Source organism: Benincasa hispida, chromosome 9, assembly GCF_009727055.1.
Source record: "Benincasa hispida cultivar B227 chromosome 9, ASM972705v1, whole genome shotgun sequence".
Classification (NCBI taxonomy): domain Eukaryota; kingdom Viridiplantae; phylum Streptophyta; class Magnoliopsida; order Cucurbitales; family Cucurbitaceae; genus Benincasa; species Benincasa hispida.
This window is the reverse complement of record NC_052357.1, coordinates 6,228,843-6,300,931: the sequence shown is the minus strand read 5'-3', so window position 1 is coordinate 6,300,931 and position 72,089 is coordinate 6,228,843. Positions and strand designations below refer to the sequence as shown.

Sequence of the window (72,089 nt, the reverse complement as noted above, 5' to 3'; positions counted from 1 at the left end):
TAGGACACCCCCGCTCGCATGTTACCAACACGAATGATCAGGATCAGACCATCTGTGACACGTCACAACATTTGTGACCATTTCACAAAGCAGGTCGCATCCGTAGTGTTATCAGGATAAGGTTTCCCTCCTATATCCATATACTACAGACCATTTTGGTTATCATTCAAGACATGATCCACTTGTATATCACCACATACATGCTTGAGTCACATACATATAACCAGGGATTTTATGTTTATTGGTTTGTGGTAAAGCAAATAAAATAAGTAAATGAGCAAAAATACAAGATGTGAAGTAAATATCATATATTAACAACACAAGCGTTAGTACAAACTATTTACAAACTACAGAACACGAGACTTTAGGGCATCAACTCCAATAGATTCTGCCTGGATTATTGACTTTGGGGCCACTAACCATGTTTGTTCTTCATTTCAGGGAATTAGTCAGTGGCGACAGTTTGATGCTGGTGAGATGACGATGCAAGTTGGAATCGAGCATGTCGTCTCAGCTGTGGCAGTGGAAGGTCTCTAGTTGACTTTACAAAACAAATTTCTCATTCTGAATGATGTATATGTAGTTCCCAATTTAAAGAGAAACTTAGTTTCTGTAAAGTGTTTGCTTGAAAGTAAATATCAACTATTTTTCTCATTTAATAAAGTGTTTATTGCCAAAAATGGTATTGATGTTTGTTCAGCTTAACTGGAAAGTAATTTGTATGTGCTAAGGCCGTTAGCAACAAATACCCTCCATAACATAGAGATGTTTAAAACTGTCGTAACTCAAAATAAACGACTTAAAATTTCTCCTAAAGAAAATGTCCAACTTTGGCACCTAAGATTAGGAGACATTAATCTCAATAGGATTGAGAGGTTGGTAAAGAATGGACTTCTAAGCAAGTTAGAAGAAAATTCTTTACCTGTGTATGAGTCATGCCTTGAAGGCAAAATGACTAAAAGGCCTTTACTGGAAAAGGTCATAGGGCCAAAGAACCTCTAGAGCTAGTGCATTCAGACATTTATGGCTCGATGAATGTAAGAGCTAAGGGAGGTTATGAATATTTCATCACTTTCACTGATGATTATTTAAGATATGGGTACGTTTATTTAATTCTACAGAAGTCTGAGTTTTTTTAAAAGTTCAAAGAGTTCAAGGCTGGAGTTGAAAATGCATTAAATAGAACGATTAAAATACGTCGATCTGATCGAGGTGGAAAGTTTTTAGATTCATCTTTTCATAACTATATGATAGAACATGGAACAACTCTCAGCACCTGGTACACCTCAGCAAAATGGTGTATCAGAAAGGAGAAATCAAACCTTGTTGGACATGTTTCGGTCAATGATGAGTTACGCTTCCTTACCTGACTCGTTTTAGGGTTATGCAGTGGAGACTGCAGCTTATATCCTGAACTGTGTTCCTTCCAAGAGTGTTGCCAGAATACTTTTGGAGTTATGGAATGGTCGTAAAGCTAGTTACGTCATTTCAAGATCTGGGGTTGCCCAACACATTGAAGGAACTCTTAAACAAGAGAACCATTGAGCGGAAGCAGACCGTTCCAAACTCATTGTGAAAGAACAAAGCATTTACAAACTAACAACAATTGTTATGCATCATCGAGTAAATTACAACATGCTTTCAAGTTAAATACAAAGGGAATCGAGTGACATACGTTTGAAGAACTAATCTTCGAGTATTCCCTCGATCAATACCAGTCACGTGTCCAAGCAAACTCGATCAATGCACGAATGCAACGAACAACCAGTGAAAATCACGAACTATCAGATCCTCGAACACAATTGAGTAACACTCGATCCTCGACCCTCGAACAGTAAACTTGACACCACCACTCGGTTACCTTGGTATTCTCGGTGTGAAAATCCAGAAGGTGTGGGCTCTGTATGTCTTTAGTAGAGGGAAGTAAGAATTGAACGATCGAGTAAGTGGGAGAATGGCTAAGTCTATCATATAGATTGGGTATTCGATCGTTAAGTATCGAGGAGTTGTCGTCTAGCAAACTTGATCAAAGATGACGATCATTCACTCTCACAAAGGCTATCGTATAGCACTTTTCTTCTCGTGATTACAAATGCCTTCGATAATGAAAAAATGAAAAAAAAAAATCATTTTTATCCATCAGTTATCAAAACTGATAAAAACTTCCCATTTGATCGGTTAACGGAGAAAAAATAACCACCAACAATTATCAAATAATTGTTTTGTTATAAATAAATATAATAATTAATTTATCATATTATATTTATAACCTATAGTTTTAATATCACATCATATGTAATATTTAAACCGTAGTTCTTTTTCTCCTTTATTGCATTCAATATAAATCATATTTATATTAATTTCTCCAATTAATATGTCTAATACATCAAATTAATTATATCACATATAATTGAATCAATTTAATTATATCATATATAATCAAATTCCCCTTGTTAATTTGAATATTTCAAACTAACCTAAAAACTGATTCTCAACATGAATCCATTAAGCTACCAAGGGAACCTTATGGATCTGTAGCTTGAAGCTCCAACGGTACGTGAATAACTAACTAAACTCTTTAATCACGATATCCACCAATTTTCTAACATTCCACTAAAGACTGACAGCTGCACTTTTCACACTACAGATATATTTTTGTGTCCATTGGATATAACCAATCAACAGTACGATGACCCTTCACAAATCGCTCGTAAGTACAATTGGGTCCATTTACCGTTTTTCCCCTATAGTTACATCTAACTCCTTAAGTACCATTGATTCCTCTAATGAACAATACATCATAGTCTCACGATGAGTGAACACTTCTCGGCCCATGAGAAGGCGTGACGCTACATTGTTCAAGCCCCATAATCAACCCTTAAGGGAGCAATTTATCTACTTATCTCTACTTCGGGGAAGGAGTGAATTCCATCTTGTATAGCTGAGTTCCCAACTCCTCAATTAGAAAAATCCCCAAAGTGATAAGTTTAAGTCGGCGATCTGGCCACTCACACCTATGCAAATCAAAGGACCGCCCTTATAGGCAGGCGTTCCCAACTCACTTAGGATTAAGGTCATGTTACCTATGGTCATCCTAATGAAATGAAAGTCTCTGTCATGAACGACATTATATAACGAGACTAAATATTTATTGGTCCGGTCTTATACAAACTCCTTGGTATAGGATACCCCTGCTCGCATGTCCACATAAATGACCAGGATCAGATCATTTGTAGCACTTTACAACACTTGTAACATCTACAAAGCAGGTCGTATCCATAGTGTCACCAGGATAAGGTTTCCCTCCTTTATCCATATACACAGACCATTTAGGTTATCACTTAAGGCACGATCTACTTGTACGTCTCCACATACATGCTTAAGTTACAACGATAACCAGGGATCTTAGTTTATTGGTTTATAGTTAATGCAACTAAAATATCTCATATTTCACAGACAATAGTGAATAAAATATCTCATATTATTACATCACAAATATTTATTCATACATGTGTTTACAAACTACAGAACCTTACGAGATTTAGGGCATCAACCCTAACACACATGTGTTTGAGGCTAATCCTAAGAAATTGGAACCGCGTTCAAGGTTATGCCTATTTGTAGGCTACCCCAAGGGAACGAGAGATGGTTATTTTTATGATCCTAAAGAAAACAAAGTGTTTATATTGACAAATGCTACTTTTCTTGAGAAGGATCATATAAAGGATCACAGACCTAGAAGAAAAATTGTGTTGAATGAGTTTTCCAAAGAAACTACTGAATCTTCAACAAGAGTTGTTGAAGAGCCTATTACCTCAACAAGAGTTGTGAAGTAGGTTCATCTAGTAGGTCAAATCCACCTCAAGTGTTGAGGGAACCTCGACGTAGTGGGAGGGTTGTGAACCCACCTATTCACTATATGGGTTTAATTGAAATCCTATCTATGGTAGCTGATGGCGAGGTTGAGGATCCATTGTCTTACAAGAAGGCAATGAAGGATGTTGACAGAGATGAATGGATTAAAGTCATGGATCTCGAAATGAAGTCTATGTACTTCAGTTCGGTTTTGGATCTTGTGGATCAACCTGATGGGGTTAAATCTATAGGTTGTAAATGGATCTACAAGAGGAAACGGAGTGCTGATGGGAAGGTATAGACCATCAAGGCTAGATTGGTGGCAAAGGGTTATACCCAGGTAGAGGGAGTCGACTATGAGGAGACTTTCTCACTTGTTGCCATGCTGAAGCCTATCTACATTCTCCTATCCATTGCCTCATCTTATGACTATGAGATATGGAAAATGGATGTCAAGATTGCTTTTCTGAATGGTAATCTTGAGGAGACCATTTATATGGTGCAGCCCGAGGGATTCATAGTCCAAGGTCAAGAGAAAAAGGTTTTCAAGCTGAATCGGTCCATTTATGAACTAAAACAGGCATCTCAATCTTGGAATATAAGGTTTGATACTGCAATTAAATCTTATGGCTTCGATCAGAACGTTGATGAGCCTTGTGTCTACAAGAAAATCATCAACAGTTCAGTAGTTTTCCTAGTGTTGTATATAGATGATATCCTACTCATTGGGAATGATGTAGGTTTACTGACTACAGTTAAGAACTGGTTAGTGACCCAATTCCAAATGAAAGATTTAGGAGAGGCTCGGTTTGTTCTTGGAATTCAGATCTTTTGAGATCGAAAGAACAAAATTCTAGCACTATCTCAGGCATCGTATATTGACAAGAGGTTGATCAAATATTCGATGCAGAACTCCAAGAGGGGCCTATTGCCTTTCAGGCAGTGAGTTACTCTATCTAAGGAACAGTGTCCTAAGACACTTTAAAAGGTTGAGGAAATGAGATGGGTCCCCTATGCATCTGCTGTAGGCAGTTTGATGTATGTGATGTTATGTACTAGACCTAACATCTGCTATGCAGTGGGGATAGTCAATAGATATCAATCTAATCTAGGATATGATCACTAGATAGCCGTTAAGAACATCCTCAAGTATCTATGGAGAATGAGAGACTACATGCTTATGTATGATTCTAAGGATTTGATCGATACAGGATACACAGACTCTGATTTTCAGATTGATAGGGATTCTCAAAAATTCACTTTAGGATCAATCTTCACTCTTAAGGGAGGGGTTGTAATATGGCGAAGCACAAAGCAGGGGTGCATCGCAGACTCCACCATGGAGACTGAGTATGTAGCGGCTTATGAAGCTGTTAAGGAAGCCGTTTGGCTCAGGAATCCTGACTAAGTTTTTCCAGACATGTCAAAGCCCATAACACTTTATTGTGATAATAGTGGTGGTGCTATGGCTAATTCCCATGAGCCTAGGAGTCATAAGCGCGACAAGCACATTGAGCAGAAATATCATCTCATCCGAGAGATTGTGCATCAAGGGGACGTGGATGTCATGAAGATCGCTTCGGAGCACAACGTTGTTGATCCGTTTATGAAGGCCCTCACAATTACAATGTTTGAAGGTCACCTGCAGAGTGTGGGTCTATGGGACAGACCACAACTGGACTAGGGCAAGTGGGAGATCTTGTACTAGGCGTGAAATGCCCTAGTTTATTGTTTTGTATACTTGTAATTTGAATATCTTGTACACTCCACTAGCTTTAGGACAAGTGGGAGATTATTGGGTTGATTTTCTAAATCTCGTAGGGTCCAATAGTTTGTAAACCTTATATGAAAAAACATTTCTGTGATTAGTAATATTTGATATTTTATTCATTTTATCTATGAAATATATGATATTTTAGTTGCATTAACCACAAACCAATAAACAACATCCATGGTTATTGTTGTAACTTAAACATGTATATGGAGACATACAGGTGGATCATGTTTAAGTGATAACTTAAATGGTCTGCAGTATATGGATAAGGTTGGATACCTTATCCTGGTGAAACTACGAGTATAGCCCGCTCTGTAGGTGTTAACAATTGTTGTAAAGTGCTACAAATGATTTGATCCTGATCATTCATGTATTAGACATGTGCGCGGAGATATTCTATACAAAAGGGTTGGCTAATAATGAACTCTAGTAGTTCTTTTTTGGAGGGTTAACCTAACCTAACCCAACCCAAAATTTTTGGGTTGGACCGGGTTAGGTCACCAGTTATTTTTTTTTTAATTTGACTGTTTTTTTTAAACTTTTATTCATATATATATATTCGGGGCGGGTCGGGTTAACCCGACCTTGAAATGGGCTAACTCGAGACCCAACCCAACTCAAAATAAAATCTAACCTAACCCAACCCTTATGATTTGGGTTGGGTAGTCCGGGTTGGTCGGGTTACTGGATTTTTTGAACACCTCTATTGTATATGATGTAATATTAAAACTATAGATTATAAATATAATATGATAAGTCTGTTATTATATTTATTTATAATTATTAATTATTTGATAATTAATTTCCATTTTCTCTCTAACCACCTTAGTGGAAGTTAAGTGATTTTTATGGGTGTTGGGATAAATAAAATAAAATAAAATTTGGTTTTTCCCTAACTAATCACTACGACAAACACAAAAAGATTACACGTTTAACTTAGAGACTATACGATAGTCTCATCGCCTACATGATTGAAACGAACTTTGCTATGTGATAGCTCAAAAAGATTACACGTTTAACTTAGAGACTATACGATAGTCTCATCGCCTACATGATTGAAACGAACTTTGCTATGTGATAGCTTGTTCTTCTTTCAATCGCCTTTCTCCTCTAACTCCTAAACTCCCTCCAAACCAAAATAGTCAGATCCCACCATTTCTAGGTTCTCATATCGAGAATACCAAGGTCACTGAGTGGTAATGTCCTTCTCCTTTGTGGTTTGAGTTTGGCTGTTGTTCGAGGAGTTCGAGTTAGTTCGAGAGATTTACTTGAAGAAGAGTTCTTCAAAGGTATAATCTCTAAACCCTTTTTTTAGTTCAAAAGCATGTTGTAATTTATGTTTTGATGCATAATCTGTATTGTTTACTGTAAATGTTTGTTTCAATCAAAATGGGATTTGGACGATCCGCTTCCGCTCATATGTTCTCTGTAAAACAAGTTCCTTCACGTTTTCCCTCCCTCAAGTGCCTATTTAAAGCCCATTCTTTCCCCATTTTTTTCCTATGCTTTCAAAGAATCCAAAACTCTTGCGATTTCTGGCCAACCCTTATCCATTAATCATCACCTCTTTTTTTTCCTCACCAAGCTTTTAGTTCAACCATATTCTCCTTCTACACCAATGGCTCACCAAAATGTCACCTCTTCCACTCCCGCTGCCACTTCCTCTTCTTTCTACGAGGTGGTAACACCATCGACAAGCCTTCATCCCATCGCCCTCGCCCCGATGTATGGTCTGCCACCAAATGTGGTGGCTTCTCCACCATTTAACCCTAACCTCCTCAAGTCTGCCTTCATAATTCAATAAAAATCCCACGTTATCACGATCGTCATTCACAAGAATGCGTTCAGCCATGGACTTCTAATGTCAATGAAGCAAGACGAAGAGACGAGCGAGAAGTGTATGGAGATATTCTAAAAAAATGGAATCTGCTTGAATATCTTAAAGATGAAGTTGTTGTCAACCAGCCTAGCAAGATGGGGGTTGGATCAGAAGTCTCGGCGCATGGGTCTAGCCATGTGGTGAATGGCTTCAAGACACTACCATCCAATGCGCCAAGCCTTGTCATCGCCAAGGAAGGGCCCTTCGGAAAGATGTTCGTTGCATTCGAGTAAAAGAAGGCGAACAAGAATGCCAAGGAAGGTAGACGAAGAAGTGAAGAAGAAGTGACAGTATTGCCCGCCTCTTCTGTAGAGTAGTTGGCTGCAAAATTCGCCACTAAGGCTAAAAAAGTTAAGGAGGCTTTAAGAAGCTGAGAAAGAAAGCCAAGATCCTCATCGACGCGATGGAATTTCATCATGAAATATACAATAAGGATATTGAGAGAGTTGGGGCCTCATCGCAAGCGAGGCCAGACGAGTCAATGAACAGTGTGGAGGTGTTGCCGCACTAGAGTTTGAAAGAGAATGAAGGGAAGAAAACGATGAAGAAAAGAGAGTCCATTGGGAAAAGGCTCAACACATTAAGCATAATTTGAAGAAGATTCAAGAGGAAAAGAGGATATTGAGGAAGAAAGAAGATCAAAAGAAAAAGGTGATTGGTAAGAAGCAGCCAGAGAAGGTGGAAAAAGCAACGAAGAAAGAAGCAACACAAAGAAAAGTAGCGTCGAAGATAGCAGATAAGGGCAAAGTGTTAATAATCAAGGAGGAGGAAAGAGGCCCAAAGAAGAGGCTAGCAATATTGCTTGAGATGAGATTCTTCCTGGAGAACGCACCACTACCTACCTTAATCACAGACATTGTAGATGTGATGGGGTGGAGAGACTTTTGTGAAGGGGCCAGAATGGTCAAGCCAATAGTGGTTCACACGTTCTATATAGGACATTGCATTTAGACAGATATAGAGTAGATATTGGTGATGCAAAAATTGGATTCAACATCAGGAAAGTCAACGATATATACAATTTGGAAGATATCCTTGACACTTAAGGAAACAGTTCATCGAGGAGCCAGCTAATGAAGAAAAAAAAAATGCATTGAGAGTGGTCGTCCAACCAGGGACTAAATGGACCACATATGCTAAGGGAATGAAGACTTTATCGCCACACAGCTTGATGCCTGAGGCAAACATGTGGCTTTACTTCATCAAAATGAAGTTGCTCCCCATGACGCATGACCACTCGATTTCGAGAGAACGCATGATGGCAATTTACTGCATAATGTGGTTGATTTTGATCAATGTTTGTTGCATTCGCAAGGCAGATATGGACTTATTCTCAAAACCAAGGAAGCAGTTGTTTTCCCATCGTTGATTACAAGGTTGTGCATAGCGCACGATTGGTTTAAAGAAAAAGAGGAAGTGGAAGTGAGAGACATACTTACAAGTTAGTCTCTTTATCGCCTCATGAGATTACCAGCGCATCAAGCCAAAAATCAACCGAAGCAACCAAAAAAGCGGTGATCCTAACAACAAGCTTAAACTCATCTAAAGCCTTCTCAACAAAATAAGCGAAAATTCGTCATTTCGTCAAGCAATGATGAAAGAGTGATTGCATCACCCTAAGTTGAGAAGCCTCCTTCCTGCCGAAGTGAAACCTCTTTGCTTAAACATAGGACAGACTCTTTCTTGCATCAGAACGAATTTGATGTAGAACCATTTTCATCACCATTGATTTGAACAAGTGCCCTCCCCCTCTTGAAGAACCCTCTCTCCCAATTTTGTGCATTGCACTAAAATTACCAATGCCTCCACCTTCCCCTAAAATAACATAACAGGCTCTGGTCCCTAAGGAGTCGGTTCCAGTGTCCAACCAACTATACCCGTTGCTGATGACCTAAGCTTACCAACTCCTAAACTTGAAGTAGGTGGTGGATCGGGCATTGATGAGATCAGTGGACACCAAACTAGTGAAAGAAGTCAATGCCAAAATCTCAACACATCTGAAGAAGAAGTTGACCTAGAAGTTAACACGTGGTACAAATTCCTTCATGATGACCTCCAAGAGCCTATTTTAGGTGGTTTTGATGAGTTGTTGTGATAGTAGAATAAGATCGTAAATTAGATGAGTGACCTGATGTGGCAATAATAAGAACTCATTAGGCAACACAACGAGTTAAGAAAATTTGTCCAACGCCAAGTTCAGGTAGTTCAATACCAACCAATCATTAGCAGAAGCTTCATACGCCAACAAACATAGAGGCAACACGAGCAATTTCACTTCATGATTCAGATTTCCAAGACGTTCTTGCTCACCTTGTGGTTGGACCTGCCATTCCTCCACATCTCCAAGCTTTTTTGCAATTTTCAAAAAAAAAAAAAAAAAAAAACCCACGTAGGAGCAAAATGATGATGATGCAAGCAAAAATTAAACTTGGGGTGTTTGATTTCCATTATTTTTTTTTTATACTTTTAATCGCATTTGATATTTAATGATTATGAATTTCATTCCAAGGGCCAATTTTTCTTTGCCTTTTCTTCTAGTTTGTCTCTTACATATCTTTATTGATTTTCTTAATATTCTTCTTTGTTTGGTTGCGTTCCACAAATGACCTCAATGATAACACTATGCTACCAACACAATGATTAGTATGACTAGTGTTAGTACTGATGGAACGAACACATGCGCAGTGGAAGGAAAAACGGATCTAAAGTACTCTAATTAGGTTAATTTCAAAAATAAGCATGCAATTAAAACAAGTAAATAAGAATAGAAGAAATACAATATTTGTAGACTTGAATCTTCTCTAAAATAGCTTAATCTCCTCATGAACGGTTTGTAGACTACCTTGAGCGTCTTGCGACTATTCTCTGACCTTAGAACAGGTTGGTGGGATCGCGTGAGTGACTAATTTGGAAAGGAAAAGGTTAACTTTTTTAGAGAAAAAAATTATGAGATTATCACATAATCTCATAAATTTCCACTTGGCCAAGAAGTTTAATATTCATTAAACTCTTCCTTTTAAAAACTATTTCATACAAAGCATGCAACTTTGAGTTTGATGAGAATTTGACACTAAAAAATCCACTAACTCAAAGTGGGATTAGTGGGGCAAGTGTCTTCAGTTGAAGACAACACTGAACAATGCAAAATTGGGCATTTCTTATTCACAAATGTTGGATCTTTCCAAACTTGGTCAACAACAGTCAACGTTTGACTCTCAAAGTCTAAAGTCAACAATTTTGACTTTTAAATTCCAAAGTCAACAATTTTGACTTTTAAAGTCCAAAGTCAACAATTTTGACTTTTAAAGTCCAAAGTCAACAATTTGACTTTATTGCATTTTTTATCTAGTCAACAATTTTGACTTTTAATGCAATTTTGGCTTATTCCATTTAATTTAAAATTAATTCTAATAATAAAATTTTAAATTAGATTAATATTAAATAATTAATTAAATAATTTAATAAATTTAATTTAATATTAAATCCAACATGAATCCCAATCAATTGAATCCTTATTCATAATGTTGATATTTAAATCTTATCTAAATATCTCCTATTTTCTCTCTCTTTATGTTTAATTCACAATTAAACATTAGGTTAAATATATCGTATATATTTAATGCTTTGCTCCAAAAATTGAATTTGAACACTTCAAATTCTTTCGTCACACTGTTATAAGGTTTAGTCCCATATGAGGTACTAGGGGGACCTCATGAACCTACAACTCATGGGCTGTAACAATTCGAGAATCACCGGCTAAACTCTTTAACCTAATTAACCACCATTCGTTAGCTACCAGGGTACTCCACTAAAACCTAGTAGTTGCATTTCCCTTACTATAGATATATTATGTCCACTCGATATAACCATGATTAGTAAGTCAATCCTTCATAGGTTGTTCGTAATAACAACTGGGTCAAAAGTTGTTTTACCCCCGAGATTACATATTGCTTCTTAAGTCACACTGATCCTCTAATGAACAATTGATTTGTGATCCAATCACTAAACTGAGTCATTCTCGAGCCAATGAGAGGGTGTGACCCCTTGTTCAAGACCCGGAGTCAGCACTTAAGGGAACAATCTCTTTACTATCCCTAAAAATGGGTAGGAGTGAATTCTGTTTTACACCCTATGTCCCCAGCTATCTACCCGATCTTACCCCTGAAATGGGAGGCTTATTGAGCCGATACTATTGAGCTAACCCTCACCCATGCAAATCTAAGGATAATCTCGAATAAATAGGAGTTTATAGTTAACTCAGAATTAAGGTTAAGTTACCCAGATTATCGCTTTGAAATAGTTAGTCTTAAATAATAAACAATGTTATAAAGTAAGAATGACTTATTTCTTTGTCCAATCTTATGCAAACAATTTTAGGATATACAACCTAACAAGTACTTAGCTTTAGGAATTTTCCTTAGGAAACATTTCTTAAAGTTAGTATGTGTACAAGCTTTATCTCAAACTTCTTTTGCAATATCTTTCTGATGCCATTGCATAATTCGATTTTCAACAATGAGGATCTTGTTGCCCTCTAAATTTGGGGATGGGAGAGGTTTGAGCTAAATGCGTTTAAAATAGATTTGTTTTGAAATCTCATAAAATCTTATATTTAAAAAAAAGTTGTTGAGATCAAAACCTGCTCGTAGTTAGATGTCCACATGACACCCATGGGAACAAGCCAGAACGAATGTGGGAATCGTGATCAAGGTAGAAAGTAATTGATCACAACTCTGCTACCTATATTAAAATTTTTTGGAGGCATGAGTTAAGTCTTAAAAGAGCACCTTGCTCGTAGTTGTATGTTCGCATGACACTCGTGGGGGCAAGCCAGAACGAAGGTGAGATGCTCGGATCAACGCATGTTCAACCAAAATAAGCACATCAAGGAGATTTTTTTTTAATAAATTTTGAACCAAAAGCTTATTCCTAAAAATAGAATATAAGATAGCTTTAGAAATGAGTAAGATGTTAGAGTTAGAAAACATGCAGCAGAAGAAAAATGGATCATTAAGCATTCTAATTCATTAATTTTAGCTTTGAATAAAGCATGCTCATAAACTAAAATGAGGGTTTCATAACATACCTTTGAAGAAACACTTTAATAACGATCCTCAGTTGTTATCTCCTTGAACTCAGCTCGTGAACCACCTCAAGGCTTTCCTTACTATCCGCTAGGTGTCTTAAATTGAGTTGTGGGACTCAAAATAAATCTTCATTGAAGGAAATTTGGAGGAAACTTTCTGGTTTAGTAGCTTGTGAAGAACCCTTCTTCAATAAAGATTTTCAGCCAAAATCAACCCTTTTGCATGCTCAATTCCATTTAGATTCTTCAGTAGCTTGATCATCGTGCAAGAACAATTGTTGTATGAATTCCAACTCATACTTGAAGAATTTGACTGAAAAGTAAAGTGGAACCATGAGTAAGCTAGTTGGAAATGGAAGTGGGAAAATCCCAACTTTTCCAATTCCAATTTTCTTCTTTTTTCCTTTTAATTTGAAAATTTTCGAATTAAAACTTAATTTCAGTTTTTAATTCAATAATTAAAACTGAAATTATGTTTAATTTTACAAAAATTATTCAAAATTATTTTTCTAATAAAACTAATAATTATAATTAATTAAACAATTTAATCAATTCAATTACTTTAATATCAAATATTAAATTAATTTAATACTAATTCCACCATCATGAATTCCTATTCATGAATTTAATATTTAAATAATATTTAAATATTAATTGATTCTCCAATTTCATTTAATTCCAAAATTAAACGTGTAATTATATCACATAGAATTACTAATTCCCTTAATTCTAATTCGAACAATTCAAATCAACTTATCACGCTGCTCTAAGGCTAAATCCATTTGTGAGCTAGTAAGGGAATCTCGTGGATTTACAAATCATGGGCTCCAACAATACGAGATTAATTGGCTAAACTCTTTACACCAAATTAACCCCCATTTGTTAACTATTGAGTCATTCCACTAAAGCCCAGAGTTGTACTCCCCTCACTGCAGATATATTGTGCCCACTCGATATAACCATGATTAGTAAGTTAACCCTTCATAGGTTGTTCGTAATAACGGTTGGGTCAAATGACCATTTTACCCCCGAGATTACCTCTTGTTCCTTAAGTCCCACTAATCCTCTAATAAACAATTGTGTTGTGATCCATCATCAAACCGAGTCTCTCTCAGGCCAATGAGAGGTTGGGCCCCCTTATTCAAGACCTGGAGTCAACACTTAGGGAACAACCTCTCTACTATCCCTAAAAATGGGTAGGAGTGAATTCCATCTTGCACCCTATGTCCCAGCTATCTACCCGGTCTTACCTTTGAAACGGGAGGTTTATTAAGCCAGTGCTGTTGAGCCAACCCTCACCTATGCAAATCTAAGGATAATCCCGAATAAACAGAATTCATAGTTGGATTAAGATCAATTTACTTAGGTCATTGCTTTGAAATAGTCAGTCTTAAATAGTAAACAATGTTATAAAGTAAGAGTGACTTTTTTCGTGGTCCGATCTTGTGCAAATTCATTGCACAGAACGCCTCCACTCCTCATGTCATCACATGTACAAATTAGGATCACATCGTCTATAGCACTTTACAACTCCTTATAATAACTACAGAATGGGTCGCATCCAATAACGTTACCAGAAAAAGGCACCTAACCTTATTCATATACTATAGACCATTTTGACTATTTACTCGAACCTGATCCACTTTTATGTCTCCACATAAAGTTTAAGTACTCATGTAATAGTCATGGATCTTTTAGTTTATTGGATTTATTTCTAAAACGAAATAAGTAATTCATATATTCAATAACAACTTATTGAATTTTCAAATTAAGTTTAATTATTTATAAACCACGAGTTTGAGGACATAAAATCCAACATAAGAGATTTTTGAAAAATAAGTTTGTTACATCTAAAGGCTGGAAATATTTCTTTAGGTAAAAGATTAAAACGAAGGAAAGCACTAGTCTAGTAAATTTAGAATAGGAGGCACTTTGAGAGGTCTAGGCAATGTGTCAAAACTATCAGGATATATTAAGACTTTAAATATATGCTTGGGGACAAGCATTGTTTTAAATTTGTGGGTGTCATAACTTGTAGAAATACAAGTTATTTTACCTTTTTTATCTAAAAACAATTGGGAAAAAGACTTGAAAAATGTGACAACTTAAAAAGAAATTCATAAAAATAATAATATCATGCGATCACATGCGTACAAAGTCTCACAATCCATGAAAGATGTAAAAATCATGCTCTTTGGATGCAAGAAATCTATTTATGCGATCACCGCAAAGGAAGCCCTAATTCCAACATTAGAATCGCATAGTTGAAAACATAGCCTCGTGCGATAGATGACATGACGCATGGGCGGTGGAGGTCAAATCAAAGATTAAGTTGGCAGTTGACAAAAAAGCTTCACAACAGAGCCAATGAACTTCTAACGCGGAGTAGGTGACGCATTAAGGTATGAAATTTAATGCATCTTGTCAGCACAATCATTAGTGAGAGAGGAAAAAGGTTTTCCTTGACACCTATAAATACTCAGGAAGATTTCCATGCAAGAGATAGCCAAGATATTGGAGAAAACTCTGCACAAATTCTCATTTCAAAAACACTTCCCTTCGAGCCCTCATGAAATCTTGAGTGAAAGCTCAAGATTTCTTCCGAAGAACCAAGGGGAAACTTCACCTTCAGCACAATCTTTCTGAAGCAGTCATCCACAGCACCAGAGGGAGCAAGGAATTGTATACCACGGTCTGATTCTCTTCTACAATTGTTATTTATATTGTGTAAAACATCAAAAGACTCCTTTTTATCAATATGAATGCATCTACAGTTTATCTTTTATCCATCTCTCCATCTTTTACCATGAACAACTAATTTATTTATGGGTTGAGAAACATTGCAATTAACATGACTAAGTAAGGCTTAATCTTGCTTTCAACTTGTTTTATGTATACTTTATAAACTATCTGAATAAGTCGAAAGATTGTTCTAAAAAGAATGAATCCAGGCTTGAGAAAGTAAAGGATTTAGACCTCATAAAACAAGAAGAAATTATCTTTAGAAATAAAGAAACATTTTTGCCATCAAATACTCATCGCATGCATCCTAGAAATAAAATATGGTGGCTAAATACACTGAGAAGTGTAGGTTGTGATTTTTGAGTAATTTGCTTGAATGCATGATTTATGCAGTTACTTAGGAATGCTAGTGAATATGTTTCTTGACCCTATCTTTATTTACCCAAAACTTGTATCACTCTGCATAGACGTTTCACTTACGATTGTGATACTCATCTCATCCCTCACCATTTATTTTAGCGATAGAATAGAAACAAACTCATTGCATATTTAACAAACAATTTGTGTCAAGATTGAAACGATTATTGTCAATGCATCAATAGAACACAATCCCTGAGTTCGACCCTGGACTTGCTAGGATTCTAGTTGGATTTATACTTGGATATAACTAGGTAAAATAATACGTTAATAAGATAGTACAAAGCACTTAAATAATCGTATAGATAAAACACATTAATAAAGAATAACTATATATTGCAATAAACATTAATAACCCTTTATTAATGATCGGTCAAATGTTAGATTTATTATCTACGAGTTTTAGGGCATAAAACCCAACAACTACCTACCTCAATCTTTGAAAAATTGGTGCACAACATTGGAATACGGCAACTTAGAGATCTCAAATGATGTTTCCATGAGGGGGAATATACTTTTTAGGAGTATAAATTACATGAAATATATACTATTTTCCCTTCACTAGGATTTTTTTCAATCAATTTTTCCTAGTAAGGTTTTAACGAGGCATATTTCATATATATAATGGCATCTAAGGGGGAGTATTATAAATATTATGATAATAGATGCCCATTAGATGCTCATGCTTAGTGTCTGTTGATCATGTGTCATACCCTCATTTCCCAAAGTGTTGTTCATGTGTCTCAATATTACACATCATTAGTGTCCATGTAATCTACCTCATACTTGTCAAATTGCCTATAAATAATGACACTTTGTGCGATGTTGGAAGACACACACATTGGGTAAAGTCCATGAAAATTGGAGAAATTTCTTATTTTATATTTTGTTTATTTATATATTATGTTTAATCTATTTAATATTTATTTATTTATTTATTATATTATATTATAATTTATTTTAATATTTATTTTATTAATATATTATATTATATTTATTTAAATATTATATTATATTGGTATCCGCGTTCTTGTTATGCTTCTCAAGTTCACAACAACTGTTTTATTTTCAGTCTCAGTCTTGGCCAAAATTATCATGAGAGAAAGCACGTAGAAACACGTTTCTTAAAAATGAACTATATAAATCCAAAATATTTTGTGCCTTTCTAGAACAATTACCCTTTTTTTCACTTATCTTCTTTTTAAGTACAATCAAGGATAAAAAATATTCATGGACATATCGATATATTTGCTAATATATTTGTAAATCGAAGGGATCGAAATCGATATTAAATATCTAATTATATCTTTGATATTATTTATAAATGTTAGTAATATATAAAAAAATGTCATCTATATAGTCTAATACAAATAAAAATATCCATAATTTAGTTTGGGAGTAAAAAGAAGTTAATTATTAATTTAACTAAATTTTATAAATTTTTTAGCTTACAAAAATATCTAGGGTGAGCAGTAGTTGGTTAGAGACAAATCGATGCGGAATCGACCATGGTCGGTTCCATTTGGCTAAATTGACATGAACGGAAGGAAAAGGTTAACTGGTTGGTCGGTTGATGTATACAAAAAAAAGGAAGAAGTTGACGTGGGTGTCATGTGGGGTGGGCAGTCGTCAAATTCGAAGAGAGAGAGACAAAACAAGGTGGAAGACGTCAATTTGGTCCGTTCGATTTTCAATCATTCCTTAATCACCTTAGAAATATCTGTCGATATTTTAATCCTTGAATATAATAAGAGTAGGGAGACTTAAACATAGACTTGGTCACTAACAAACCCGTGTGCCTCTTAACTATCGTTACTTTCATTTTTTTCCTCACTTATCAATGGAAAAGTTGTACGGATGATAAAAAAATTTGGCCCAAAATGCCAAATGACTCGATGTTAAAAAATGTCAAATGACCCTTTGTTGACGTCAAGTTCGAGTGAAATTACCAAAACACACGCGAAAAAGCCCATCTTACTCTCGCTCTTGGTGATGATCCATTTGCAAACATTCATCGAACAATTTGTAAACATTCATCGCAAAGACACAAGCCACCACAAAATGGATCGTCTTCTTCCTCTCTCTCGCTTTCGCTGAGAATGAAAAAGAAGATGGTCGCTGATTTCGGCCAGATCTCATTGAGGAATGGAATGGACGATGATCGTCAAAACCATGAAACGGAAGTCGTGCTCGATCGTTGAGCGGAAGGGTGGAAATTCGCCAAAGAAGGAAATCGTGTCGGAACTGAAGAAGAAAAGGAAATCACGCTGGAAAAAAAAGAAAAGATAAAAAGAAAGTAAATTTGTAAATTATGAACCCGAACCAAACCAACCCATAAAAAAATGGTGGGTTGGGTTTAGGGATATTTTTCACCTTTAAAAGAGGTCGGTTGCACAATTTTTTCACTATCAATTAGGGGTGTTCGTGGGTTGGGTTTAGGGATATTTTAGGCCCAACCCTATGCTTCGGTTTGTGTATTTTTCTAAACCAAACTAACCATTGTTAAATTATGAACCCGAACCAAACCAACCCATAAAAAATGGGTTGGGTTGGTTCGTTCTATCGGTTCCCTTAAAAAAAAAAAGCTTGGAATCACCAATAAAAAACACATAAGATTCCACAATCCACAAGAACAATATCCAAAATCTATTATAACAAAACAAGTCTCCAAAATTCACAAGAAAGACCATAATGTCTACAAAATTCAAAACATAGGCGATGATGTTCTCAAATGTCTACCAAATCTATAAGTAAGACTATAATATCTACAAAAGTCTTCAAAATCCAATAGATTTCAACGACCCATTCATGATCCAGAAAAAACTTGCTCCTTGAAGAACCCTAAACAAGATTTAAACAATAAATTATATAAGAATACTATCATAATTTCAATATATTAATATAGATTATAGAGTAAATATATAAAAGATAACAGTACCTGATAAAACTTGATCACAAGTTTCCAATTCTTTAGTTTGTGGAGTAAGATCTAATAACATCGTCTTCGCACATAGCCAATTTTGTGTACATATTAAAGCCTCAACCATCTTAGGACTTAAAGAACTTCTAAAAGAGTCAAATATTCTACCTTCTGTAATAAATGCTAATTCATAAGCAATTGTTGACATTGGTACAGGTAAGACATCTCGAGCAACTTGTGATAAAACTTTGTATTCAGGAGCATTTAATTTCCACCAATTCAAAATATCAAAATTTTCTATCAGATCTTCATTAGGTTCTGACAAATATCTCTCCACATCATTTCTTGTTTCATTCAAATTTTTCTCTTTTCTTCTTTCTTCTTATTCCAACTGTAAATCTATTTCTATGTTATCACAATCCTCACTTATTTCAACTATGTGACATGGTTGTTCAAAAGCATGACCACTTGATATCACTTGTCTTATAAAACTCATACAATTGCATCAAACTAACTTTCACCTCATCAGTCATTGTCCTAGCAACTCCATCCCCATAGATACTTATGAAATAAAAGGACACATAATCCAACTTATATCGTGAATCAAGCATAATAGCTAGAAACAACACTTTGTTCATCTTGTCAAGAGATCCCCAATACTTATTAAATTTCATTCTCATATTGGAAGCCATAGTATATATCACACTATTTACATTTTGGCTCCAACCTATTAAACGTCGTTGAATCCCACAAAGTTTATGAAAAAATGTACTAGAAGTGACATAAGTTGAGCCATTAACCTTCAATGTAAGATCATAAAACATCTTAAAAAATTTGACAAATGTTCAAACATGGTTCCAATCGGCCAAGATCGGTGGTTCCTTTCTTTTCTTTCCATTCTCATCTTCAGTAAAGTGATGTACAAATCTTCATCCTCTTCTTCTAAGCATTGAAAAACCTTTTCAAAATTTAAAGCATGATCAAGCATCAAATATGTTGAATTCTATCTTGTAGACACATCCAGACAAATAAGGGCTTTAGATTCAATCTTTTCATGTCCAACACAATCTCAAAAATTTTTCAATCGCTTAGGAGAAGATCTAATATATCTTACAACATTTCGTATACTATCTATCAAATCATGCAATTCTTTCAATCCATCATTGACAATCAAGTTCATAATATGATCACAACATCTCATATGCTATAATTCACCATCCAAAATAAGAAACTTCCAAATCTTTAGTTTTCTCTTCATATATGAGATTGCTGAATCCTTTGAAGTTGCATTATCAACAATAATTGAAAAAGCTTTATCAATACTCCAATCCAATAAACAACATTCAATTACTTTACCAATTGTCTCTCCCTTATGATTAGGCACTTGACAAAAATTCAATATTCTTTTATGTAAATTCCATTCAGAATCAACAAAATGTGCTGCAAGAACCATATAATTGATGTTCTGTAGGGAAGTCCAAGTATCTGTTGTTAGACTCACTCTTTGACCACTTTTGATTAAAGTTGATTTCAACAATTTTTTTCATCCACATACAGCTGATAAATATCCCTAGCAATTGTGATTCTTGAAGGAATGTCAAACTTAGGACATGCAATATTACAAAATTCTTTAAACCCCTCTGTTTCTACAAATCTAAATGGTACCTCAAACAATACTAGCATCTTAGTATATGCATTTCTAACTCTTTGTTGACTAATGGCAATAGACAAAAAATTCATATTGATAACACATTTTGCATCAATTTCATTCAATTGAAATTTTAGTATGGTTTGCCCTTTAGGTTGCTCTCTAAATGGATAATTTTTGCATTGTTTTCACAAATATTTTCATTAGGTACTAGTTCCGCATGAAGAGTGTCACAAGTATAATCTTTATCACAATAATTACATTTGCATCTTATACCTTCGGTATTAGATCTTTCCATCCTTGTAAAGTGATCCTACACTGAAGATGATAGCCTAGTTGGTTTTCTCTTACTAATGACTGTCATTTTCGATGGTTTAGAACATGCATCGGGAACAGGAATATTTATAGTTGGTGATTCATTGTCGATCAACACACTATTTTTCATCTACAATATTAATAAATAAAGAAAAAAAATTGTAAGAACCATAAATCGGCAAGGAATAAATGTATATATATATATATATATATATATAAGAGTTTAATGGCTAACCAGTAACCAATGAAGCAATGTGAGTCTGTGAGAATGGGATAATGGTTGTGGCTGACATCTGACTACTAATGGTTGTGGCCGACGTCGAAAAGGAAGAGGCTCGGAGAGGGAGATAATGGATATGAAACGAAGAGCTGGACTTGGAAGTCGGACGGAGAGGGATTAAAATTTAGTCGATTAGGGACTTCGAGTTCACTGAGATATGAAGACAAGAAGGGAGGAAAGGAAAGTTGGAGTTGGACTCAGAAAGGAAGGAAAAGAAAGTTGAAACGGCATTGCTCGGTAAGGCGTGACACGCTGACGGTGACGAGACGAATGCGTGAAACGGTGAGAAGTTGAAAAGAAATGAAATGGCATTAGCCATTAAGGCGCGTTGAAAAGAAAAGAAACATCAATTACCAAGGCCACGTGTCGAAAAGAAATGCCATTGATGCTCATGCTGGAATAGTGGAATCGATTCAATTGAATACCGAATGTATTCCTATTTGGCCTGGGCGACTGGGAATGTATTTATTGGGTCGGTTCGGTCGAACCGAATGTTTCTACTCAGATTTATTAGAAAAATCTAAATCAAACCAATTTTTTTTTTAAAACCAACCCAAACCAATTAAGTTGAGTTGAGTTGTTCGATTTTTTCGGATCTACGATTTTTTTTTTTTTTTAACATCCCTACCATCAATGTACATGTATGTATATTTAATGTTTTTTTCAATAAAGCTTCCGATTGAAAGCCACCGCGATTGGCAAGTAGAGGGGAGAGGAGTGTCAAGAAAATTCCCATTGCAGCGGGAAAATTTTCCGATGTAATCGGACCGAACCCAAATCGTGCATCCGAAATCCCTTGTCTGCAACCTTTTTCTCTCTCTTCTTTCCTTCTTTGGCTTTTTCGTTTCAATTTTTTTTGTGTCTGAGCTTGCGGTTTCTTCCCACCTTCGTTTCCCAATTTCCCTTCTCCACTATTTGATTTCCCTGTGAAGTGGGAGCTTCAATTTTCTCTTTCTCTTTCCCGTTTCACCAAAATTTCCCTTTTTTCTTCGATCCCCCACAGTTAGCATTCAAAGATCGTAAATTATTGCAAGATTAATTGAACCCCATTTTGGAATTAATGGGTGTCTCCTTCAAAATCTCGCAGAAGGGTAAAAGGTTTCGTTCAAAGCCTTGTATTACCCAATCTGGGAGCACTGCCCTTGATGACGACGACTCTAAGGATGGGTCGAGGGTTCTATCGAAGAACGAATCTTCTCTTGCTCGAAAACTTGAGGTAAGTGCTTCCGCTTCTGCCTTTCGTTGTTTTTCGATGTGGATATCTGATTTCAGTGCATTTGCTTTTTATTAAGAGGATTTTAATTTTGTGCCTTTGTGAATGAATTAAAAGTTCGATTTTTGTTTTGCTTGGTTACTTACTCTTAGTGCCTAGTCTGGATGCGGTTGAATTTAACTGCTGTTAACAAACCGAACAAGGAATTGAACTTTGGAAATTCAGCCTACTGCGCCTTTATTGCACCTACTTATTCGTTTTGGTCTTTATACTTCCAAATATATGTTTTGTTTTGGCGTCAAACATTTTAATGTTGAGCACAAGTTCATGTGATGGGACTAGAATAGATCTAATAGTTTTTTATGTAAAGATTAAGGACCAAAGTGGATCGTTTGAAAGTAATAGTGCTAAATGAAAATGTTTTGAAGTTTCAAATACCGTATTGAAAATTAAAACTCAATAATAATTACGGCAATGGTGTAGTGGATGTTTTGTTGTTGTTTTTGTTATTTCAAGCATGAAAATTATACTTGTCTGACAATCAGAAATCAGCAAGATTTCTATTGAGTTTGTATACTATAGCCTAAGCAAGTCAGTATGATGTTAATTCTGTTTACTTTGTATCATAATACACTTATTCTTTATGCAACAGGGTGAAGAAACTGAAAGAAGTGGGGATGTAAATGGGGTGACTGGGTCTTCTTTAGGTCGTCTAATTCCAGGTAATTTCTATAGACTTTGGGCATTACCTTATCATGTTTGGTTTCTTGATTTTTTAATTTTTTAATTTTTTTTAAAAAATTAATATTGTTTTTTTCAGAGAATGGAGTTTCCTTCACATTAAACCTGTTTCAAGATGGATATTCTATCGGAAAGCCATCAGAGGTCTGTTGAAAATAGCATTACTTCATTTGAGTAGTAACTAGGAAGGGAATTACATCAAAACTAATGCTTTGGTTGATCTTCAGATTGAGCCTACGCACCCTAGTACTCTACAAGACAATTCAAAGTTGTTGCTTCCTTATGACAGGAAATCTGAAAATTTGTTTTCGGTAAGTGTCATCTGTTTTCCCTCATCTCTCTCCACATATCTCTTCTTAGTTAGCCAGTTGTTATGGCATGGTAAGTATTGACTAGTTTACTGGACAGTTGATGGGCAGGATTTTATTATGATTACTTTCTTTTTCGTAATCAATAGGTTGTATGTTGAGGACTCTTTGTTCCTTATTTCTGGTAATTTCTCTTTTATTATTACATCAAAATTTCTGTTTTCTTTTCATAAAATATAAAACGAATCATCTCTTGAGATTGTTTGCATCATTCTGAAATTGTTTACTTTAATACTGGAAACAACACATTTTTCCAGGGTCGGCTGACTTTGAAACAATCGGTATTGAGCAGATTTCTCATATGTAGTTTTCCCCTTTTAAATTCTTGAAGCTGACATTTCCTCTCCAAGAAGTTCAAATGATGAATCTAACTTCCGTAGGGTATTTTTATTCACACTCAAATCTAGTTAGCTGGTACGATGAAATCTTATTTTCAGCAAGGCCTTGAGAATGAAATTTACAAGATGCGCCCTATCTTATCAGTCTTCAAAGTTCTTCCTTCTTTATTATTTATGAGCCTGGTAGTCTTTATGGTGAATTTTCCTTTTTTTTCCGTGAAACGTATTTGTTAAAGTGTTGATGTAATTAAATTCATCATTGCCTATCAACTTGAGCTTTTGGGTCAATTAGTGATTTAACATGGTATCAGAGCATAAGGTTCTGTGTTCAAACATCTGTAATGTCATTTACTCTCCATTTCTAATTAATAAATAATATTGGTTTCCACTTGTTGGGTCTTCTTCACATTATCAAGCCCACAAGTGAAGGGGAGTGTTAAAGTGCTGATATAATTAGATTTACCATAACCCGTCGGCTTGAAGTTTTTGGGTCAATCAACTGTATCTAACTGCCATTTTCTTTTAATGTATATGTATTTCCAGTATAATAATTATTGTTCGGCTCTAGCCATTATTTTCATCATGGGAAGCCTTTTCTTTTGTTAATTTTTTTTAGTTGTATGTGCTTGAAGGCTATTGAATGTGGCTGGTTGCCTGGAGATATTCTTGATGACATACCTTGCAAATATTTTGATGGCACAATTGTTTGTGAGGTGAGTTTACTTTAGTTCTGGATTTACTTTAGTTCTGGATTTACTTTCAGGAAGCCTAAATCATGGTAGGATGATTTAAACAATGCTTGAAAGCATATTAATGAAGAAAATTCTATGGATATGTGAATTGAAAAACTATGAAATATGCATGTGTGATGTTCATATGGTATGTATATTCTTTTTGGTTGACAGAATCCTTCACATTTAAGAGTCCACAAGGTGTTCACCATGTGACTTCTGCTTTTGACAATATCTTCTCTCTGGATTAATACTTAAAACTGTCTTGGTTTTACCGGGTGGGAATATCAAGAATAGAATCAGGTTTTGATAGAAATGACCAATCTCGGTTGTGGTTGTTGGATCAGTTTTGTTGGGTTTTACTTTCATCCCACTACTAGCATAATGGAAGCAAGTAAAACACTGTTGGTAGAAGAGTGAGAGTTGCAATGAGTTATAGAACATATTGTGCCTCTAATTGCAATTTAGCGTTAAAGATGATTATTATTATTTAATTAAATAAACAAGAAAATACAGTTTAACATTAGGGAAATAAGTGACACTACTTTCATTGTGTTTGGGATTGTTTTCAAGCTATCAAGCTCAAGTGCTTAATTATCTCTTAAGCTGGAGGAAACTAAATGTTGCGCAAGTAGTTCTTCTGAACCTTTTAATTTTAATTCAGGATCATGTATCTTGTTTAGACGATGTTACTTTAAGAATCTTAATTACGTCTCGATCAGAGATTTATATATATGTTTTATTGTTACTTTCTAGTTTATATTTTCAGAATTGACTTTAATTATGTTTCCACAGGTGCGAGATTTTCGTGGACGCCTTCCTGAACCGGGTCCTGGTGCTCAATCGACCGATAGATTACCTACTGTCCATAAGATACATCTTAGGTTGTCCTTGGAAAATGTGGTAAAAGATATTCCATTAATTTCAGATAATTCATGGACCTATGGTGATCTGATGGTATGTATGATTAGTTCATATAGTGAATAATTTTGATAACATATTGATTGTGTGATAGATTTTTTAAATTTGCTTGTAATACTGAAGGAAGTGGAGTCCCGGATTCTGAAGGCATTGCAACCACAACTTAATCTTAATCCTGCTCCTACGTTAGATAGGCTTTGTAACAGCCCAGTTCCTATGAAGGTGATGTAAAATTCAAATGGTTCTGTTTTATGAAAATAAGATTTCAATCTATTTTATGTGTTTAACATTTATTGTTACTGTCTGCAGCTCAGCTTTTCTCAGTACAGCAAGCAGAGGAAGCGATTGAGACAGCTTTCAGAAGTATCTATCTCATCTAATAGTAGGTATGGAAAGAAGATTTGCATAGACAGAGTACCCGAAAGTTTTAATACCAGACTGGGAGATTCAGGAGTCGTTTCTGGAAATTTGAATGCACCTGATAATGTAGCTGGTCAAAATATGAGTTTAAATGAGATGATAGCATCAAGACCAAAGAACCTTACTTCAGATGCTTCTCTTCCAGCACAATCTGCAGTACCTGTATCTCAATCTAGGTATTCTATGGGCAGTGGAACCCCAAGAGGTATGCTTGATCAAGCGGGTGGGTCAGTTCTTAATCCATCTGGTGTTTCCCCTAGTGGGCAAGAAATGATCTCATATGCGGATAATTTGAACCCTAATGTCTCTCTTCATGCCAAGAGGGAAACTCAAGATGGGCAAATGTCACCCTTGCCCAGTTTTAACAAGAGATCAAGGCCATCTCTTATGGGCATTGATGGAATTCAACCGCACCCATTGGCGTCTATGGAAAGCCCCCAGGGATCTGACATGAATTGGAAGAATATGTTGCAACAGCAAGCAATAGCAAGAGGTATTCAGTACTCCAACCCAGGAGTTCAAAAATTTTCTCCACAGATGTTTGAAGGAGTCCTGAATCAGGATTCTGTGCAAATACCGTTTGCTACAGGACAGTCAGCTATGCGATATGGAGCCAAGGAAGAGCAGTTTGATTCAGAAAAGATGGATGGATCTGACCTTAGTCGTAGCAAACCTGATATGCAGATGATGGAAACAGAAAACCATCAAGATCCTCAGCACCCACGGGTTCAGCAAAGACCTCCACAGCAAGCATTTGTGAGATCTAATCCCTCTCAACCTCCTTGGAATAATTTTGGTCAGCATATTGAGAAGGAAACAAGAAAGGAGGACCAACTATCAAAAAGAAAATCAGTTCAAAGTCCTCGTGTATCAGCAGGAGCTATGGCTCAACCATCCTTATCAAAATCAGGGGAATTCTCTAGTGGCTCAGGTGGGCCACACTATGGAGTGCCTGGAAATATTTCTGCACTTGCATCAGGACAAAAGGATAAGCCTGGGGTTAATCCCGTTTCTCATGTTTGTGGAACTCCATCCTTGACTTCCAGTGCTAATGATTCAATGCAAAGGCAACATCAGGCCCAAGCTGCTGCAAAGCGAAGATCAAATTCCCTCCCCAAAACCCCAGTAATCAATGGAGTTGGATCTCCTGCTAGTGTTGGTAATATGAGTGTTCCCCTGAATGCAAACAGTCCTTCAGTTGGAACCCCACCTTTTGCTGATCAAACCATGATTGAAAGATTCTCAAAGATTGAAATGGTGGCTGCCAGGTAAAGTTTGGATATTTAACCTCCTTTTTCTGACATTAGGATGGTTCATGAGTTAATATCATCGTGTCGTGTTTTCCCTTTTTCCCTCCTCCTTTCTCCCTTATGTGTAGGCTTTATGCAAGGTTTTGGCTTAATGTAAGATGTACATGACATAATGCATTTGTTTTATTGTTTAATCAAAACCTATTGCAGGCATCAGCTCAACCTTAAAAAGAGTAAGGTCAATGACTATCCTATTAGAAAACCAAGTACATATTCAGCTCACGATGTTGCGACCCATCTGGCAAACTCATTTATTAATGATGATTTAAAAGATGATGCTGGTCCAAGGAAGATGTCAAAGTCCCTTATTGGTGGCAGCTTAAATGCCTGCAAAAGAAGGGTGTTAACTTTTATGTTGCAAGATCGTACACCTCAAGGTCTGTAACTTTGCCAGTTTTCAGATAGTTGGTCTTCTGTCTAACTCTTCATTCCATTTAAAACCTCTTCACATTCTTCTGCAGGAATGGTTTCATATGTTTCTAGGTTACGAAGTAGAGTAATCCTTTCAGAAAAGCCCAATGATGGAACTGTAGCTCTTACCTATGAAGATATAGATGATAGCATTTTTCTTGCTATTGAGGATTGTCTTCCGACATTGCCCAATACTGTAAGCTCTATTATATGTACCAGCTATTTTGTTCTTAGAGATTCATTGGAGTTAATTTCAACTGTTTCTTCTGCGTTTGTTGGTTGATTTAGATTATTGGCCAATCTATCATGATTTGCAGACCCTAAAGAAGTAAATGGATCCCTTTTTTTTTTTAAATATTAAAAGTAAATATCATCTGTAACTAAGGTGCATATGAACTGCATTTGTGATTGGTTCTAAGTTTGAGGACTTTGACTCTGGTAAAAGCTGACTTTCTACATATCCTTGCAAATATTTGGTCTCAAAAAGATCTCTTCTTGAATAAGCTTATGGAACAAACAATTTAACTGTAACAGTCCCATTTTATCTGGCAGTCGCAGCCTACACTTCCCTGCAAGTCACATTTTAACCACCATGGGTTAGTCTTAAGGGCCATGAAAATAATAAAGGGTCTTTTGAGGAATGAGTTCAAGTAATGGTGGCCAACTACCTAGGATTTAATATATATATATATATATATATACCCCAAATGTATAAGGGTTAAGCTGGCCTGGACACTTAGATATTAGAAAAAAAATGTTGGTTTCTATCCAATCTCCTCCTCTCTTTTTCGTTTTGGGTATCTCTAACGAGAGTAATAGGTTTTTCCTAGCGAAGAAGGTTTCTTTGAGGATATTTGGACCGTTGCTTGCTTAAATATTTATCTTTGGATTTCTATGAATATGTACTTATCTTCTTATAAAATTGGAGTCACTTTCCTTATTTTTGCTCCCTTGGGTACTTAGGGTCGGTGTTTTATGTATGGACATTCACCCTTGTATTCTCAACTTTGGTCTCTTGTTGAATTTTAAAAAGGAGAAGAAAACAAAAGAACAGCAGGATTTTTATATATCAAAGTGAACTTAGTTCAATAGTAATTGTCATACACTCCCTCCTTTGAGGTTAATGGTTCAATTTTCCATCTCTGCAATTATTGTATTTCAAAAAAGAAAAAAAAAGATTTCTGTATTACTTATCAAAATTGTTTTAAATTTGTTTGAATAGAGTTCCACTAACAAATGATTATAATCTATAAATGTTGCGAGTGTTGCAGTATGGTGATTCCATTCAGTTCTCTCTAGGTTTGTGGCTGTGTTATAAGCACATCTGAAATCAATACTTAGGGAGGAAAGATAGGATAAAGTATTCTAGAGACAATTGTAATCTGGTCTATGTAGCTTAATATTATTGCATGAAGACCTTGTTGATAATTTAGACTAGTTGCATTATATGGTTTTCTGAAAGTAGCTAAACATGATGACAGGACACACGAGAAAGCACTTGAGTTCTCAGTTCATGTGATTGTGCATTTTTAATTCTTATTGATTATTTATTTGCTGAACATCTTCTGTATCTTTTTCTGTTGTTCTGACACAACTATACGTATGTTTTATGATGCAGCTTTCGGCAGATTTACTTGCTGACCAATTATCTTCCTTGGTATGATCTAAAATTTCTTTTCATTAAATTGCAAAACTGCTCTAAGAAGTTTATTCATTTTTAAATTATTTAGTTACCAAGCATACCTTAAATTCTTGGATGATGTCCAAGGTAAAAGATTTATCTACTTTTGCAGATGGTTCATGAAGGATATGATCTTATTGAAAATATTATTCAACTTAGGCCGACCCGGATGAACTCATCCCCAAACAGTCAATCAAATGCTACTGGTCATCCTCATATTAATCCAGCAGCGGAAATGCAGAATTATGGAGAAGCTTTTCCAGGTCAAACATCCAATGAAGTTCTGAAGCCTAGTGGTAGCGGTAATGCCTCTCTGCTCAACTCCTCCCATAGTCTTCTAGGAAATGCAAGAATATTGCCTCCTGGAAACCCCCAGGCAATGCAGATGTCTCAAGGAATTTTGGCAGGGGTTTCTTTACCTGCAAGGCCGCAACAGGTGGAAGCCCAAGCTTCGATGCTGCAGCAGCAACAACAACAACTGCAGTCATCACAGCAGCAGAATCAGCAAAACCTTATTCAACCACAGCATCAACAGTTTCAGAGATCAGTGGCGCTTGGAACAAACCCGCTCTCGCATTTGAATGCCATTGGTCAGAATTCTAATGTTCAATTGGGCGCTACCATGGTAAACAAGTCGCCCATTCCACTTCACCTATTACAGCAGCAGCAACAACAATCACCATTCCAGAGGAAAATGATGGGAACTGTGGGTATGGGCAACATAAACAATAACATTATGGGAATTGGAGGCCTTGCCAGTTCAATGGGTGTAGGAGCTAGCAGAGGAATAGGAGGAACTGGACTACAAGCACCCATGGGTTCTATTCCTGCCATGGGCAATGCAGGTCAAAATCCAATGAACTTAACCCAGGCATCTAGTTTTAACAACACTCTCAGTCAGCAATTTCGAGCGGGAACACTAACACCTGCCCAGGCACAAGCTGCTGTCCAGGCACAAGCTGCTTATAAATTCAGGATGGCGCAGAACCGAGGCATGCTTGGTGCTGCCTCTCAATCAACAATAACTGGAATCCCAGGAGCAAGACAGATGCATCCAAGCTCAGGTGGACTTTCAATGCTTGGACAACAAGCTCTGAACCGTGCTAGCTTGACCCCGATGCAACGAGCTGTAGTTCCTATGGGTCCTCCAAAGTTGATGCCAGGAATAAATCCATACATGAATCAACAGCAGCAGCAGCTACAACAACAAATACAACAGCAACAACAAATGCAACAGCAGCAGCAGCAACCACCTCAGCAGCAGCAGCTACAACAGCATCCTGAAACAACTACACCACTTCAGGCTGTTGTTTCACCACAGCAGGTGGGGTCACCTTCAACCATGGGAGTTCAACAACTCAACCAACAGCAGCAACAACAGCAACAACAGCAGCAATCTGCTAGCCCGCAACAAGTGAATCAGAGAACTCCAATGAGCCCACAGCAAATGAGCTCAGGGACAATCCATGCCCTTAGTGCTGGCAATCCCGAAGTTTGCCCGGCTAGCCCGCAGTTGAGTTCACAAACCCTTGGTTCAGTCAGTAGTATTGCAAATTCTCCGATGGACATGCAAGGTGTCAACAAGAGTAACTCTGTAAATAATTCATGAAGCAGAATTCTTTAGAGGCGATTAATTAGATGATTTGTTTACTCTTTCTAGTTTTTCATAAACATTTAGGAATGCGTAACTATAGAAGTACCAGATCATCGATATGTAGGAGATTGTTACTTGTCCTTAGCTTGTAAGGGTAGAGGATTTCAAAATCTGTACTGTTCAATGTAGAAAATTTTCATGACAGTTCGATATTTAGAATCTACAGTGATTCACTCACTCCATGTAACTGGCAATGTATGAGATAAAACTGTCTTTGCAAAGTTTTTGTTTCTGGATGAATGAATTGAGCAATTACTACCCTTTGATAGGTAATTTGATTCACTTTTATGTTTTCGGATTACATCGAGTTAAAGCAATACGTTTTGGTAGTGTTAAAAATTATTTTTGAATTCTGTGATTCAAATTACCACCAAATGAACTAACTTATTCAACTTCAAATATTTGCACTAAAACACATGAAGGACAAACATACGAAGCTTGTGAATCATTCTGGTAGAGGTCAACACAACTTTAAGGAGTGTAGGTCCAAACTTGGTTAGTACACCTCTTAAAAATGATGAAAAAAAAGGCCTAAGAAAAGAAAATTTAATCGTAACTCATTTTTTTCACCACCAAATTTTAATGATACATTGAAGGGCTTTTGTTTTTGTTTTTGTTTTTGTTTTTTTTTTCTTGAGTGCTAAGGTGTTGTACAGCATTTTTATAACATAAAACATCTTCATAGATTAATTTTAATAGTTTGTTATTAATGTATTATCAAATACATTTCTTATGATTGTAAATTGAGATCCAACTTCTAAATCTACTAATAAAACATGAAATGCAATCGTTTTTCTTTAATTTTTTAGGCCACGTTCACCAAATCGTAATGATAATTGGTGTAATTGTGATGGAATTGTATTGATGGATCAATTGTAATGAACTTGAATCGCAAATCTAACTAGATTGCTTTTGTTCACATTTATTTAGAATTATGAATTTTGTCACATTTATTGTTACCGTTATTATTGGTACCATTACCATTTGACATTCGGAGGTCACGGTAACAATAACAGTAAAGGTGATTTTTTTCTTTGGAACAGTAACAACAATGGTAATTGTAACGGTAACGATACAACGTAATTTCTAGACGGATTGACATGTTCAGCTCGTCAATCAGTTTGCGTTTTTTGATTACAGATTTGGAAGTGGATTCCATGTGTTAGTAAAGATGCAGAACACAAGTAAACAATATCAAAGATAATCAAATAGGGCCCACTTTTCACATTACCATTAATTTTTATTATGTTTTCATTGAGGCAAATGTGGCCTTACTTCCAAATTGTTCAAGTAATTGCATTAAAATAAACTGCAAAGCTCGTAGATGATCACCCTCATCATTAGGCTAGGTCATGGTATAAAAGATATTTTAAAGGTCCATTTACAAGCTAGGGTCATAAAGGAATAAATGACATCCTAATAATGTCATGACATGCTTAATTATCTTATTAACCTAGCTATATTTCTCTTAAACCATTATTGTAGCTCACATGTATGTGATGTCCTATTATTCATATTACTGTAGTACACAAAAGTTTTATTGTTTACACCTCACATGTGCAATGTATTTCTTAGTCTTAATGGTAAGATATTGTCAATATTAGTCTAGTTCATTAAAATTTGTACTATCACTTTGAAGTTTGATGTTTCGATCCTTTAGAGTAAAGATGTACAAACGTATGAGGATAGAGTTGTGAGGTTTGATGATTGTCCATCATGTATGAGTGAATATTGCATAATGACAAATATATATGCACATCCCAAGTCATAAAGCACAATTTTCATTGGTAGTATGTTTATCTTAAAACAGTAAAACACTTCTCTAAACTCTAAACCCAATTTGTGATCACAGGTTCAAATCAAGTTGAGATCATTTTACTCATTCAAAAAATATAAAAGTTATCTAAGTAGCAATACGCTACTTTTCTAATACAAAATACAACTCTCCAAAAGTTGTACATAACTAGTTACCGACAATGGCGAGCATTTTGATGAATGTGATGATGTCCCAATCTTTCTTTCTCCCTTCGGACAAAATCTCGTGTCATTTCATGCGAGAATTTACAATTCTCCCCGTAGTAACATCTCCCTACAGCATAATGACGGCATTGTTGTTGCTTGTAGCCTTCTTGTGCAGTTTGATTCACTCTAGGATAAAGATTCATTCGGCCCATTGGCAATCTAGAATAATGATAATCCCACGAACTGCGGTTTGTATTATCAAGAACTTCGTTAACAGAAGCAGCATGATCAGCCTTGTAAATGATAGGCTGCATTATACTGTAGCAAGCCGAATGATTGGCTTTCATTTGGGGTTGGCTATAGTAATTGTTTTGATGTTGAAATGGTAGTCTATTATGATCAATGAACAAATCTGATTTTGTTTGATTAGATGGATTTTCTGGCTGTTGATGTTGAAATGCTTTTCCTGAATTACCAAACAATTGTTCTTCCTGATGTTGATGAACCACTTTTCTCGAATCAACCGATAACTTTTCCATGGATTGAACTAACGTTGTTCCTGCTGAAGATAGATTTGACTGAGAAGGATTGTCTTTAAATCCTTCATTTCTTGATTTCCTGAAGCATAGAATTTCAAACTATTGTCTTAACCAAAATACTGAGCATATATGGATGAATATATATAGATGAATAAGTCTCATTTCAAGGTTGTTTGATAGAAAATGATAATACCTATTTTCCTTGTGTGTTTTTCTTTTTTCTCTCTCTACTACACGTGTTTCCCTATTTGATCTTGCAAGTGATCCCCTAGCATGTTTTTCCATTAAAACTTTCTGCCTTTCTCCTTCATCTTCCCAAGTCTACAAAATTTGATAACATGGGTCATTTTAAAGCAAAGTTGAGACTAATATATATAAGAAAAGTCAAAAGAAGAATATAAAATGTAACTGTAACCTGTCTAAAAGTCTTAATCCGGTAAAGATTTCGACCCTTGATTAAAAGGGGATGAAGTGGAGGAAGGGGTTTCTCACCCTTACTCCACAAAACTTCAATCTAGCTCAAAAAAAGGAAAGGAAAAGGCTTTTAATAATAAATATTGTTGAATGGTAAGACAATTCAAGAAGACGACTACTAAAAAAATAACCAAGATTCATCTTAAGTCACCAGTCATCATAATTCACTTTTAAAAGTCACCTCACCGTAAATGTATGTTGTTGTTTGGAAGATCCATAGCTTTCTTTCACAATGCGACCTACAACCGTTCTTGTTCCACGTGAAGGACCTATGGAGCTCCTAGATGCTATATTGTACCTGAATGATGAATATCCTATTAAGAAACTATCCATGACATGAGAAGTAACAGATCGAGTACGAATCTCGGGAAAAACAATTTTTGGAATTGAATTCTTGATCCTTTTAGAAATGATGAAAACAGAAGGCTAATATTTTTGTAAAAGTAAACTGGAATAAGATACATTAAATTTAAATTCTTACATCTCGTATACTTTTTGCTCAAACATAACAACATCACCCATGCAGGCATCACCTGTATCAAACGAATATCAGACACGAGAGAATAGAGATACTATACCAATTACATAACAAGAAACTACTACAGCTAGGCATAAAAAGACAATCCTCAAGAATTAGAGAAACATTATAATTAAATATCAGCAACACGTTAAAATGAAAGCAAATAGACTTTTCATACACGTTTATCCTCATCATGTAACTAAGATCATACCTTTACAATTCACTATAAAGCTATACTCTGGGTATTTGTTTTCCCCTCCACTATTTAAAATCCTGAAAATAATTAAGAAGAAAAAAGAAAAGAAATGTGCTGTTAGCCATAGACTCCTTTTAAAACCAATTTTGTACTACCATACACACAATACAAACTTACTCCAAATGCTCCTTGATGCGCTGAATGAGTACATCTTTCGTTCCTGTCAGCCTCAATCCATTCTTTCTCAGATAAGCCTTACATTGTTCTACCTTGAGTTTCTCTAGCTTACCAGCTGCCCCGAAGAATGATAGAGAAATGTGTTATGTGAGGAACAAAAGAAGGGGGAGACTAAAACAGTATTAAACCAGCCTTCTCTGAGTTCATTTGGTCAAAAGAAAGGGAACATTTTCAAGTGTTTTTACTCTTAACTAATGCATACATCCATAGGGGAATCGAAATCGAAATAATTTTTTTTTTCTAGACATGACACAAAATCATAATATTTCAGCAATACCTAAGGCAAGAGCACAACAATTGTTTACAAGAAACGCAAAAAGAGGATAGGACAGAAGCTTATAGAGTTCCGATTTGAAATAAAATTATTTTTTTCTTCAACTTCGCTGAAATCATAATAGTTCTCTTCATTCTGATCCTACTACATTTGGATGAAATTTAACCGGATTGAAATATTTCTTCTGTTTTATTGATTCCTGTGAACTCAAAAAGGAACAATTTGAATATCGAGTGGGATTTTTTATTTATGGCTATCTCTGTTCGTAAAGGAACCATTCAAAAAAAAATTGACTCACTTTTAACGATCGATAGCACTTCACGAATATCTTTTTCATCATTTTCATTTAGAATCGGAACATTTGGCGCTACATCATCTATATCCATATCCACGATCAGGTTCATGTCTACAATTTCCCTGCAAAAAATCCTAATGAATTTCAGCTCTATATTGATTTATCAAGTCTAATAGCTGACCCAGCTAAAAAGATCAGAAATGTGTAAAAAGATCCAAATACTTACAACGGCTTTGATTTCTTCCTGATCGAGGTCCTTGAAACCTTGGAATTGGTTTTTTTCTCAATTCTGTAACTCGGATCACATTCCGAATCATGGGAATGATACTCGTCATCCGAATCACAATTGTCGTCGATAAGTTCTTCTAGATCGAAGCGAGAAGGATTGGTTTCGAGATTATCAGAGAATGCCATCAAAATGCTATCACTCTCCGTTCAGTGCGGTGTTGGAAGGGCAACGTTTTGTCGGCGCCCAAGCGCTATATAAAGGGGAGATGATTAAATTTTCAAAGTGCAACGGCTAGTAGCTAAGGACGAAAGCAAATGAAAATTGGGCCTGATAAGGTTTTGGGCTTTGCATTGGGATCATGGGCTTAGTAGTACGTGAGCCCATTTAGAAAATTTGACTAATGACCTACTTATCATGTTTTTGGGAAAAATGACATTTGGTCTGTAGTTCTTGAGTTTGATTTCAATTTAATCCTTAGGTTTTAAAATGTTATAATTTTAATCTCAAAGAGTTATGTTATAACTTATCTATAGATTTCTATATTTATACTTTTAACCACGATTTTTCAGTAAATACATACTTTCAATCTTTGTCGTTAAGGTCTATTAATCAAATTTAAATAATTATGGTTGTCAAAAAAATTAATAATTATGAATTAGAATTTTAAAATTGGCTTTAATGGTGATGAAGAAAAATAGTAAAACTTAATGAGTTATAATTCTTTTAATTTTTTAAAATTAATTAATAGACATTAATACTAAAAAACGAAAATGATAGTGAGTGAAAAATCAAGGTTAAAAGTATAAATTTTGAAACCTAAGGACCTAATTGAAAAAAAAATCTCAAGGATAAAATTATAACATTTTGAAACCTAGGGATTAAAATGAAACCGAACTCAAAACTAAAGATTAAAAGTATAATAATTTGAAACCTAGACACCAAATGGAAACTAAATCATATTTTCTAATATGTTTTTAATTATATATATGAAAATGTTTTACTTTTTTCCTTTTTTTTTGAGAAAATATAAAACCATTGTATTTAAGTATTTGTATAACATTGTAAATGATTTTGGACTAGTTGCATAAATGGAATTCAAGCCCCAAATAATAGAATATGTAGTACAATGATAAAATAATTGAACAAATAGAACAAAAAATGGTAAAAGACTAAAAAGCTCACACCTAGACACTATTTTGCTCACTTCTTCCCAGTTTTCTCAAATTAAAAGCTATCACTGATAGCCACTGATAGCTGTTACAACTACAATCGTTGATAGCTGCTATCACTGGTAGCTTTCAATTTGAGAAGTATTAATACAATCTTGAAATTTTAGCTTTCAGTTTGCTATTAGTTATCAGTGGCTATCATTGATACATTTTCATCAATTGGAATCAATCTTGAATTATTAATACTTAAGGCTACCAATGACTATCAATAATAGACTTTTATAAGTAGTTATCAACTTTGAAAGAAAACCAACAACTTGAAAGATTAAGCTATGCCAATTATGGAAAACTATCAGTAGCTATCACGGATAAACTTTCATAAATGATTATCAACTTTGAAAGATTAACACAGTAACTATCGCTAATAATCTTCTATCATGAGAAATTTGTACGGATAACCCATTTTTTGGACTCAACATGTCAAATGACCCATTTTTTAAAAATAATGTCAATTGACCCTCTGTTGACATTATCACCATACCATATTACATAAATGCCCTCATCTCTTTGTCTTCTTACCCTTTTGCTGAAACCAACCAAAACTAAAAACTCTTCAAAGGTAACGGCTTCATATCACTTATAAGCTCCAGACAGTCTTGCTACATTTGAAATCCATCATTTGGGCTTGCAAAATCTTCCACTGCCACCGAAAAATCGAATCTAATCAGTAAGTGATTTCAATCTGTGCCAATTATGTCTTAAATTGATCGATAATGGGGAAAGGGTGGGTCATTCTGGGGATTAGAAATACTGTGAACCTATGTTTTTTTTTTTTTTTTTTTTTTTTTTTGTTTTCAATATGTTCTAAGGTTGAAGACGAGTAAAAAGAAAGAACATGAGTGAGATAAGTAAAAGTAAAATCAGCAAGAGCGATACTAAAGAGAGCGACACCAAAAATGGTGGGTCGTTCTGGGGCTTAGAAATACTGTGAACCTATGGTTTTTTTGTTTATTTTTTTTCTTGTTTTCAATGTGTTCTAAGGTTGAAGAAGAGTAAAAAGAGATAATGTGACTGAGATAAGTGAGAATGAAATCGACGAGAGTGACATTAACGAGACAATGTATAGCGATAGCGGTTCTATCGATACTTAAACAGAATGTTGTGTTTACAATTTTTTTTCCTGAAGGAATTATTGATTGAATCTTTATTTCATACAGGAGTGATTTAAGATGCCAACACGTTTCCAAATACCTATAGTCGACCAATTTCCCAGTCAAGTAATGAGCTTAGCCCACATTGCTAATGCGAACAAGACTGTTAAGGAGAACCTTAACCCACAGCAGTTAGAGATGTTCAAGAGAACAATTTTTGGATGATTTGTAGACATTGACATGGTGTTCAATAACCCAATTATCCACCATATGTTGTTGAGAGAAGTGAAGAGCACGAGAGCTAACTCAATGAGATTCTCTGTTGGTGGAAAGATCGTCACGTTTTCGAAGGATGATTTTTGTTGATGACTGGATTGTGGCGATTCCCTACGCGAGTTGATCAGAATGGGGAGTCCTCATATGAACTTGCAATCAAGTATTTTGGTAATCGAGTGCCGAAGGACACATTACATATTAGTCTACTAGAAGAAAGATATAAGGAGTTGGAGTTCGAAGATGAAGAGGATGCTATGAAGATCACCTTAGTATACTACACGGAGGTTGCAATGATGGGAAAAAACAAGCAGAAAAGTGCAGTAGAACTTATACGATTTAAGGACGTTCAAAACGTAGAGTATTACAACAATCTAGACTGGGGTACCATTATTTGGGAGAGGACAGTCGATGTCCTAAAGACTGAATTGAATGATAAGATTAGTTCATACAAGATGAAGGTGAAAGAAAATAAAAATTATGTCATGACATACTCTTTGTGTGAATTTTTACAAGCGTTCCAGGTAAATTTGCTTAACATAATAATCGTGTTGTTTGATTTAACATTATTATTGTTCTTAATATATGTTAAATTTTATTTAGTTATGGACGTACAAGATCCTAGCAGCATCGATAGCTGGGAACATTATTGAACGATGGAGCAAGGTGACTTTGCCTCGTATATTACGATGGTCATGCTCCACTCAGTGTATTTCAAAGTACTCGAGAGAGACATATTCGAGTCTAATAATATAAGTGTACTCTATGCATAATATGTTTATTTGGTTGTTAAATTGACAATAACCATTTTAGTGGAATGTTAATGCAGACAAAGGTTAAAGAGGGTCTTGTCATGACCGACGCTGAGAGGAAGTTTCGAGATACCTTAGTGGAAAGATAACCTATATTCAATCTAGGTGTCAAGATGATAGTGTTGAAAGCGGCAGTAGGCCGGGTAGTGGAGGTAGTTCTAAAAGTGATAATGTTGATCATCGTGGAGGTAACAATGATGAACACGAGCATGCTGAGCACGAGGATGCTGAATATGGAAGGATGAAGGGAGAGGCATACACACCTAGTGATGATATATTCCATGAGGTGGTGAGGGACGTATGCGATGAGGATGAGTTGAACCCACCTGATGTCCATCTTGTGGATTTCTATAGAGATCTATGGATGAGGAGTATCCTGAGCATGCTAGGCGCATGGAGGGAGCCAATCCCAACGATTCTACTTTTTCATACCTGCAGAGCATTGACAACTCACTATCAAGGTTGGATGGTCGTATATCGAGTTTAGATAGTCGTGTATCCAAGATCGAGGAAGACATGGTAGACATGAAAGCACAATTGTCGATCATCTAATCACTGTTACAGTCTATGTGTAAGGTTTGCATTTACTATCGTTGCTTTATATTTAGTTTTTATGTGTTCGTGAACTCATCATTTTATGTTTGCTACTTGAAGGGTTTCACGGTGATTGAGGAAACGACAAGGTCACCCATCCCACATACAGGTGACGATGCCACAATGTCGCTCATCCCACCTATTGATCCCGATACCACTGATGCGACTGCCTTTCATATTCCCATCCCTCCCTCTAAAGCCTCCAAATACCACCACTACACATACTCCTATCCCCCTCTAGAGCCCAATACCACAACATCACCCATTGACGTCCAACCTATAGATGCTGACATCCCACATACACAGCCTGATGTGTCTACATCATCCACTGACATCCCACATCCCAGAGGCCAACACGTCTGACATTCCAGAGGTCGACACTTTTAATATTTTTACGACCACGCAAGGAGTTACATTGGTGAGTAATTTATTGATCGGTAATCTTTGTTTATATTTCGTGATTTGAATTTATATATTTTTTTTTATATTTCTTTATGAGTAATTTTTTGTTATCTGTTTATGTAAGAATCTCAAAGAATTAGTCGTAAGAGGAAAGGTGTTGATAAATATACACCTCCAGCTCAACTAAAGAAGAAAATAACAAAGATGACGAAACTATGGTACATCTTCCGTCTGAAAGTCAAATGGTTAAGTATCCTCTCTCAAGTGTACCAACGTCACTATTCAAAGTGATTGTCGAGTAGCACATAATGTTCCACTTACTATCTTTATAGAAATGATGGGCTGAATCACCAATGACAATACAGATAACGAGGTTTGAGAGAATTCCTTTAAGCCACTATCGAAGCAATTTTTCCAGGAATTGATTGAACCGAGTTCGTGGGTTGAGTACGATGTAAGTTTTCTAGTCTTAACTTCTTTACAATTAGTATCTTGTACTTTGACTGACATAGTAATTTTTTGTGCAGACCATAAATACTTTATTTCAATTTATGAAATAAAAGTTTTATAATCGACCTGACATGTGCATGCACAAGTTCACCAAATCACCATCTTGCCAATTAGAGTAACGATAAACTTTGATATATTTTGTTGTGCAAAGTCATGTTACTATGATATATTTTGTTACTTAACTTTTCATTTTATTTTGTAGAGTCACCTTAATGCTCGTAGCGGGGTATTTAAATGGATAAAGAATAAGCAGAGGCTGGAGACTGCTTTAATATGGGAGGATGAAGACACGTATAAGAACTACATCACTGGTAAATTCGATGTCAAATGTGTAGATGTGGATTTCGTGTATATGGCAATGAACATCAATGAGCACTGGATAGTCCTTTCAATAGACATTAACAGAGGCCATATATTCGTGTTTGATTCACTTCCATCATACATATCGATGACGAAGCTGGGGACTTGGCTAGAGCCATTGACTGCCACAGTACCATCCCTACTTCACTACTGTGGCGTGGAACGTTCAAAACTGAACCTATCGACATCTCGTTGAAAAATCACCTGACCTATCAACGACAACATATAACACGGGTTGCTTGATTGTGGCATCTTTGGAGTAAAATTACTAAAACATTTGGTGACTGGTGTTGATCCTTCCGTAATCACTCAAGAGAGAATGAATGAATATAGAATGCAGTTAGCGTGTCAGTTGTGGGCGAATACTTCGTATTTTTTGTGTATAAAACATGGATTTTTTAATGTATTTTTTTATGTATATAAAACTTCATTGGAATCTGTTACTTATTCTGACTATATATATTTAAAGTGTGAGACTTTTAAAGCGAGCGAGATTGAGAGAGTGAGACTTTCAGGGAGAGCAACACTTATGGAGAGAGCGAGATTTTGAAAGAGAGCGGGACTTACATTCTCAGGGTATTCACATTCTGATGGTATTCATAAGAGTTTGTACATAAGCATGAGTTACATTCTAAGAGTCTATATTATAAAACAGTCTATGCATAAGCACGTGTGACATTGTAAGAGTATACATTACAAGAGTATGAGTGACATTCTGAGAGATCGAAACATACAGAGTGAGTACATTGAGATAATTAAAGTGCCAATTGGGTCTACATTTCGGCAATCAACCTTGATCAACTTTTGAGTTAGTTCTACCATTTTCAGTATGTCACTCAATTATGAGCGGTTCGCTACAGTTTTTTCGGTTATGCCCATAATTCCCACACCTACCACATTTTATTTATTTGCAAAATTCTCCTCTGGATGGTATTCTTCTCACTCTCTGTTGCTCAACTTGTACCACAAAATTTGGAAGAATGATAGTCTTTTCTACATATCCAGAAGGTCTCTTCCATTCAGATATGTGCCTGAGTGGATTTATAGGCTCTGCATACGCAGTCATTGGAGAGTCTACTGCATAAAATCAACTGCAAAAACTCTAGATGAGTATGTTTCGTTCTCTGACGGCCACAATTGTATGCGAACATGGGATACCAAGTGAATCAAATTCCTTATATGTTCATTCCTTCATGTGAAGATTCACAATACCGTCCAATCGATTGTCTCGAACGTGGACCTGATAACAATTAATAGACTCAAACTGATATCGTCTGCCTTTATCGCCTTCACTTGCCAATCGGGTTTCACAGTACTCAGAGTGCAATATCGTTTGAGATGCCCAGTAATTCCTCCGTTTGTAGAACCACGATTGAAGCATTCCTCTAACATGATCAATCAAGCATACTATGGCCAATAACCAATATTCTTTAGTTAACGAATTGAAACACTTTGTACTGTTGGACGTCATGTTGTCATATCTTCGTTCTATTTGGTAAACCCGTACCCACCTTTGAAGACCGATGTCTTCTAGATATTTCGTGACAGCACCATCTCGAAAACTACAAAGTTCGTCCCATTTTGTCTAGAACTCTGTCATGCGAAATGCCCTTGCTACATCTTTAAACATCCCAACAACTGTACTGTCCTTAAAGTTTGTAATAAGATTCTATTCTATGTGCCACGTGCACAATTCATGAAATGTGGTGGGAAAAAATGCACGAATAGCATTGCTGATAGGTACCATCCGATCGGATACAAATACTAGATCATCAGGTTCTGATGCATTTCAAATTCGACATAAACCATTTCCATGATCGATCGGTTTCATTGTCCACTATTGCATATGCTAGTGGGTATAATTGATTGTTCCCATCCATAGAAACTACAACTAACATGGTCCTTTTGTAATTTCCTTTCAAGTGTGACCCATCAACAATTATCACAGGCCAACAGCTTGTAAAACCTCTAATACAAGGTCCTAATATCATAAAGATATACTTGAAGTGCACATTATCTTCAAGTACGATCTCAAACACTGTACCCCGATTCTCTATTTTTAATGCTTCCCCATAAGCATGTAGTATGACATATGAATATTATGAAGTACCACTAGTGAGATCATATGTGGCTTCCCTTGCAAGCTACGCTTTATCATAACTTATATTCATGTCATAATCTCTCCTCATATCCTCAATGATATGACGAGGTTTATAACTACGTCTTATGCATGTAAATTTATCTTTAGTCAATTGACCAACAATCGAAGCAGTTGCTTGTCTATGGGCGTGATTTAGAATTTCGATGGAACATGTGTGCGAACGTGAATACTCTGTGATCTTGAATATATCACACCTTTTTCATTTTCACTACACAAAGGCTCCATTTACAAGTCTCCCCAATATATTTGACAGCGAACAAAGATTTGGTTGACTTCCTGACCCTAAATTCAAAATTTTTGTTGATGGATAAAATAGATAATCACATTTTCAAGTCTTTTTTACTAAAAAATAGTTGACCAACTTCAACATCTGTCCAAGATGAAGAGGTACCATGTATAATCAACTATCCCCTATGAGTTGAAGATATAGATGGTGGAACCATTGAAGCTGTTGTAAAACAACACACATTTCTATGATCATGATCTATTTCATTCAATCCTGTTGTTTGCTCATTACCATCCATTGAAAGACCACAACGTTGCTCTAAATGACTACAATCTATCCTCTTCCTGACAAAACTCATATGATTCCTCGTATTATCTGTCCACAGTCGTATCATCATAACTCACATTTCCAAACCCCATTCTAATATTTTTGTCTTGATTCGATTTTAGCGTTACAGATAACTGAAGTCTACTAAGCTCTTTCTGGAAAAGAAGGAATCGAACATCATTATCATTTCTTATATATTGTGAAAGGGCTTTGTATTCAAGCTTATATTTAACTCTCATTATAAGATCAAACTCTGAAGAATTGACATTTGTAACCCTATAAATATGAGATTTAAGTTCTTCATACTTCAATGTAGCATGCACGATGATTTCTGTCATCTCGCCCCCAATATACGAACTTTCATTCTCATCCCAATCACCTCCATATTGAATAAGTAGACACTTTTCTGTCATCCTACAAAGTAAGAGAACATTTGTCATTAAGTTGTACAAGCAATTGAAGTGTACTCTCGCCCTCTCTTTTAATCTCGCTCTCTCTTACTCTTGCTCCCTCTCACTCTCTCTCTCCCAATACAAAATTTCGTAATGCTCAATTCCTACATTTCCAGAAATAACACAGCAAAAATAATGAAACATGCATCTAAATAATGAAACACCGTTCTGGAAAACCTATTTCGTTCTGAAAAAAGCCTCGTCTTGGAAATCCCCATTCGAAAAAACTCCGTTCAACAAAATATCATCGAAAACTAAGGAAATAATCACCGTTGAAATGGAGTTTAGAGTTTAAAGAAATCACCATTGTATTGTGTTTAGGTATTATTGATTTGAGGCTTCAATCGTGAAAATTGTCAAATCATTCGTATACTGACGAGTAATCACATCAAACTAGGGAATTTAAAGTGAGAGCGGGAGCGTTTGACCAGATGAGAGCGAGACTTATAACGTGAGGCACTTGTGAGGGCAATTTATATAATCTGGTATGACGATGATGTCAGTAGAGGGTCAATTGACATTATTTTTTAAAAATGAGTCACTTGACATTTTTGGCCCAAAAAATGAGTCATCCGTACAAATTTTCCTTCTATCATGGCTATGACTAATAGCAGCTATCAATCATTATCATTAATAGACTTTCATCAATTAAAATCAACCTTGAAATATTAACACTTAACGCTATCAATGACAGACTTCTATAATTGATTATCAACTTTGAAAGAAACTCAAGATATCATCCAAGTTCTATCACTGATATCACTAATATCACTCATGTCATGGTTATCAGTGATAACTTCTTTCACTAATAAGATGCTATCAATGATCTCACTGATATCATGCTATCAGTGATAACTCTCTATCATCAATAGCGTGCTATTAGTGGCAACTTTTATCACTAATAATTTGCTATCAGAGGTAGCTTCTATCACTGATAACGTGTTATCCGTGTTAGTTTCTACCATCAATAACATGTTATCAATGGTAGTTTTTATCAATGATAGTCACTGACAACTTTTTTATCCCTTTCCTTGTCTTCCCCAAACATTCGTACGATTCCTTTTCTTTTCGATCTCTCAAGGGCACTTCCGTAAAAACAACAAACAGCCAAAACCCAACCCTTCTTCTTCGTTTGATTTTGTCCATTGGAATTCATTAGGATTTTTTTTCCTTCCGAAGATAATCTTTTCTTCGGAAAACGACTTGAACCTAAGTTTTTGTCTGCCAGCGTTCATTTTAAACCATCAAGTCAGTCATAGGAGAAACTGGTGTAATCTGGCTTCAGAGAAGTTTGGACCCTGACTGCCCAGAGTTTAAACCCAAATATTTCACTATGATTGTTGCGGTCGGGCAGTCGTTCCGCCAGGTTTACTATGATTGCTGTGGTCGGGCCGTCGTTCCGCCATGTTTACTATTCGTTTAGTGCTCTGTTTCTACCGATGATTAATGAACTGCAAGTGGAACCTTTTCATATCATTGATGTCACTGATATCTAACTAAGTCAAATCACTAATATGTGGATAATTGGTATTACCGATACACGGATATCATTGATATCATTGATGTCATTGATATCTACCTAAATCATTTTTATATCACTAATATCATTGACAATTGATATTACTTATACACGAATATCACTAATATGTACCTAAATCATATCATTAATATCATTGATGTCAATGATATCTACCTAAGTCAAATCACTAATATGCAGATATCATCGATATCTACCTAAGTTATATAATTAATATCATCAACTTTAAACATTAGAATTGTCAAATTCATGTTTCTCGCGTTTTAAATAGGGCTTTAGTATATTGGTGGCTATCACCAATATATTTATATTATTTTCTCATAATAATGAAAGTCTATCACTCGTAGCTACTAATAGTCTTTATAAGTTTTAGACTTTTAGTTTGATCTTAAGTATTTACTAATAAATTATTATATATTAGTTGATATAAGTCTATAAGTAATAGACTTCTATCACTGATTGAAGTAATCTATCAATGATAGAAGCCTATTACTAATATTATAGGCTATCAATGATAATAGTTTATTACTAATAGATTTCATACTTTTTAAGTCCTACAAAAAGAAAAATAAAATAAAAATTATGGACCCATCTGATAATGTTTTCGTTTCTTATTTTTTGAGAAATAAACTTATTTGATAAATATTATTTTGTTTCTCGTTTCTCAATTTTAGAAAGCATTTGTAAAAGATGTGCAAATTTGATAACTAAAAGAACTTTCAAGTTCGTTTTCATTTGGTTTTTATATTTAATGTTGGATTCGAGACTCAAACTTGTCTATTTTTTTTAAAAAAATAATGATAATAATTACTTTTTAAGAAAAATGAAGATGCTTTCATGAAGGAGAGGGAGAGAGAAGGAGATAAAATTAAGTGAAGGAGAGGGAAAGACCGAGAAAGAGATCAAATTAGGTGTAGGAGAGAGGGAGATAAAACCGTTAGAGATGAAATCAGGAGAGAAATGAGGAGACCAAAGGACACACTTTGTAATTTCTAAAAAATTTGAAGTTGATCGGTCGATTTGTAATATGTCTACAAAACTTTAAAGATGGACTATATCTTTATTTATTTATTTATTTTTTACCTGATAGTAACATCTATTATGATTTTTAAGTGATTTTTAAAAATATTGCAATTAATTCGAAGATGGCTGCTTTTATTAAAATTTTCCCAAAATACTCGAGTTGCTGCCCCAAAACAATTTTTTACTACAGTAAACTTGAATAATATGGTTGCTATAAATAATGAGCATATTACTTCATTTTTATCGTGTTCAGATTATCCCACTAGTTTAGAAGATTGTCGATTTTCTTTTACCAAGTTTCCTTCCTCATGATCATATCACAATTCATTTTACCAAGTTTTTGCCTGTCCGGCATAAATTCTCACAAATTCCCTTCCTCTTGATCATATTGTATAAACATGAGTTTGAACGTAACTGAACGAGTTAAAACATATAACATCTAAAATGTCAAAAAGTTCAAATCCTTATACTCACATTAAACTAGAAATAAATAATAAAAAATAGTGTAAATATTTACAAATGAAGAGAAGAAATCCGGACATCATACACTTATTCTTCCTCATTCGCAACAGTCAAATTTCACTTAAAATTTTAGTTTAAATACTACTTCGGTCACTCGGCCCCTCCACTTTTAATTTCAATTTGACTGTGAAAAACTGAAAGATATAAATCTCTTGAAGTAGTCAACATGAATTATGCCACAGGAAGATAGACTAATACAATAAATATAATTGTATTTTTTTAATGTGTAACGAACAAAAAATGTATATTGGGAGGAAAAAGGTAACCAAAATGTGAATAAACATGTTTTGTCTAAATCTGGAATACTAGGTTTAATATCGCTCTTACACTTGTACAAGCAGCACCGCCCCCACTTGAAGGTAACCACCAAAAACACTATTTTTCTGAAATCTTAGCCATTAAGTAAAATCTAGAAGTCACCTCTAACCCCAGTTTCAAGTCTCTGATATCTGAACCCATTAAGCCAAAAAGCTAAAAGCAAAGAGAAGCCTGAAAATGAGTTAAAAAGATTAACTGGAACAGCAACTGAAATCACCAGATCTTTGATTTGAACCAGAATAGAAGGAATACAACTCCAAACACGATAGCAACAGGGGCCCACTTCCGAATTAAAGCCTGGGTTCAAAATTTTTAAGAAAGAAAAAAGAAAAAGTATTAGGTCTGGTCTTCGACAAGCTTTCCAGAAACAACTTATAGAAAGCATCCTAAGAGATGTTGACAATGTTTATGAGATCAGTTAACAACAAATCATGCAAAATTTTGCATTACAGTCCAAATACTCGTGAAATTTGGAAAATCAGCAAAGATAAGACTAAAAGTGATGACCTACAATGTCTTGTGCTTACATTTTCTTCAAACCACATTGCACAACTAATCACAACTTCAGGCACATTTAAATTTCTGATTAAAATGCCGTTCTGTATTCTGGATCTCACAACAGGATAAATCATTGATATTTATTAATTTATTTCAATTTAAATGTCTTCCAAGTGCATTTTCAGTAAGTATACTCATTTATTTCAATTTATAAGGCCCCCAGAGAAAAAGAATATGAGTTCTTTGTTTCATATACGCATATTTGAATGGGATAAACTTTTTTTCTTTTTTATAGGAAACAAACAAATATATTCCCAAAAAAAAGAGAGCACAGACTAAGGGCAAGGGGTTGAGAGGATCCTTCCCCGGAAGACTAACACAGGAGGGAGCATGGAATAAACTTCATATGATCCCATCCACCAAGCTTTTGTTAGAAACCAAGGTAGTATGGGCTACCTTTGACCCACACCAGTTAGAATGGGATGACCAGTGTGGTACTTAAGTGATTTGGTTCTCTCATCTCAATAGCTGACCTTTGGGGTGTGGTTCTCCAAGGTGCTTAAGTACCTAACAGGTTAGGTGTTGGAAGTGATAGACATGGAATCCTGAAAAAACTGGTCTCTTTTCTAGCAAAGCAGATAATTTCAAGTTCAACTCCAAGGCCAGGCCACCAACCTGTCCATCTCATTGTCAAAGCTCAATTAGGAGGGTAAGTTTGCCATAAAAAAAGTTGAGTTTCACATTTGATCTGAGATGCCTAACAATCAAAATAGAATTCAAATATGAAACCCTGTCTCCAAGAACCAAGATGATGTTGCAGACTGGCTCACAGAGTTGCTTTCGAGAAGGTGGCTTAAAGGCAAAGCTAGAAGATTGTGAAAAAGGCATACCCAGTTTCTGGTTCATTTGGTTAGAGAGAAACAATGGGATTCTTAATGATGTTCGTTACAGTCTTCATGGTTTTTGGCAAAATGTACAGCAGACAGCTTCCACTTGAAGTGCTTCACGTAAGTATTTTCATAACTACAGAAGCTTTTTGATCAGTTTAGACTGGAGGGGATTTTTTTCTAGCCTCCTAGGCAAGGGATTAGTTTTCCCTCTGGCTTTTAAGCTGTATTCCCTTTTTGGTTCAATGGTATTCTTTGTTTCTTATTTTCTAAACAATTAGCAAACCAGTATCAATCTTCATGAGCAGTATTAAAAACATGCAAAAGGTTTACTTGACATTAAACCATTGGCAAAAGATTATTTTCATTCAAAGTCCACATGCTTGAGGCAAACATTCTAACTTCGACAGAACTGAAAGCACACATCAAGCAATAAAATGACACTAACCTGCCGGTTCAAATCTCTCGCCTTGTCGGCATATATGCGGGATTCTGATGTCAACCTACTTGACATTTGACTGACCTCTGCAAAATTTTAATAGTTTAAAATAAAAAAGTTATCTTCTTTGACACTGCTGAATCATGATACTGCAAACCCCTTCAAGAAAGCCACAATGATATTTATCTCTCCCAACATAAATTAATATAATCCATGCTAACATTTCAAATAACAAAGATCCTCACACACCTAGGAACTAGGAACAATATGATTTAGCTTGTAATGATAGTTGAACTACTCACATCAACAGAAAACAAAGGGATCCATAATGCTTTATCACACTGATTTAATATAGGATATTACATAGCCACACTTGAATAAAATTAAAAGATAAAAGAAAATATCTTACGGTCTAACTTTTCGCCAACACCAAGAACTTCCTGAACATTGCGAGTCATTATCTGGTGGACTTCGTAAAGTTCATCATTCAACTTTGCAATATTACGTTGAGTGCGTGTATCCTGGTACAATTTCTTGGTCTTCTGTATGTATGTATCTGTTGAACATAAAAGTAGGTGGAGGTGGAGGTGGGAAACAAGAATTTCAATAAAGCAAGAGGAAAGTAAAATAAAGCTAAGAGGTTCAAAGTATAATGAATCATTTATATAAAGCCGCCAAGTAAAGCATACCAAATTTAATGAATGCATAAGGCCGGGCAGCAGTTTCGATTTGAGCCCCATTGACACGTTCAAATTCATTCTTCAGGTCTTCAAGGTATTGAAAGGCAAGTTTCTTTGGATAAGCACGATCACACATAGTCAAATAACAGACCCTTCCTTCAATTATATAGCTAAAAACTCAGGTCAAGGTAAAATGCTGTCTGTCAAGAGCATAATTTGATCTAACAATCTTCTAGACAGTTTAACGCAATAAACCATAATCTCAAAGACTTGATAAGACACATTTATATGTTGATTCCTCTACACATTGAAGTCAAGAAATGGTAAAATCCAATAAGTTTTCATATTCAACATCAACCTCCTTTGTCTATAAAACCCAAAACTTTTTCACAAGCTACCATCAAATTGTCAGGATAAAATTAGTTAGCCCAAGCCCCAAGGTCACGATTTCCTTTCCACAACAAGACACAAACAGAAATGGGGATAACCATATTTCCATATTTCCATTTTAGCCTCCCGCAACCCACAACAATCAGAATGGGTGTAATGACTAAGGAGCAAACAGAAAGCTACTTACTACTTTATTTTCGTAAAATATACACCATGACATCAAGGACATGCAGATACAAAAATTCAATATACAAAAAACTAGCCTGCCAACGAGTACTATAAGTTAAATGTGAAAGGCCAATCATGTATGGATACTGGAAAACATATGGGCCTGTCTCGATAGACATTCTTGAAGCCTCATTTTGACCTCTTGATAAGTTCTTAAACAGAGCCTTCACTTGCTGCTTGTAGAATTCTGCATCTTGCATATCACGACCATCATCCAGTCCCTCTGCTAGAGGAAGACCATCAGTAACACGGGCAATCATTGTAAGCTTCACCATCTTTAGTTTGATATGTCCCCCAACTAAGGATAAAATCATTGCAATATGTCAGCCACAATAACTTACAGAAGAGAATAATCAAGCTGAGTATGATTGGAGTGTTTCCATGTCGATAACTCAGCCAAGGGTGAAGCATACATGGTGTAGATCAAAGGGGGGAAATAACTGGCAACAAAAGTTATCAATTGGGTAGTTTTCTTGAGACAATTTGTTTTCATGCAAGGTCCAAAGGCATTTATTTACAAATTCATCTTCTTATTATCTTATTTTCAAATTCTAAACATCGTTAATTGATCCCAAATTGGCCACAAGTTGAATATAACTCCTTGTAAACTTTATAAAGTACCTTTGCTAGAATATTCGAAAAGGAAGTTATTCCAATTTCCAACCATTGCCCATTTTCTTTGGTATAATTCACACACCCAATTACTATACCGGTACTGTAACTCTTCGAATCCACAATGCAACCCCATTAACGTACAGAGATAACAATAAACCAATACAAGAAAACTTCGATGTGGATCTAGTCGTTATCACTCTAATTTGGTTACAAATAGACGTTTCACATCAAACATACCCGATCCCGAAGAACTTAACCATTTCTTTTCTAAGTACAATTGGAAAAGAAATCAAATCCCAACAATCATTCAATAACGCAGTCCAAAACAAAGGAGTCACGCATTTCCTACGGAATACAATAGGAATTCTATCTGACCGGTAAACTGATTAATCGATCTTCGATAGATCGTCGGGAATTGAAAACCCACAATCATCCAATTCCCTAAAAAAAACCAAAAAAGATCAAATAATCAGAAAGAACACAAAAATTATAGCGATATTACCATGCTAGTATCATTTGGGGGAGGGGGGGGGGGGGGGGGGGTTCTCTTTTCAAAGATCCGCGGAATTGTGATGACGATGGAAGAATCTGAAAAGAAAGATGGTGGAAAGAAGCAAAGGTAGGGTTCGTGAAAGGACAGGAATTCGATGGGAATGGGATTACTGTCCGCGGTGTGTGTAGCTCAGAATCCGATCGAGTCTCTTAAAATGGAGCCATTGTTCTCGCCACAAGTCAAATACGCAAAACGTGCTTTAGACAAAATTTAGAAGTTTGAGCAAAACGAGGAAATTTCTATAATAGTCATTTCGAGTTTTCATATTACAAAAATAGTAAGATTTTTGGATGAGATCGGTCTCGAAGTTGAATTTGAAATGTTAAGAATTCAAATTATCCAGCCAGTTGAAAGAACAAAAATTCCCCTACTTGAAAAAACCCTTCATATAAACGGAAATCATTCCAGCTCCTTACTTCGTGTAAGATCTAGTTGCATATGCTTTGAAATTTTCCTTGTCTCCACGGTTATTTGCATCTTTAAGCATCGTTATTATAGAGGTATTCCACTCTTTCCTTCGTTTAGTATATGGTTTCATCTTAAATTAACATTTGGTTAGGGTTTTAGAGTGTATCTAAAATACATGAGAAATCTGGGTTGTATATTTTCTTTCGTTCAATATTTAGGCCTTTTTTTGTGTATCTTGTCCGTATTTGATGATTTTCAAGATACTAAAGGAAATCAAGTACGAGGCTTTCCATGAGCAACGGAAGGATCGTTCTAAATTCCATTCGAGTTGAACGTAAACAATCACAGTCTTCAAACGGAAACTAACAAGTCATGCACAACAAGAAATTACAGCATGCTAACAAGAGTATCAATGGATAGAGTATGCATATCTTTAAAGAAACATTCTTCACGAATCTCTCGATCAATCTCCAAGCATCCAAGAATAGCAACTCTCAAACACAACGATCGGAACAACATGATCACCAGCACGAACACAACAAATGGCCAATGGCTCCTCGAAACCAATCGAATTGAGTAAGGACATCACCACAATAGTTACCTTAGTATTCTCAGTGTGAGAATCCAGGAGTTGTGGGCTCTATATGAACTTGGCTTGAGGAAGAGACTGGATGACAACGATCGTGTAGACGATCGAGCAAATGGGAGATAGGAAGTTGTCTAAGTGTGACCCGTCATTTTAGGCCCTAGAGTTCTGTCCCATGCAGCCAATACGAAGGGAAAAAATCCAATTGGGGCAAAAACTAAAATGACCCTATCCACTTCTGGAGTTCACCTTGATATTGACCAACTGCACAAAACCTATCCGAAGGGGGATGCTCCCAGGGCGCCATGAGGGAGTGCAAGAATGATCTCACAATGCGAACCAGTGAAGAAGACCACAGGACGTGTTGACATACACCCTTCACCCACTTAGTATAAATACTCTTTCCATCCACCTTGATATTGACTCATGCAAACACCAACCGAAGGGGGATACTCCCAGGGCACCACGAGGCCAAGCATGAATCTCATGGCGTGAACATTCAAGGAGAAACGTGAGTGGAATCATTGACCTATCACATATATCTCTTCCTCCCACTGAGTATTTTATAACCAAGGGTTTAGTTTACTTAGAAAAAACACGGCTAAGAATTTTAACTAAGTGACTTTTTAGGTTTGCCCAAGAGTAACTTTTATCTTGGATAGTTGAACAACTTTTGATCATCATCCATTAAGCTCTTTAACAGAGTCTTTGATCAACTGTCGCATGCTTGCAAAAAATCTATCTAATTCACCTTTCCAGGTAGGTTCCCGGTAGGGGTGTTCCATTTCCGTCAGCTTAAGTACCCCAGCTTAGACAGAACCCGCCTTAGACAAAAGGTCCCTTATAGATAGATTTAATACAATTTTAATTTTTTATGCCAATCAATTTAATCCTATTAAACTGATTTAAAAGATTAAACTAGGTTGCCAATTCCATTAGAACTTTGAACTTAGGTCTATCTCAATCCAATTTTAAAACCCTTTTAAAACATGAGTTCCCCTAAGTTTGCATGCAACTCTTTCATATTGATTTTAGTTCGTAACGCTTATAACAGAAACAACCAAAACCATCCACAATGTGAAGCCAACATATACAAGGCATTCATAACATTTACAAATTAGCCTAAGTGTCATGCTCCATGCATTGTTCATTCATTGCTACTTTTATATAATATTTATACAACCAAGCAATGAACCAAGCAAACATGCTTCCATACACCCTTATACTATAACACTTATAATATAAAGATGAAGCATGAATATGCTTACTACATGCATAAATATAACTCTTATATTTCATGATGCATATGCATGCTCTCTTGTTATTTCATCATGTCAAAAGCTATATTATAACACTTATAATATATGATGCATGAATAATTTCATAACCTAAGGTGGGTTTCATATCTATATGTCATACACTATGGCATGTAAACAACTTACATCTCATGTATATTAAACAAAATTTGATGAACCGAGATAATTAGCCTAAAATCCTCAAAAAAACCAAAGTTAACTATTACAAAAAGCAAGGAGTCTACGGTTCAAACAGGCGAACCAGGTCTTAAGCCGTCCGGACGAAGAAACGCGTCTCCTTGATCGTGAACCAAAAACTTTGTGATCGCCTACACGAGAGAGTAAACGCTTTACTCAATCGTTTACCAATGCTTCCTGAGCTAAACGATCGTTTAGCAACGAACGTGTACCTTTACTATGCGATAAAGTATGAGGTACGATCGTACAGCGCACAACGTGCAATGCAAGCCTTAAGCGATCGACTAAACGAGAACGATGCAGTGAACACAATCGTCTAAACATCGACCAAGGTATCGTAGACCGCGTGATCGTGTAGTCAGTGACTATGCGATGAAGCATGCTAACTACCCGATCATTTAGTATGTGCGCCTTTTATTAAATAATGAGCATTAAATTCTTTACACGATCGTTTACCTCCAGCGTCCACGTGATCGAGCAACCAACACTACGCGATAGAGAAAACTCTTTACCCACGTTAAACGATCGTTTAGTAAATACTACATGATTGCATAGAACTTTTCTACACGATCGTTTAGCCAAATCTCAACGATCATTTACCTTAGGCTACATGATACGACCAACCTTTTATCTTCTTCCTCGCTTAGAACTGCATCTCCATGCTGTTAGGGTTGATGCCCTAAACTCTCGTTGGGTTCTGTAGTTTGTAAACACATGTATTGAACAAACGCTTGTGATGTAATAATATGAGATATTTTCTTTACTATTGTCTATGAAATATGAAATGTTTTATTTTCTTAACCACAAACCAATAAACTAAGATCTCTGATTGTCGTTGTAACTTAAGCATGTATGTGGAGATATACAAGTGGATCATGCCTTAAGTAATAACCAAAATGGTCTGTAGTATATGGATAAAGGAGGGAAACCTTAACTTGATGACACTATGGATGCGGCCTGCTTTGTAGATAGTTACAAGTGTTATGACGTGCTACAGATAGTCCAATTCTGATCATTCATGTGGAGATATGCGAGCAGGGTGTCCTATACAAAGGAGTTTGTATAAGACCGGACCACGACGTGTTTATTCTTGTTATATGACGACTCATGACAGAGACTTCACTTCACTAAGATGACCATAGGTAACATGACCTTAATCCTGAGTGAGTTGGGAACTCCTGCCTAGGGCAGTCCTTTGATTTGCATGGGTGCGAGTGGCTAGATTTCTGACTCAAACCTATCACTTTGGGGATTCGTCTGATTGGGAGCTGGGAACTCAGTTGCACAAGATGGAATTCACTCCTTCCCCGAAGTAGGGTAAGTAGATAGATTGCTCCCTTAAGGGCTGATTTCGAGGCTTAAACGATGTGGCACCACACACCTTCTCATGGCTCAAGAGGTGTCCACTCATCATAGGACTATGATGTATTGTTCATTAAAGGGATCAGTGGTATTTAAGGAGTTAGATGTAACTATAGGGGAAAAACGGTAAATTGGCCCAACTGTACTTACGAGAAGGGTTGTCGTATTGTTGACTGGTTATATCCATGGACACAGAAATATATCTGTGGTGAGAAGAGTGCAACTGTCGATCTTTAATGAAGTGTCCGACAATTAATGGATGGTGGATCTCTTGGCTAAAGAGTATAGTCAGCTATTCACGTACCATTGAAGCTTCAAGCTATAGGTCCATAAGATCCCCTTGGTAGCTCAGTAGATTCAAGTTGAGAATCAGTTTATGGGTTTGAAGTGTTCAAATTGACAAAAGGGAGTTTGATTATATATGATATGATTAAATTGGTTCAATTACATATGATGTAGTTGACATGATGTATGAGATACATTAATTAGAGGAAAATGATATAAATATGATTTATATCAAGTAAAGGAGTGGTTTAAATGTTGCATATGATGTGGTATTAAAACTATATGTTATAAATATTATATGATAAGTTAGTTATTATATTTATTTATAATTAAAACAATTATGAGATAATTATTGGCGGTTTTCTCTTTAACCGTGCGTGAAAGTGAGAGGTTTTATTCAGTTTTCATAACTGAAGGATAAAATGAAAAATGTTTTCATTTTGGAATAGAATCGGAGAATCGTATCTTCTGAGTACTCTGCCTATCGTTTAGCTCATGAGAGACTACATGACAACCCAAAATGTTTGTCTAAAAGATCGTGTACACGCGCCCTAACGAGATTCTCTAAACGATCGTGTAAATTATCAAGCTGCTTTTCCTAAACGATCATGTACCTTTTTTAAATGATCAAGCACAAGTCTATACGATAGACACAAACCTCTCCCACTTGCTTGGCCGTTGAGTGCGATCATTATTTCCCCCTTCCCTCTACCAAATCCAACAGAGCCCACACTTTTTGAATTCTCACTCCGAGAATACCAAGGTCACTGAGTGGTGGGGTCCAAGAGGCTGCTTGTTTGTGGAGAAGACTGTTCGTGTGCTAAGTGACAACGAGAGATTTGGGTAGACGATTGTAGTGACAGTGAGAGGTGCTAATCCAAACGAGAGCGAGAGAAAGACAAAAGAAGAGTTCTTCAAAGGTAAGTATATCGTTCCTTTGTATTTAATTTATTGTTAAAAGCATGCCATAATTTGTTCTGAATGCATAACTTGTTTGTATTTGTGAATGCTTGTATTTCTGTCACAATGAATTTGGAACGATCTTGCTTCCACTCATAGGTACTTTTTGATAAGAGTTCCTTTACATGCCTCAAAACTTCATCACGAACGACTCAACAACGTCAAACACTTTGAATTACAAACTCGATTGCTTGTTAATTATGCCCAAAAACGCAGGGGTCCTTACAAATTAATACTTTGTAATCATAAAGAAAGCTTTAAACAGAGGCAATTAACCCGTAAACATTCATTAACACATCCACAAACGCATTTAACACTTATATGCAATGCAGAAACCTTAAAACCCACCACAACTGTAAAAGAAGTTCAAAACAAAAGTGAAATTTGGAATATCATAACAACCTGGCTCTGATACCAATTAAAGGAAATCAAGCACGGGGATTTCCATGAACAGCAAAAGGATCATTCTAAATTTCATTCGAGTTGAACATAAACAATCACAGTCTTAAAACGAAAACTAACAGATCATGCACAACACGAAATTACAACATGCTAACAAGAGTATCAAGGGATAGAGTATGCATACCTTTGAAGAAACATTCTTCATGAATCCCTCAATCAATCTCCAAGCGTCCAAGAATAGCAACTCTCGAACACAACGACCAGAACAACACGATCTCCAGCACGAACACAACGAACGACCAACGGCTCCTCAAAACCAATCGAGTTGAGTGAGGACACCACCACAATGGTTACCTTGGTATTCTCGGTGTGAGAATCTAGAAGTTATAGGCTCTGTATGAACTTGGCTTGAAGAAGAGACTAGAGGACAAAGATTGTGTAGATGATCGAGCAAGTGGGAGATAGAAAGTTGCCTATCGCATAGACGATGTGCCCGATCGTGTAGTAAATGGCAACCAATCGTATAGACTTAGCCACGCGATTTTTTAGCTACGATCAGCGGATGAACTATCGTATAGTCAATGTTCCACGATCGTTTAGTCTCTGCACACTATCACTTAGTGAAACACTTTCACTTGATAGCTTGTCCGTGAGAAACTTTCCGAATGAAGTAACTCCTAATTTTAGGAAAACATTTTTCCTTTTATCTCACGGTTACCATAAAACTACCAATAACCTCTCACTCAATTAGTTATTAGAGAAAAAGAGATAATTATCATATAATTGATTTATTATAAATAAGTATGATAACCAACTTACCATATTATATTTATAACCTATAGTTTTAATATTTCATCTCATGAAACATACAAACCATAGTTCTTTTTCTATTTTATGGTACTTAATGTAAATCATATTTACATAATCCTCCACTTGATGTATCTCATACATCACACCCATTATATCATATATAATTGAAATTCTTCTTGTTAATTTTAACACTTCAAACTAACCCCAAGAACTAATTCTCAACTTGAATCCATTGAGCTACCAAGGGTACCTTATGGACCTGTAGCTTGAAGCTCTAATGGTACGTGAATAACTTATTAAACTCTTTAGTCATGGGATCCACCATCCGTTAACTGTTGGGCATTCCACTGAGGATCGGAAGCTGCATTCTTCTTACTACAGATATATTTATGTGTCCATATCAACCAATCGACAGTACGATAACCCTTCACAGATCGCTCGTAAGTACAGTTGGGCCAATTTACCGTTTTTCTTCTGTAGTTATATCTAACTCCTTAAGTACCACTGATTCCTCTAATGAACAATAAGTCATAGTCCTACTATGACTAGGTCCTCTCTTCCAAAGAAAGGATGTTGCCACTATGTTCAAGACCTAGAATCAACCCTTAAGGGAGCAATCTATCTACTTGCCCTTGCTTCGAAGAAGGAGTGAATTCCATCTTGTATAACTGAGTTCCCAGCTCCTCAATCAGACAAATCTCCAAAAAGGTAGGCTTGTTGAGTTGGTAATCTGGCCACTCTCACCCATACTAATCAAAGAACTGCCCTCAAATGCAGGAGTTCCCAAAACACTCGGGATTAAGGTCATGTCACCTATGGTCGTTAAAGTGAGATGTAAGTCTCAAGTATCAATGGCGTTATATAAAGAGACTATTCATCTCGTGGTCCAGTCTTATATAAACTCTTTGTATAGGACACCTCCGCTCGCATGTCTCCACATGAATGGTCAGGATCAGACCATCTATAGTAGTTTACAACACTTGTAAACCTTTACAAAACGGGTCGTATCGTCGTGTCACCAAGATAAGGTATCCCTCTTTTATCTTTATACTACGGTCCTTTTAGGATATTACATAAGGCATGATCCATTTGTATATCTCATATACATGTTGAAGTTTACATACAATAACCATGAATTTTTGTTTATTGGATATGAGTAAATGCAAATAAAATAACTTTTATTTTATTAATAACAATGTGTACAAAGTTTACAAACTACGAGACTCCGGGAGAACTAGGACACCAATCCCAACAGATACTTCATCCTACTTCATCTTATCTCAAGAGAAATATGTTTGAATCTTGGGTGAGATTAGATGGAATGGGCCGAGATGTATTGAATGTGTCCCAAGATTAGGTTGACTATTGAGTTTTGGGCATTCTGTATATGATCTCAGGGTAAATGTGGCTCGAGATCATCCCCGAGATCTTATACAGAATAGGACCAAAAATCTCATGGCACGCTGGTGTAAATGACCTGAATTCTTCATATTATTACACGATCTTGAAAGGAATTGAATCCTAATGAAAGCGTGTGATCGTTTTCTTTGATTTCTTGAAACAATTAAAAATCAAGTAGACAAGAAAAAAATCAAGCAATATACCTTTGTCGATCCACAATTGCAGCAAAATCTCTTCCTCAAACAGGTAGTCTCTTTCTTCCTTGCTATGACTCTGGCAAGGATCTGACTTTCTTTCTTACTATGACTCTGGCAAGCTGACTTTCTTCCTTGCTATAACTCTAGAAAGGATTAGCTTGTGGAAAACGTTTCTTGAAAGAATGGAGTTTTAGAGTAATCGTAAAGATTATTCTTGTAGAGATTATGTCCTATGAGGGCTCCCAATGACTCTATTTATAAAACTCTATAGTTACTCCTAATCCTATTGGATAACACTTCTGCACATGATCATCCTACGAAATATTAATCTAATCAATTAACGGATTTACAAAAAGAGATTAAGTATTTCGTGGTCTGGTCTTATACAAACTCTTTATATAAGATACCTCCACACATATGTCTCCACATGAACGGTTTGGATCAAAACATTTGTAACTATAACAAAGTGGGTTGTATCCATAGTGTCACAAGGATAAGACACCCAACCTTATCCATATACTATAGACTTTTAGGGGTCGTTTGGTTTAAGGTTTTATAGATGACTGGGAATAAAGAATGTCTAGAAATAAAATGTCTTGGAATAGGATGTCTGGAAATCAAAGATGACTATGTTTAGTTGTGCATGGCAATGCTATTAGAATTTTATGAACAAAAATTATGTTTGTGTTTAATTATGTAAGTAAACATGAAAATCTTATTATAACTATAATAGATTAATAATTTAAAGAATAAACAGCATTTAATATATCAATAAAAAGTTAATTACAAATGAATAATAATTTTAATTATAAATATTTGAAGACTGAGTAATTTATAATTAAAATTAACCAATTAATGCATTTAATGAACGTCATACTAATTATAATCTAATATTAATCATTTTTATTATTAATTAAGTTCAACATTAGTAATTTTAATTTTAATTAAATAATATAAGAAAATATATTTTAGTGGACAATATAATATATAAAAAGGGAAGAAAATGCCATAAAAATATGATATATTAATAATGAATACTAAAAAGTATTTTGTAAATATGATATGTTAATAATGAATGAAGTAATAAAAGTTAATCACAGTAAATAATTAATTTCTTATAAATAATCAGTGATGATTATATGTTCATAATGAATGATTAAATTAAAATTAATCTCAATAAATAATTACTTGATTATTAAAAAAAAATAAAGTAATAAATTATATTATTGAAAAATGAAGTTTAATACTAACTAAATTTAACTAATCCTAGTTTACTAATTAAATATATTTAAGTTAGAGTTGGCTAATAAATTAATAATTTATGTAAAAAAAAAATTCCATTCATTTAATAAATTTTTATTATAAAAATAAGTTAAGTAAATATTTTAATAAATCATTATTGATTTATTAAAATAAATATTTATATTATTTCTGTTAAATTAATATTAATTAATTAATTAATTAACTATATTCAAAGTGAAATTATATGTAAAATGAAAAACAGATAGAAAGGGGAAAAGGGAAAACTCATAGTTTTGGAACGGAATAGAAAACCCTTATCTGTGGGAAATGAGGATGCTGGGAATAGCTTATTCCCAAGCAAAGAATTAAAAATTGTGAAATAAGCATGAGAATTAGATACTTATGTCAATTCCCATGCAAAAAATCCTCCAACCAAACAACCCCTTAAGTTATTTCTTGAACATGATCCACCTTATATCAACTACATACATGATCAAGACCTTGAATTTTTCGGTTAATGGAATTTATTATTACATAATTGATTATTAAATTAATCAACTTATAAATTACGAGGATTTAGGGCATAAATCCCAATAGATGGGTGAGTTTTACCTCGAGATTTAAGGCAAATTCCAAATATAATGCTTTTGTTATGTTGTTGTTTTGCCTAATCGATTGTTGAGTTCAATTTCTAGTTTATGGTCTGTGTGACAGATGACATTGGTACCTAAGATCTGTACTTCTGACTATTTTCTGGCAAATCTGACTTGTTGTTCTAATCTGACGAAAATAATCTCGAATATTAAGAAGAAGTTAACACCTAGAAAATTGTACATGTTTAGGCAGACTGTTTTTTGTCATTTTTGGATGTTAAGTTAGTTTTTAATGGGTCTCTGTGCCATTAAATTCTTTTGAGGGAGGTACAAAAGGATAGGGAAGACGTCATTGGCTTTAAGTTATTGGGGAAGAAGCTTTCTTTCAGGCAAGAGGAGTTTGATATATTGACAGGTTGTAGTTGAGTTTGATCAGGATAGAGCTCTTAGGCTTAGAAAGTTGTACTTGAGTGATAGGTCCAACATGAATGGAGTTGGACAAGGATTTTCCGAATTATGAGTTCGAGAGTGATGAGGATGCGGTGAAGATGGTCATATTTTATTTCATCGAGTTGGCAATGATAGAGAGGGAAAAGAGACAACATATGAACTGGACCATGTTGAGGTTGACTGATGTATGGGATGACTTTTGTAGCTATGTCTAGGGTGACATGATATTTACGAAAACTCTGGGTAGCTTACACGGTGCACTTAAAGGGAAATTTGCAATATACAAGAAGAAGCCTGCGAATAGTAAGTCATCTGAGTCAGATAATTTATACGAATTTCTGTTGGCTTTCCAGGTTCGTTAATGTAACGACCCTAATTTCTAATATATTTTCAAGACGCTACTCTATACATGTATATGCTTGGTAATATATTTTTTGAACGAAATTTAGGTAAAAGAGAAAGGAAAAATAAATAAATAAAGTTATTACGTTAAATAAAACTCAACAGAATAAGGAAGAAAACTTCAAAAAGAAAAACAGAGAATTTATAAAACAAAACGATTCATTGTTTAGGGTACCCCTAACCTAACTTTAAATAAATAGCATTTAAATAAATCAATAAATGAATTTAAGGAGAAATCATAGGTTTTTAAAATGCCTAACTTCTAGACGAGACACTAGCAAAATGAAACCTAAGCGCGGAAGCAAGGACTCGTTCAAATGGCCAGGTCACGGATCTCTCTTATCATGCGCCGGTCTATCTCTACCTTTACCTGAAAAATATGAGAGGAAAAAAAGGGGGTGAATATATATATATACTTAGTAAGCCACCCACTACTAGGCCCACTCAATGATCTGTTAGCCTTCCCATCGGGACACAAGTGCACAATGGCATCATAGGCGTAGGCATAGGCATAGGCATAAGCATAAGGGACGAACCCGAAGGCACGCTTTCATAAGGTGTGACTCCGGAGGGCCTAATCATTAAAATAAGTAGTGGTCTCAGGGGGACACCATACATAAGCATAAGGTGTGAGCCTGAAGGCTCGCAACATACGATGTGCATAGCCCAATGAAAGTGCTAACAGTTACTGCAATCTCATACAAACATAAGCATACCAGCAAGGGCATAAATCATGCTAAGATCACATAACATAAGCGTAAGCTTCCAACCTTTTCAACTAACCAACAGTCATATTAAGATATCTCATACAACATAGGAACCAGTAGTAACACATGTTTAGGTGTGAGGTCAAATCGGTAGGAAATCACTTACCTCAGCGTAAGCAGATTAATTTCTCCTTTTTAGTTTTTGAGAGACCCTAAATCAACCACTACCACCTGAACCAAAAAAAAATAATTGAACCCGTTAGACTTAAATCCATACTTAAAATTATCTTAAATTTCCCTTAAGTCACCTACCTCAAAATGTAACATGACCCCCCAAAAACCACCAAATGCCAAAATAGACCTATCTTTTGTTGGGATTGGTGTCCTAATTCTCCCGGAGTCTCATTGTTTTGTAAAGATACACATTGTTTAATGAATAAAATAATTGTTATTTAATTTTGGAAATTTACTCATATCCAATAAACAAAGCTCCTTTGTTATCTTATGTGAACTTAAGCATGTATAAGTGATATAAAAGTGGATCATGCCTTAAGTGATAACCTAAATAGGTCTGTAGTATAAGGATTAAGGTGGGATACCTGATCCTGGTGACACTATGGATACGGTCTGCTTTGTAGAGATTTACAAGTATTGTAAACTACTACAAATGGTAGATCCTAACCATTCATGTAGAGACATACGAGCGGGGTGTCCTATACAAAGAGTTTGTATAAGACCTGGACTACAAGATGATTAGACTCTATATATAACGTTGTTGATACTAGAGACTTACAACTCACTTAAACGACCATAGGTGACACGATTTCAATCTTGAGTGTTTTAGGAACTCCTGCCTTTGAGGGCGGTCCTTTGATTAGTATGGGTGAGAATGGCCAGATTGCCAACTCAACATGCCTACTTTTTTGGGGACTTGTCTGATCTGGGAGCTAGGAACTCAATCCATAAGATGGAATTCACCTTTTTCCCGAAGCAGGGATAAGTAGAGAGATTACTCTCTTACGAGCTGATTCCGGGGCTTGAACATAGTGGTCACAATTTCTCTTTGGAAGAGAAGATTCAGTCATAGTAGGACTATGACTTATGTTCATTAGAGGGATCAGTGGTACTTAAGAAGTTAGATGTAACTATAGGGGCATAACGATTATTGGCCGAGTTGTACTTACGAGTGATCTATGAAGGGTTGTCGCAGTACTGATTGGTTAAGATGGACACATAATATATCTGTAGTAAGGAGAGTTCCGTTGTCGGTCCTTAGTGGAGTGCCTGATAGTTAACAAAAGGTGGATCTCGTGACTAAAGAGTTTAGTCAGTTATTCACATACTGTTGAAACTTCGAGCTACAGGTCCATAAGGTCCCCTTGGTAGCTCAATGGATTCAGTTGAGGATCAGTTCTTGGTGTTGATTTGAAATGTTCAAATTGACAAGAGGTATTTTGATTATATATGATATGATCGGTATGATGTATGAGATACATCTAGTGGAGGATTAATGTAATGTAGATTTACATTAAGTACCATGGAATAGAAAAAGAACTATGGTTTATATGTTTCATGAGATGAAATATAGGTTATAAATATAGTATGATAAGTTGGTTATCATTTATATTTATAATAATATTAATTATTGGATATTAAATCTTTTTCTCTAATAACCAATTGAGTGGGTAGTTATTGGTGGTTCATGGTAACCGTGAGATAAAAGAAAAAATATTTTCCTAATTTTAGTAAGTTTTTTGTAAAAATTGATTTTGGAGATTTTCTATCTCGGAAAAAAATCTCATGGAAGCTGTCAAGTAAATACAGATTTACTAAGTGACAGCTTGAGCGAGTGTTGTAAAAACGTTGATGTGTATGATTGATGATCTTCTATGCTCGAAATGATGTGATACTACTTCTAGATATGCGTTAATTATGAATGTTCACGTAGTATGTCATGCGTTGTCACAAGTTTCCTTACGATGGAACCAAGTGTAATTTCACCGCAAGTTTCTCGGTATGATCCGAGGTCGAACACAGGGACTGTTTTAGGTTATTATGGTATGTTTGTGATATATGCGACCAGAATTTTCAATCTTTACAAATGGGTTTGTACAAGTATATAAATTGCGGTAAAATAAAGTAAGCAGTAAAAAGCGATACTAAAATAAAATACAATAAACTTAAGCTAGATTATACGAGATACAGGCTCATGATACAAGATGCTGGGGTCAAGGCTGGCTGCGAAGGTTATGCAAAGAACGTGGAATGCAGCGGCAAGTCTTATGAATAGAATAGAAAGAAAAAGATAAATAATATAAATAGAGCAAGTTCTCAATTGCGTTAAAGCTAGAAATAATGTTTCGCTCTTCTCTTGGTGTACACCTTTCAGTGATCGGCCACGCTCCTACATGTCTATGGTGAAACACAGAATAACATAATGAACGCAAGGTTGCTTCCATGTCTAGAAGTACTACTCACTTTAGTTAACACATTCTTCTAACCTTCTCTTGATAGATCAGAATGGCATCTTCACTTCTACTCTCACAGGTGAAGATGCCGTCTAGCATGCCTTAGCTAAATGCATTTTATACCTTTGACACATATTAAGTACTTGTTTGATTCATATTAACTATCAGGGGAGTAAGAAGACATCATGGAGAAAGTGATTAATGGAGGAACGGAAATAGACAGAGAATGGTATATGAAAGCTATCGAAACATTTAATATGTCTATTAAGCGTTTGATACATGGTGTATGAATGAAGAGATAAAAAGAAAGTGAAATACAACGATGAAAGAGACAGAACAGATACAAACAAGTGTCAATGTCTTGGCACCGATTCGATGGAGATCTGCTTGCCGGATAGGATGGATATGATGGTAGGAAGAGCTTTCATTTCAGGCTTGCTCCACCGATAGTAGGTTTCTGTGCACAGAGCTTTAAATCGGGTATTTGGCAGATTAGATCTGAGACTCACCTCTCTGCCTTGTCTCGTATTCTTTCCAGATTTCTTCACTTGAGTGCTCAGCTCAGCCTTTTCTCTCAACACTTTAGCAACAATTAGCCCCGTATCAAGTAGCATAAGTTTTCTCTAAAATCTATGGGGCATTTATAAGTGCAGGTCTTTAACTCCGGCCTTGTGGTCCCCACTGATTGTTATGGTAATTCCGAAGATGGAGGGATATTATTCCTTCTGTTATGCAATCAGACCATCAATTCTGCACAACCGTTAGTTGTACACGTGTCTCAATCCTTCACTTTTGCTTGCTCAGCTACATCTTTCGATCGTGAGTTTGCTTGCGATGTTATTTTTATTGCCGCATGCGGTTGAAAGTCAGCTCTGGATCAACTGTTGCATTGCGCCGTCATTGCGATAATCGTCTCTTCATTGTTGATTGACGGGCGCAATGTGACAGAGATGCATTGATCAGCTTTTCGTGAGCCTTGAGCGCAAGTGATGACTTGGTTTCCTGTAAAACAGAGTAAAATTCAGCTTGTTTTCCATCTTTATGGTGTTAGTGGGTGTAATTGCGATCATTTATAATTATTGTAATTCTAAGCTAATTTTCATACAATCGGCGCATATTCACTAACATTTGGCCGCAATATCTAGATAAGGTGGCATAAATAACTTGTATTTCTACAAGTTATCACACCCCCAAATTTAGATATATGCTTGTCCTCGAGCATATCTTCTACTCAGGCAATCATGCTCAATTCCTATCCTATATTTTTGCGATGATTGGTTGCTTCGATTGTTACACTTAGGCACATTACTTGACATCGCAATTTCCTTCTAACCATGTTAATTCTTAGCAGCCCTACTTTATTCTTCTATATGACAAAATTCTGCTCAAAGATGCTTTTCTAGTTTTCGAAATAGAATGTTTATCTCTTCTTTGTCAAAACAACTTGATGTATCTATATGCGGTGAGCAAAACTTTGCATCATTTATTTACTTAGAGACTATTGGTCATGGTTACACTCTTTGTTTTGGCTTATCCCCACGGGTGTCATGCGGACATCCAACTACGGTTGTGTGCCAATTTCAATTTTAACTCATGACATTCAAAGGAGTTATCTCTTGCATTCTTTTATTTTTCTTTCCATACTGCGTTGTTCTTAACCCACCTTCGTTTTGTCTTGCTCGGACGGGTGTCATACGAACATCCAACTACGAGCAGGCTTCTTTCACAACTAAACTCTTATCAGGTTAGGACAGTTTTGAGGTTTTCCCTTGTGCTAACATTGGAGTTTTGCATTAAAAAAAAAAAATCTTTGGAAAATGGATGCATTTTCTTAAATACTGCATATTCTTGATCTTATCTGCTCAGACCTTCCCCACCCCCAAATTTAAAGATGAGAAAGGTTCTCATTGCGTTGTTTGGATAGATTAGACAAACACTTAGAAGAAAATTTCAAAAAAAAGGTTTGAGCAGAACTTTGAAAGATAAAAGGTAAAGTGTTGCTAAACTAAGAATTAACTAAGTGTTAGTCAGAATTTACTAAGAATGGAAAATATTTCTAAGTATAAACATATAATACATTATAGCAACGCAATAAAGATCGTAAAAATAAAAGATTAAGAACATCACAAAAATTAACAAAGGAAGATAAAGAAAAAGAGGCATAGGCAAAAAGTAGAATGAATCATGTACTCTAATTGTATTGAATATTAACAAAGTGTACAAATAAGTGTAATTGAACGTAATACAAAAATTTTTGTTGCCTGTACAAGAGTCAAAGAATTTGAGCTTTTCTTTCAAATTTGAGTCGGAAGGATGCACGATTAAGATTCGCACCCTGCTTCCAATAAACGCAGATACATTTTTGCCAAGGATGGGCAACATGCATACATCCCCGCAACACACCCCTTAACTAAACACATTNGCAGATACATTTTTGCCAAGGATGGGCAACATGCATACATCCCCGCAACACACCCCTTAACTAAACACATTTCTGGAGGGTACCTCGACATAGTGCATTTAACTAAGGCCGGGCAAAGGACATATACGCGTGCAACACACCCCTCACCACAATGCATTTGGGTGTACTGGATGCATAGTGTTTCTTGGTACCACTTGCTACACCCATTTTCTCATTACATACCAGTTTACTTTCCTTTCTTCTTACTTCAGAAAATACATAATAGAAATACATGCGACTGTAAGTGGTTGAAAGTACATAATAAAAAAAAGCATTAAAGACTAATCCTACTAGACAGTAATTAACGGAATTTAGAAAATGGTGAAAGAAAGCTGTAAAGAAAGCAAGTAAACATAAATAAGGAAGCTGATTGAAAGAAATTCTTAGAATTACTGCAATCACTCCCCCTGTAAGTGGTTTAATCCTGCTTGCCCAAGTCAATGGTGTCCATGCGTCGACCGAAGTCGCCACCATAGTAGAGCTTAATCCGCTGACCATTGACTTTGAATGCGCTGTTCCCTAAGAGAGAGTTCCCTGCTGATTAGCCACTGTCTGGAGGAGTGAGGTCATTGTGGTCATTTGCTCGACCAATGCGCTCATTGTGTTCGTTGACACATCGACCCTTTCTACTCTTTCTTACTCCGGACCTCTTACCTCAAGCCCGTTATCAACTCACTCGTTAGAATGTCACGAGATGCGGTTCAATATGTTCTTTGCTTCCTTATATAACTTATTCATTAATCCTCCTTCTGCGGAGGCATCGGCAACTACTTGCGTTGATTGGTCTAAGCCATTGTAAAAGGTTTCCATCAAAATACTATTAGGAATCTCGATATGGGGACAACTCTTCGCTAACTGAAGAAATCGCACCCAGGCAGTGCTCAAGGTTTCGTAACCCTTTTGTTCAAAATTCAACACATCCCTTTATCTTCTTACGTTGATGGCTAGAGGGAAGAATCTGTTCATGAACCTATCAACCAACTGTTCCCATGCTTTAATCTCATTCGGCTCGAGTGACTGAGCCCACCTCTTTGCTTCATCCTGCAGTGTGTATGGGAAAAGATATAACCTAAGTCTTTCTTGAGTCACATCAAGTATGGAGAATGCACTGCACATGTCTACAAAATTTTTCAAATGAGCGTGTGGGTCTTCTCCCTGTAATCCTCCAAATTGTCCCACATTCTAAATCATTTGTAGCATAATAGGTTTTATTTCAAAGCTTGCATTCCCCTCAACCATGGGTCTTGAAATTCCTGGTGAGAAATTATAAAAATCAGGCGCCACATATTCCCTCATAGGGATATTATGGTTACCGCAAGAAAAATTGGATCTTGCGCCGGTAAATTTCTCATTTGGTTTCCTGCGGGTGCCATATCTTCATTAGCCATACTTCTTCACCAATTACTTTGGCCCTGATGAACTTCTGCATGAATAGTACACTTGATCTCTAGGTCCGCTTAAAATCACTAGATCACTCCAGCGCTCGCAAGCCGTCAGATTACTCTCTGCGTTGAACAATCAGTACAAAGAGATTTGTCTTGCAAAATACCAAAAACACACTCAAATAATAAACCGTTAACCAAATCCCCGGCAACGGCGCCATAAACTTGTTGTAAAAATGCTGACGTGTATGATTAATGATGTTCTATGCTCGAAATGATGTGATACTACTTCTAGATATACGTTAATTATGAATGTTCACGTAGTATGTCATGCGTTGTCACAAGTTTCCTTACGATGGAACTAAGTGTAATTTCATCGCAAGTTTCTCGGTATGATCCAAGGTTGAACACAGGGACTGTTTTAGGTTATTGTGGTATCTTTGTGATATATGCGACCAGGTTTTTCAATCTTTAAAAATGGGTTTATACAAGTATATAATTTACGGTAAAATAAAGTAAGCAGTAAAAATGCAATAATAAAATAAAATATAATAAATCTAAGCTAGATGATACGAGATACAGGCTCATGATACAAGATGCTGGGGTCAAGGCTGGCTGCGAAGGTTATACAAAGAACTTGGAATGCGGCAGCAAGTCTTATGAACATAATAGAAAGAAAAAGATAAATAATATAAACAGTGCAAGTTCTCAATTGCGTTGAGGCTAGAAATACTGTTCCGCTCTTCTCTTGGCGTACACCTTTCAGTGATTGGCCATGCTCCCACATGTCTGTGGTGAAACACAAAATAACGTAATGAACGCAAGGTTGCTTCCATGTCTGGAAGTACTATTCGCTTTAGTTAACACATTCTTCTAAACTTCTCTTGATAGATCAGAATGGCATCTTCACTTTTGCTCTCACAAGTGAAGATGTCGTCTAGCATGCCTTAGCTAAATGCATTTTATACGTTTAACATAGATTAAGTACTTGTTTGATTCATATTAACTATCAGGGGATTAAGAAGACATCATGGAAAAAGTGATTAATAGAGGAACGAAAATAGACAGAGAATGGTATATGAAAGCTATCGAAACATTTAATATGTCTATTACGCGTTTGATACATGGTGTGTGAATGAAGAGATAAAGAGAAAGTGAAATACAATGATGAAAGAGACAGAATAGATACAAAGAACTGCCAATGTCTTGGCACCGATTCGATGGAGATCTGCTTGCCGGATAGGATGGATATGATGGTAGGAAGAGCTTCTCTCTCAGGCTTGCTCCACCGGTAGCAGGTTTCTGTGCACAGAGCTTCAGATCGGGTATTTGGCAGATTAGATCTGAGACTCACCTCTTGGCCTTGTCTTGTCTTCTTCCCGGATTTCTTCACTTGAGCGTTCAGCTCAGCCTTTTCTCTCAACACTTTAGCAGCAATTAGCCCCGTATAGTGTAGCGTAAGTTTTCTCTGAAATCTATGGGGTATTTATAGGTACAGGTCTTTGATTCCGGCCTTGTGGTCTCCACTGATTATTATGGTAATTCCGAAGATGGAGGGATATTATTCCTTCTCTTATGCAATCAGACCGTCAATTCTGCATAACTGTTAGTTGTACACGTGTCTCAATCCTCCGCTTTTGCGTTGCTCAGCTGCATCTTTCGATCGTGAGTTCGCATGCGGTGTTTTTTTATTACCGCATGCGGTTGAAAGTCGGCTCTAGATCGACTTTCGCATTGCACCGTCATTGCGGTAATATCTCTTCATTGTTGATTGACGGGCGCAGTGTGACAGAGATGCATTGATTAGATTTTCGTGAGCCTTGAGTGCAAGCGGTGACTTGGTTTCCTGCAAAACAGAGTAAAATTCGGCTTGTCTTCCATCTTTATGGTGTTAGTGGGTGTAATTGCGATCATTTATAATTATTGTAAGTCTAAGCTAATTTTCATACAATCGATGCATATTCACTAATTTTTGGCCGCGATATCTAGATAAGTGGCATAAATAACTTGTATTTCTACAAATTATCAGCGAGCTAAACGATTGGTAGTGTTTGTAGGCGATAGAGACGGTACTAAACGATCGTTTAGCTTTTGCTAGACGTTCGTTTAGCTTTTGCTAAACGATTAGGCATCGACCTATACGATAGGTCCAGTCTTCTCCCACTTACCCAATCGTGTACACGATTGTTCATTCCTCTTTCGTCTGCCTCATACCAAGTCCACACAGAGCACACCCTCTGAATTCTCACACCAAGAATACCAAGGTAGCCTTCTTGGTGGTGTCTTACTCAACTCGACGCCGTCGAGGTTCTGTGGAGACCATTCGTGTTACTGGAGAGTTTGTGACCGAGGCGATCGTTGAGGACGAGTGCACGGTATTCGTGCTATGGAGCGGTCGTGTTGTTCGAGTGTTCGAGGTTGCTGTGTTCGAGCGTTCATGAGCAAAGAGCGTGGAGGCGAGTCTACAAATGTTCGTAATATTTTCCTTGTTCATTTGTAGTTTTCATGCTATAATTTATGTACTAATTTCATACCATTTGTTTCTGTATACGACTGTAATTTGTAATGTTCATACATGATTGTAATTTGGAATGATCTAGTCTTCTGCTCAATTTCCTTCAATTGGTATCAAAGCTAAATTGTTCTGATATTCCAAATTACAAGTCTGTTTTGAACTTCATTTGCAGTTACAGTGGGTTTCTGTATTTGTGGTTAATTGTTTTCTGCCTTTATGGATGGAGTTGATGAATGTTTCGGGTTTAATTGCCTTTAGTTAAAGCTTTCTAAATTACATAGTGTTAATTTGTAAGGGCCCATGTGTTTTTGGGCATAATTAACTTTGCAATCGAGTCTGTAATTCAAAGAGTTTGAGTTAGTTGAGTCATTCGTGATGAAGTTTCGAAGCATGGAGATGTGGTTCTCA

At 35.9% G+C, this 72,089-nt stretch overlaps 3 protein-coding genes and 1 long non-coding RNA gene across 5 annotated transcripts; 1 reads left to right on the top strand and 3 right to left on the bottom strand.

Annotated features, from left to right (window-relative positions):
• Window positions 1–18,398: 18,398 nt before the first annotated feature.
• On the bottom strand, window positions 18,399–21,444 carry LOC120084546. The gene is made up of 3 exons (XR_005483748.1): window positions 20,872–21,444; window positions 18,692–20,766; window positions 18,399–18,594 (listed from the first exon to the last, which is right to left on the bottom strand). It is a non-coding gene; the product is annotated as an uncharacterized LOC120084546 (long non-coding RNA).
• A 158-nt stretch (window positions 21,445–21,602) lies between these two features.
• Window positions 21,603–30,964, top strand: LOC120084545 (protein PHYTOCHROME-DEPENDENT LATE-FLOWERING). 2 transcript variants are annotated; one of them, XM_039040341.1, is made up of 12 exons: window positions 21,603–22,132; window positions 22,782–22,851; window positions 22,950–23,014; window positions 23,098–23,181; window positions 24,209–24,289; window positions 25,103–25,264; window positions 25,352–25,450; window positions 25,538–26,916; window positions 27,109–27,335; window positions 27,420–27,565; window positions 28,988–29,026; window positions 29,163–30,964. In XM_039040341.1, the coding sequence occupies exons 1-12, from the start codon at window positions 21,977–21,979 to the stop codon at window positions 30,657–30,659; spliced, it is 4,005 nt and encodes a 1,334-aa protein (XP_038896269.1). In that variant the 5' UTR covers window positions 21,603–21,976; the 3' UTR covers window positions 30,660–30,964. The 2 variants fall into 2 exon arrangements, with proteins under 2 accessions (XP_038896269.1, XP_038896271.1); XM_039040343.1 differs by lacking the exons at window positions 21,603–22,132; window positions 22,782–22,851; window positions 22,950–23,014 and adding an exon at window positions 23,328–23,362 and having other exon boundaries at window positions 23,147–23,181.
• A 1,507-nt stretch (window positions 30,965–32,471) lies between these two features.
• On the bottom strand, window positions 32,472–35,644 carry LOC120086747 (zinc finger CCCH domain-containing protein 62-like). The gene is made up of 9 exons (XM_039043534.1): window positions 35,428–35,644; window positions 35,205–35,323; window positions 34,573–34,687; window positions 34,411–34,472; window positions 34,161–34,212; window positions 33,866–33,977; window positions 33,621–33,719; window positions 33,399–33,526; window positions 32,472–33,284 (listed from the first exon to the last, which is right to left on the bottom strand). Exons 1-9 carry the CDS (start codon window positions 35,613–35,615, stop codon window positions 32,672–32,674), a joined length of 1,488 nt encoding a protein of 495 aa, XP_038899462.1. The 5' UTR covers window positions 35,616–35,644; the 3' UTR covers window positions 32,472–32,671.
• An 11,492-nt stretch (window positions 35,645–47,136) lies between these two features.
• On the bottom strand, window positions 47,137–51,755 carry LOC120086392 (25.3 kDa vesicle transport protein). The gene is made up of 6 exons (XM_039043019.1): window positions 51,380–51,755; window positions 50,477–50,687; window positions 49,781–49,941; window positions 49,501–49,647; window positions 49,101–49,177; window positions 47,137–47,564 (listed from the first exon to the last, which is right to left on the bottom strand). Exons 1-6 carry the CDS (start codon window positions 51,435–51,437, stop codon window positions 47,481–47,483), a joined length of 738 nt encoding a protein of 245 aa, XP_038898947.1. The 5' UTR covers window positions 51,438–51,755; the 3' UTR covers window positions 47,137–47,480.
• Window positions 51,756–72,089: the final 20,334 nt, after the last annotated feature.

What these genes read in the sequence shown, in the direction of transcription:
- LOC120086747 (XM_039043534.1), bottom strand. Translation starts at nt 35,615, where the DNA reads ATGGCATTCTCTGATAATCTCGAAACCAATCCTTCTCGCTTCGATCTA. An exon ending in AGTGCTATCGATCGTTAAAA is followed by an intron (nt 34,688 to 35,204) that starts GTGAGTCAATTT and finishes TCTTCGGGGCAG; the next exon opens with CTGGTAAGCTAGAGAAACTC. An exon ending in CTTTATAGTGAATTGTAAAG is followed by an intron (nt 34,213 to 34,410) that starts GTATGATCTTAG and finishes CGTTTGATACAG; the next exon opens with GTGATGCCTGCATGGGTGAT.
- LOC120084545 (XM_039040341.1), top strand. Translation starts at nt 21,977, where the DNA reads ATGGGTGTCTCCTTCAAAATCTCGCAGAAGGGTAAAAGGTTTCGTTCA. An exon ending in AATCTGAAAATTTGTTTTCG is followed by an intron (nt 23,182 to 24,208) that starts GTAAGTGTCATC and finishes ATGTGCTTGAAG; the next exon opens with GCTATTGAATGTGGCTGGTT. An exon ending in GCAAGATCGTACACCTCAAG is followed by an intron (nt 27,336 to 27,419) that starts GTCTGTAACTTT and finishes ATTCTTCTGCAG; the next exon opens with GAATGGTTTCATATGTTTCT.
- LOC120086392 (XM_039043019.1), bottom strand. Translation starts at nt 51,437, where the DNA reads ATGATTGTGGGTTTTCAATTCCCGACGATCTATCGAAGATCGATTAAT. An exon ending in ACAGGCCCATATGTTTTCCA is followed by an intron (nt 49,942 to 50,476) that starts GTATCCATACAT and finishes CTGAGTTTTTAG; the next exon opens with CTATATAATTGAAGGAAGGG. An exon ending in TTATGCATTCATTAAATTTG is followed by an intron (nt 49,648 to 49,780) that starts GTATGCTTTACT and finishes TATGTTCAACAG; the next exon opens with ATACATACATACAGAAGACC.